The sequence below is a fragment of the Crocuta crocuta genome, unplaced genomic scaffold (genome assembly GCF_008692635.1).
Source record: "Crocuta crocuta isolate KB4526 unplaced genomic scaffold, BGI_CrCroc_1.0 scaffold45, whole genome shotgun sequence".
Lineage (NCBI taxonomy): Eukaryota > Metazoa > Chordata > Mammalia > Carnivora > Hyaenidae > Crocuta > Crocuta crocuta.
In genome coordinates, this window is record NW_027530544.1 from 5,153,138 (window position 1) to 5,225,226 (window position 72,089).

The window sequence follows — 72,089 nt, forward strand, 5'->3', positions numbered from 1 at the left end:
TGTTTTGAACATATGCATGAACCTATGCTGTCAATTCTCTTGGTTGGAAATCTCTAGAAATAGAATTGCTGGGCCATTTGGTAACTCTATATTTAAATTTTGAGGAATGGCCAGACTATTTTCCACAGTGGCTGCACCATTTTACATTCCCAAGAGCAGTGTATTATGAGGATTCAAATTGCTCCACAGTCTTGTTAACATTTGCTTTTTAAAAATGTTTTAATTCTAGTCATTCTAGTGGGTATGGAGTGATATCTTGTGGTTTTAAATGATTTTGAACATCTTTTTATGCACTTGTTGGCATTTGTGTATATTCTTTTGATAAATATTTATTTAAATAATTTCTCCATTTTTAAACTGTAAAATTTTCCTTTTTGTTTTTGAACTGTACGAGTTCATTACATATCCTAGAATGATGGTATCTTTTTGAAGTACAAAAAATGTTAACTTGATGAAGCCCAATTTATCTGTTTCTTCTTTTATCAACTGGACATTTCGTGTCATAGCTAAGAAACATTTACCTAATCCAAAGTCACAAAGATTTACTCCTTTGTTTACTGTTGTTTTTTTTTTAAGGGCTTTATACTTTTAACTATTACACTTAGGTCTATGGGCATTTGGAGTTAATTTTTTGCTTATGGTATGAAGTGGGGGTCCAACTTCATTCTTTTGCATTCAGACGTACATGTGAACTATTAATTTAAAAAATTCTTCCTGGGACACCTGGGTGGTTCAGTCAGTTAAATGTTGGACTTTAGCTCAGGTCATGGTCTTAGGGTTTGTGAGTTTGAGCCCCACATTGGGCTCTCTGTTGTCAGCACTGAGCCTGCTTCAGATTCTCTGTCCCTTTCTCTCTCTGTCCCTCTCCTGCTCATGCACTCTCTCTCAAAAATAAATTAACTTTAAAAAATATTTTTTAAAAAGATATATTTTAAATAAACAAATAATTAAAAAATTCTTCTTCACCATTCTTTCCATTCTTTTCTACTGAGAATTTTAAAAGAGATTAGATTAAATACTATTCTAATAGATTAGAATATATTTTTCATGTTACTTTGTTGTTATATATTTTTTATTTAGAAAATAATTACTTCTCTGTTACTTTTGTTTAAAATTTTTTTGAATTTTTATTTATCTTAGAGAGAGAGAGACAGGAGACTGAGAGAGACAGAGAGTGAGCAGGGGAGGGGCAGAGAGAAAGGGAGACACAGAATCTGAAGCAGGCTCCAGGCTCTGAGCTGTCAGCACAGAGTCTGACACAGGGCTCCAACTCACAAACCGTGAGATCATGACCTGAGCCGAAGTCGGACCCTTAACCGACTGAGCCACCAAGGCGCCCCTATTTAAGTTTTTTTTTTTAATGTTTATTTATTTTGAGAGACAGAGAGAGCGAGCATACAAGCTGGGGTGGGGCAGAGAGAGCAGGAGAGAGAGAGAATCTCAAGCAGGCTCCATACTATCAGGGCAGAGCCCAAAGTGGGGTTCAAGCTCATGACCTGAGTCAAATGCTTAACCCACTGAGCCACCCACATGCCCTCCTCTGTTAGGTTTTTATTCGTATATTTTCTCTTTGTGCTTCTGTCTGTTGTATTCTTTAAATCTTTGAATAAATATTATGTTCCTAAGATTTCTAATCCAATTATTTCTGATTAAGAAATAAAACAATTAATTTATTATTATGCAATATAGGCTTACTATACAAAATTTGAAAAATACAAAATATAATGAAGAGCTTATTGGGTTTTAAAGACATCTATCTACCTGTTCTTGTTTCATTTTTGTCAATTTTTGTTTCATAATTTTGTGTCTGTATAATGCATGTAAGTCAGTGGGCTGTAAGTATGGAGGAGGGAGAAGAGAAGCATTGACACTGAAATGACAGTGGGAAGGATAGGAGCGGGGCGGGGAGCGTTTGAGAACCTGGAGGAGTTCAATTTGATAGGAGCACAGCCTGTGGAAAGAAGACAGTGGGAGGCAGTGGTTGAAAGGCTAGGCCGGGTTGGTCTGTGGACTTTGGAGTAAGAGGTGAGAAAAGCATACATGAAGATTTTCAACACTACTCTCCCAGCCATGTATGTGGCCTCTGAAGATTTTTTTCCCACACGATAAACACTGTACGTTTGGAAGAGTAGTATGTTTCCAATATGCCAAAGGGAGAAGGTGGGTAGTCTAGGCCTCATTAAAAGCCTGTCTTAGAGGGATCTCTCCTCCTTGCTCTGTCTTGACCTCTTTTAACAGGCCTATATGCTTACTATAAGCCAGATGTGTCAGAAACTTTCCACATTCTTGTGCTTCTGTATTTCAAATACTGTGTTTTATTGCATACTCCTTGGAGTATTTTAAATGTGGAAAGGGGCCACCCTCCAAAGGCATCCCAACTTCCCTGGGTCCCGCAGGGTTCTCCCAGCAGGGGGCAGCAGTGGCACACTTCAGGTGTTATGGGGAGGGTGGGCCATGTGAGGTGCCCTGTGGGGAGGAGCTTGTAGGAGGAAACCCGTAGAGTGGAAAAAGTTAACTAGTTCCGCAGTCCCACCTCAGAGCCAAACCCACACCCTGTGGTGGGTGACGCCGCAAACACGTTTTCTGTGAGGCTGGCAATCTTTTCCTCTGGAGGGAGGAGAATGTTCTGAATAGTTTGAGTATGTAAGTGATGAATCACAGAAATCTACCCCCAAACCAAGAGCACACTGTATACACTGTATGTTAGCCAGCTTGATAATAAATTATATAAATAAATAAATAAATAAATAAATAAATAAATAAATAAATAAATAAATAAATAAATAAATAAATAAATAAATAAATAAATAAATAAATAAATAAATAAATAAATAAATAAATAAATAAATAAATAAATAAATAAATAAATAAATAAATAAATAAATAAATAAATAAATAAATAAATAAATAAATGAAAAAAAATAGGTTTGAGGACCTGACTTTTTCTTTGCTCTTCCCTAATACTTTATCTTCTGCTTTTGCTCATGAAAGTTGTAGTTCCTCCAGCTTTCTCTCTCCCATTCTTTCATTTCCTCTATTTTCCCACTGCCATGATTATTAACTCATCTACATAAACACCTTACTGACACCCAGTCACTCTGGGAAGAGAGTTGCAGTGAGAGAGAGGGGCAAAGCAGGCAGCTCCCCTAGCTCGGCACCATCCCCAGAAATACCACATTTCTCTCCAAGACTCTAATCACCTCTATCAAAGGCCTCCGACAATCTCCAACACATCTGCGCTCTCTTGCTGGATCTTCCGCCCAGACAGGATGAGAATGTGGGTGCTCACTTGCAATCTGGCCTGAGGCTTGGTGTATTCCTCCATGCCATGTGAGGAAGGAATCCTGGGGGATTGGGGATCAAACCACAGTGGAGAGGGATAGTTTTGCAGGTATCCCAAAAGAATGTGACCCTAATCCCTTCTCACTGCTTCCCTCTCACATCCAATGTTTCAGTGCCCTTCTACAGTATCTCTGTCCTGGCATATTGCAGTAGAGGTAGTGTCGGGGGTAGAAAACACACATGGGAGTTTGTCCCTGGGGGGCATGGTAGGACTCGGCCACAAGCCATACACTGATTTTACTGCTGTGTGGTTTTGGGCAAATCACTTACCTGCAAGCCTCAGTTTCCTCATCTGCAAATGGAAGTTAACAATGCCCTCCACCACCACCTCACAGAACTGAGATAGGCATGTAAGGTAATGATATGAAAAGGTTTTATAAACAATAGGATGCTTTCATAACATCATTTATTATGACTATTTCATTTTCAAGTATTCTTTGGTTCCTGTTTCATGGGCACAGAATCAGGTATTGGAACAAACTAGATTCTTGAAGGTTCCAGGGCTATTGAGAGGCAAGACAGGACAGAACAGAGTGGGACTATTTCTAGGGACTCCTAGCCTTCTGTGAGAGTAAGGAATCTCTTTTTCCTTTTTTCTTCCCCCTGTGGCCAAGAGAGACTTATAGGGATATCTACCTCTAGACTCTGGTGTGGCCAAGACCACCAGAGAGTCCATCAGTCTTAGACCATTTCTCTACCCCTCACTTAAGCCTACATCTAAACCACACCAGATAGGGGGAGCCTGGGTGGTTCAGTTGGTTAAGCGTCCAACTCCTGATTTCAGCCCAGGCCATGATTTCACATTTGGTGAGTTCCAGCCCCGTATCAGGCTCTGCACTGACAGCACAGGGCCTGCTTGGGATTCTCTCTCTTTCAGTTTCTCTTTCTCTCTCTCTCAAAATAAGTAAATAAACTTTTAAAACAATAATAAATACATAAACTTAAAAAAAGAAAATTATACCAAATGGATAAGAAAGAATACGGCAGATAGTCTGTTTGTTAGGTGTTCCCAGGGAAATTCCATTCCTCTCCTGGTAACTTAGAACTAAGTATATTTTATAGTGGGTCTGTATATTTTATTTTTGCCCTTTGGCTGCATTTGAAGATTTTTAATGCTCTGAGGGAAGGAAAGCCTCCGTTTATCTTCAGGTCCCATCTAATCCCAGCACAAAATGGCCTGGGGCCCAGTTTGTTGACCTAATCTGTATTGTTCTGTTCTCACCGGAGCGAGAAAATACACTGGTCCCCATTCTTGAAAAACAGTATTTGCAAAGTTCAAAACAACCTTTGCAATAATTTGGCATGCTACTTTCCTCCTAACTCTCCCTCCTTTGGGGACCAAGTGAGATATGAGTAGGAACTGGCAGGACCTAACTCCCATTTCTGCTCAAGGACAGGCCCCATTATGGCTTGGCTTGGACTCGCCTCCCTTTCCTTATCATATGAAATCAGTCACTGCAGGAAATTGGCTTCTCCAGATTGTGAGAGACAGGAAGCAGCCCTAAGAAGCAGGGTCCAGGAGGGACGCCAGAGATTTAGCGCATGGTCTAGCCGCGTCAGTGCCTGGCCCAGTCCCCACCCCCTCCTTTCTTACAGCTCTGTCTTGTTCTCACCACCTCTGGCCTCACACACCCTTTCCCTGGGGCCTGGCATGGGAAGCTGAAAGGGACTGTGAAAGTCAAGCCTGGCGCTCTCAAGTCTTCCAACATGTGCTGGATTCTTCCAGAGATGGAAGCTGTGCTGCTTCTCCCAAGAAATCAGCTTCATTTTGCCTTTTATCCAGCTGAAATCTGCCTTTTGCAGTCCTTACTGCCCTCTCTCCTCATGGGACCATGGGACAGCCCTTCAGGTGCCTTAGTCTCCAGGCTGACCACCCCCCACCCAGGGAGATCCTGAGAAAGCTTGAATTTCTCAGAAACTTACAAACCCAGAGGGAATCAGGACAGGAACCTAAGTGGGAAGGAAATATGGAGAACAATGCTGTTAGTGAGCTCTTTCCTTGCAAAGGAGACCTGGGGTTTACTCCGATGTTTAGTACAACTTTGACATACTGCCTTTTCCTCTTCCTGTAAGCCCAGTGTCTTCTGGGAAGACATTTTTCCCCATTCAGCTCACTTTATTAATGTTTGCTAAAATATTTAAAAGTATATTTAAAGACATCATGGCATTTTGCTCCTAAGTGTACAGTATATATCTTTAAAACATAAGGATATTTTCCAGGCACAGCTGAAATCAAAATATAATACCTAGTAAAATTAATTACAATTATCTAATATTTAATATTTATTTATTTATTTAATGTTTATTTCTTTATATTGGGGGGGCAGAGAAAGAGGGAGAGAGAAAATCCCAAGAAGGCTCCCCGCTGTCAGTGCAGAGTCCAACATGGGGCCCGATCTTCACAAACTGTGAGATCATGACCTGAGCCAAAATCAAGAGTCGGAGACTCGAGGCGCCTGGGTGGCTCAGTCGGCTAAGCCTCCAACTTCGGCTCAGGTCATGATCTCACGGTTTGTGGGTTTGAGACCCGCATTGGGTTCTGTGCTGACAGCTCAGAGCCTGGAGCCTGTTTCAGATTCTGTGTCTCCCTCTCTCTCTGCCCCTCCCCCACTCGTGCTCTGTATCTCTCTGTCTCAAAAATAAATAAAACAAAAAAATTTAAAAAAAAAAGAGTCGGAGACTTAATCGACTGAGCCACCCAGGTGCCCCTAATCTATATTTAAAATCAGACCAATGTTTGCGTCTCTTCACCCTTGTCTTGCTCTTGAGAGGCTACATGGCTCTCAGCCAGCAAACCTGGCCAGTCACTGCTTTTTTCCTCAGCATACTATCCCTTCGTGACCAAGACTGATGTCCTTGAGACTTTGGGTCCCTCAGCTGGTTGCTTCCAGTCACGTGGCATAGGAGCCAAAGCTCCTGCCAAGCTGAGCACCAACGCCACACAGTTGGGCAGGGTCACTACAAAGAGCCCACAGCAGAGGCGAGGAGGGAAGGCTCAAATCTTCCCACTCTTTTACCCGTGGGCTGTGTCTGGCTGGAGGCATTCCTTCTAACTCGCGCAGAGACACTGTATAGTGGAAGCCCTGCACGGTAACTGCTGGCGGCGCTGCCAACCTAGTAGTTAATCCTTCTCCAGTACTTCGTTGTGCCGTGTAACCTTCACAGAATCATAGTCTCAGGGTTGAGGGGTTCTGATGTTCTGAACACTTAGTCTATCCCCAACACCAATAACATGTCCAAATCCCTTCTGAATATGGCATGGTATTTTGAGTTCCCCAACTGCACCCTCCCTTCAAGCATTGAGATTCTTATATTATGCCTGCAGCAATCCCCCCCCATTCCTTTTTCTCCCCTCTTATGACTCATTGTTTGCAGTATCCTCATGAATTCGCCAAAAATTATAAATTGCATTTAATCTTTTATCCAGCTCAGAATGACTATCACTGACAGGCACAATCAACAGAAAATAAAACTGACAACTGCTTATAATGAAACACTAAAAAAAGTTGTAACTAAACATTGGAAATAAAAATTTTAACAAAATTTAGGCCTGCAAAATTTGAGTCAGAAAATGTGGACTTCATAGGCGTGCCTGGCTGGCTCAGTCAGAAGAGCGTTCAACTCTTGATCTTGGGGTTGTAAGTTCAAGCCCCATGCTGGGTGCAGAGATTACTAAAAATCAATCAATCAATCAATCAACAAGAAAAATAGAAAATGTGGACTTTGTATACATAATGGCCATGTAAACAACTAATAGTGGTCATTAAGGACATTTCAGTTGCAAGGAAAAGAAAGCCCAACTAAACTGGCTTAAAAAGGGGGAGCAGAGAGGGGATTTAATGGCTGTACAACAACCATAAAGTCCGTAAAATAGCTCTTTCAGATGTAGTTTGATCACTTTCATTTCCATGGAGGCCCCTAGGTCCTGCCCCCTCTGTGTGCCGGTTTAGTCCTCAGCCAAGATTTCCTAATGGCCACAAAATGGCTGCAGTGCTTCTAGGCTTCACATCTTCATACCACCCTAGGCAGAGGAAGAGAAGGGAAACTGCTTTTCTAGAAGCCCCCACTAAAAGTCTTGTTCCAACCTCCTTGGTCTGAATCAAGTCATGTCCTACCTCCTGCCATAATAGCATTCCATTGTTTCAGCGAGGGGTGGAGTTAGCATTCCTCAGAGTTCCCGGATTGCCTGGTGGAGATATGGTTCCTGGACAAAAGCTGGAGTAGTCACCAGGAATGAGGAAATAGATGGGACTGGGGGGTGGGGCGGGGAGTGCAATCACAATGTCACCTAAAATGACAGAATCTGTGGTAAAATTTAAGACAGATCTGATACAGATAAAGAAACTGATCAATGAGACAAAACTTAATTTAAAAATTTTAATGAAGAAGAATCGATCCAGGTGAAAATGTCTCAGCTAACTAAAAATAAAAACAGATAAAATGGAAATGCCACAATATCATGGAAAGATGATCAAAGAATTAAAGTGACTGTGTTTGTTCCCCAAAACACATTTCTGATGAAAATTAATCAATGTTGGTAAAATTCATTTGAAGTGTTTGCATTGAAAAGCTCCTTGGGCACAAGATGGAAAGGATCAAAATGTTCTCTAGCTTCCTACACTGAATCCTCGTGACCACTGCCCCTTTGAGGTGCCCATGAACCATGAACCATTTTGATTCTGGGGATGGAAATAAACACAATGGTTTGTAGTGTGTAGAATTGAATTTCCTCACTGTTTTGAAAGTTGTAATGTATCTGCCTCCACAGGTCTGTCCCTTAAGACAATGCTTCAAGGGTAATTCATTCGCAAGTCTCCCCAGACTCTGGAAAATAATTTGTTCTGGTTAGATTCCTGGAATTCATAAAAAGTCACCAGGGTTGTTTCTTGCAACTTTTTCTCCCACCTTGGGTTAACTTTTCCTTTGGGTGTTTCTATTCTAAGAACATTTGCTTTGACAGAGAAAACAGAAGCAAAACACAAATTGAAGAGTTCTGCTTTCTCTTTGTCACCCACCAACATGACAACATTGACCACAAGCAGTGTATTCCTTTTTTGTTTTGAATATGACTTTATGAAGCACTTTATGGGCCTCTATTCATGTGAAGCTTTCACTTTCTCAAAAGTCCATTGGGCATCCGTTCCACCTCTCTGTTCATCTTGGGTTTACTTTCTTGTGCAACCAAATAAGCAAACATATATGCAACTGTTTAGTTTCTTTAAGCTCCTTTCCCGTTTTCATTGACTTAGGATTTTACAGGTAAAGCGAATGTTCCCAAGAAGTTACTGAATTCGGGGTACCTGGGTGGCTCAGTCGTTTAACCGTCTGACTCTTGATATCGACTCATGTCATGATCTCACAGTCACGAGATCGAACCCCGTGTCAGGCCAGGAACCTCTTGGGATTCTCTCTCTCTCTCTCTCTCTGCCCCTCCCCCATGCACTTGTGTGCTTTCTTTCTCTCTCAAAAATAAATAGACTTAAAAAAAATAAAAGCAAGGGAATACATCTCATTGTGTGCTGTCATTTTTCTCACCACCATGAACTTCAAGAAGACAGTTCCTTTCTTCCAAAGGTTCCTGTCACTTCCACTCTGCCAACCAATTCCTCCTTTTGGCCAAATTTAGGCTCAGAGTGGTAGTTCCCCTTATCACTTCCTCTGCTCTCTGGAAGATGAAATTGTCAGCAAGCAATAATAATAGCTGAGGTCTATTGAGTGCTTGCTGGTTAAGAGGCACCTTTCTTATGTAGAAGCTGAGGTCCACAGAAGATAGGTGCCTGCTCAAGCTCATCCTCTTGGCAGGTGCTGGAGCCTGGACGTTAGAGCCAGAGTCTGACTCTAGAGCCCAAGTTCTGTCTTTGGTTAGAAGAGCTTGTCACACTCACATTTGGTTTTAGCTGGACAGCTTCCAGCTGGCCTGAGGAGGTAAAGATCTCCCCATCAGCCTCTCCCTACTTCTGGGCCATTTGTATGATGTGGAAAGGCTAGTGGTCAGATTTCTGGATCTCTCCTCTCCTCCCACCCTCAACTTTTAAAATTTCATTTATTTATTTTTTTAAATTTTATTTATTTTTTAATGTTTACTCTTATCTTTTTAATTTTTTTTTTTTTTTTGAGAGAGAGAGACAGCATAAGCAGGGGAGGGGCAGAGAGAGAGGGAGACACAGGATCCCAAGCCAGCTCCAGGCTCTGAGCTGTCAGCACAGAGCTGCATGCGGGGCTCAAGCCCATGAACTGTGAGATCATGACCTGAGCTGAAGTCGATCACTTAACTGACTGAGCCACCCAGGCGTTTGTAGAGAGAGGTTTTTTAAAAATGTCTTTGTCTCCTCCTGCTGACAGATCATTTCGCACTCATCATAGCCGTGGTAGCAGAAGAATAACAGGGGCACACCTCTGGGGGCCACTTGAGGTTGTGATTCCAAGTAAAATGGCTATTCCTATGGCTCCTCCTCTAAACAGTTCTGCTCTTTTGTTTTTGTTCCTAAAGTTAAGTAAGTTTGGAGAGTTTTACATATTTTGGATTTCTTAAGTAACCCTGTTTCAGTTAAAATGCTGCCAAGCTTATTTCCTTTTCCAGTCATTGGGAGTACATCTGACTTTACCCCAAGTAATAAAAAGCCCAATAATCACAATCTGTATAATTGAAGAGATCCTAAGATTGAAAGAAGGAATGTTTCATTGAAACTATTTTAGGGGCATCTGGGTGGCTCAGTGGTTGGGTGTCTGACTTCGGCTCAGGTCATGATCTCATGGTTTGTGAGTCAAGCCCTGCATAGGGCTCTGTGCTCACAGCTCAGAGCCTGGAGCCTGGTTTGGATTCTGTGTCTCCCTCTCTTTCTGCCCCTCCCCTGCTCACACTCTGTCTCTCTCAAAATAAAATAAACATTAAAAATTTTTTTAAAAAAGAAATGATCTTAAATTCAGTATTTAACCTATCAACCACTATAAACTTAGAATTATTTTCTTACCAATAATTCCAAGTGTAATAACTGTGATCATAGTTATATAGCATTATAATTTCAGAATAGTTTAATAATTATATGACATATTATACATAATATATAACAACAACCCAAACAACAAGAATTTCTATTACATAATCTCATAAGCCAATCCTCTCAATTATTAAGTTTGAGCTGAGATTATTTCACTTGAAAAAATTTATTCTTTAGAGGTGCCTGGGTGGCTCAGTTGGTTAAGTGTCCAACTTCGGCTCAGGTTATGATTTCGCAGTTCACAATTTCAAGCCCCACATCCAGCTCTGTGCTGACAGCTCAGAGCCTGGAGCCTGCTTCAGATTCTTTGTCTCCCTCTTTTCTCTGCCCTTCCCCTACTCACACTCTGTCTCTGTCTCTCTCTCAAAAATAAACATTAAAAAAAGTTTTTTAAAGTTTATTAATGGTTCCACATGATTTATTTCTTTACTTTTCTCTGTATCATTCCAATTTTAGTATATGTGCTACTGAAGCGAGCACTGGCATGTTTTAAATATTTCAGTTTTCCTGTACTATTATCAAGTTTGGGCTAACATTTAACTCTTGTTCTTATATGTGTTTTGAGGCCTAACTCACCCTAAAGTATATCCAAAAACACTATTTCAGGATATCAGACACAGCTCTCTCTCTGAAAAGAGCTCTATCACTCATGCGACTCATTTCCTTTTAGGGTGGGGGACTCTAATTTTTGACTGGTGCCAGTTGGATTGCAGTTCTTGTTTCTTTGGGGTCCAGTAGCTTTGCTCACAGCCGCACATAATGTGGTCTTATTCTAACAGGGGTTGTTGAAGTCATTGCTTTCTGCTAGTTCCATGAGAAACCTTATTTTTATCTTTCCAAATCCCAACACCTCCTTCTTTGCCACTGCCTCTCCTCCTTTGCTCATTAACGTTTCCAGCTTCAAGAGGTTTTTTTGTATTTTTTTCCCCATTTGGAGGAATTCTTGACTGCAACCAACAGAAACTGATTGTGCCTCTTTGGGCAGGAAAGGAATTCTTGGAGGGATAGTACGTAGGTGTCAGTGTGAAGGCTGAAGTTCCTGATGAGCAAATGAGCAGCACCAGCGGGAGGTGGGCAGCTGTGACCACAGCCATGGTCATGCCATGGGGACAGCCTGGTTGGAAGGCTGTGTCACTGTGGTTGCTGAGCACAGGCCCTGGCTCTGCTGCCATCATTCCCTCAGACATCATAGGCTGCTGCTGTCATCTCTGGATCAGTCAGCTTCTTTGTATCGCTTCCTCTAGACCTATGGTTCTAAGCACAGACTGAGATGGTTGAGCCTGGATCATGCAATCAGACCCTAATTTCCAAGGCGTGGGTCTCTGTTTCCAACCATGGCCATGCAAAGAAAGACTCCCCTACAGAGTAAGGGGGTTTGGATGCTCACTACTCCTCAAAAACAACCCAGCAAATACTACTATAGATCCAAGCCTTAGGTACGTGGTGCTCTTTTCCCCAAACAGAAGAAGGAAGTCATTTCTGCTCTCAAAGGGATGAGCGTCCCTCTCTCGCTCACAAAGAATACTAGCTGCCTGGAGTTTTCCGAAATATAATGATATAATTAATTTTTATATTTAAATTATATGAATTTGTAAACATTTATATACTTATTATTTTTATATTACACTTAAAATAATTTGATAATATATTATGTTAATATAGTATAATTAATATATACTAATGATCTCCTTAGTAACCATCTCCAGCATGGGATTAAGATAATTGTATTTTAAATAAGAAATGTACGGCACGGTGTGGCAGCACATATGCTAAAATTGGAATGATAAATAAGAAATGTATAACTTCAAAATCTCCAAAACTAACATTTAAAAACACTTAAACTGGGGCGCCTGGGTGGCTTAGTCGGTTGAGCGTCGGACTTTCACTTAGGTCATGATCTCGCGGTTCGTGGGTTCGAGCCCCGCGTCGGGCCCTGTGCTGACTGCCAGCTCAGAGCCTGGAGCCTGTTTCGGAGTCTGTGTCTCCCTCTCTCTCTGACCCTCCCCTGCTCGCGCGCTCTCTCTCTCTCTCTTCTAGAAATAAATAAAAATATTTTAAAAAAAATAAAAATAAAAACACTTAAACAGGATTGCCTGGGTGGCTCAGTCAGTTACGCATCCGACTTCCCGACTTCGGCTCTGGTCATGATCTCGTAGTCGATGAGTTCGAGCCCTGTGTCTGGCTCTGTGCTGACAGCTCAGAGCCTGAAACCTGCTTCAGATTTTGTCTCTTTGCCCCTCCCCTCTAGCGCTCTGTTTCTCTCTCAGAAATGACAAGACATTAAAATTTTTTAAAAACCACACACATTTAAACAGGGAGAGCTCAATAGCAGGGAAATGTTTTTACTTTGGAAGGCTAAATATATAAACTTGAAATACTCGATAGCTACAAAGAGAGGCTCTGTGCACTTTCAAGATAGTGTGGTCAAATACTATGTCACTCTGTCACTTTGTATAATGTTTTTGAGCATTAAGATGTTGACAGTTGCTCTAATATCTCATCTGCTTTAGAGTGCAATAGTTAGGAAACAGGATGTTTTCCATAAATGTATTTTCCAGATAACCAGAAAGTATCTACCTCAACACTGATATTTTTATTCTGGCTTTTAAAAATTCATTTCCTTATGTTTATTTGTTTGTTTTGAGAGAGAGATAATGTGTAGGCATGCTTGCACACACAAGCAGGGGAGGAGTACAGGGAGAGTGAGAGAGAGGATCCCAAGCAGGTTCCAATGCTCAGTGTGGAGCCTACACAGGGCTCCATCTCACGATCACGAGATCATGACCGGAGCTGAAATTAAGAGTTGGTCGCTTAACCCACTGAGCCACCCAGGTGGAGATTCACAGAGTTGTACACCCATCACCACAATCAATTTTAGAACATTTTCATCACTTCAGAAAGAAGCTCCATACCATTAGCACTCTTTCCCCAACACTCTCCAAGCCCCAGACACAGGTAACTGCTAATCTTTCCATTTTTATAGATTTGCTTATTCTGGACATGTCATATAAATAGATTCATATATGTGGCCTTTTGTGACTGACTGCTTTCACTTAGTGTGTTTTCAAGGTTCATCTGTGCTGTAGCATGTATCAGAACTTCATTCTTTTTATGGTCAGATAATATTCCATTGTATAAATATACCACATTTTGTTTTTCCACATATCCTTCAATAGTTTTTTTGTCTGTTTCTACTTTTTGGCCATCGCAAAAACTGCTGCTATGAACATTCATGCATTTTTTTAAAAATATGGACCTATATTTTCATTTCTTTTGGGTGCCTACGAATGGAATGGCTGGGTCATGTGATAATTCCATGTTTCACCCTTTGAGAAACTGCCAATTTTCCAAAGTTTCTGCACCACTTTACACTTCTGTCAGAAGTGTGTGCGGGTCCCAGTTTCTCCCCATCTTTGCCAGTACTTGTTATCTGTCTTGTTATTTTAGCTGTCCTGGTGGGTGTGAAGTGATATCTCATTGTGGTTTTGAGTTGCATTTTCCTGATGACAAATGATGTTGAGTGTCTTTTCATGCGCTTATTGGTCATTTGGATATCTTCTAGAGAAATGTATGTTCACATTCTTTGCCCATTTTTTAATTGGTTGATTTGTATTTTTATTAGTTGAGTTGTAAGAATTCTTTATGTAAGTTAGTCTATTCTTGATGACTTAGAGCCCTGTTATGAGCGTCAGTGACTGAGGTTCACTACGCATGGGTTATGGACCCCTGCACAGTTGTCTGCTGTATATTAGAAGGCAACATGGCATAGGCCAGGAAGAACTAAAAAGCAATTATAAGAACAGGTCCCCGTATATTTATGTTTATATTTTTTCTTACTCTCTGCCATCACCCCTTATTGTCAGAGCCCTAAATATTTATTACTACTCTAGGTAGAGGCTGAGGATGACTCCGTTTATCCCATGTATGAGGTGCCCCGCCTTTGAGACAGCATTTTACTGTGTTTGGGTTAATTATAGTTGCCAGGAATTTGATTCCTGGAAGAATTAGGTGGCATTTTACATAAGTAGAGCTAATAAATTGAACAGGATGGGACTAACTGCGGCAGGGTTTGGGGGAGGTGAGTCTTCAGTGAAATCACTAAGGTAGTGACGGTAACCTGGCAAAGAAGAGGAGATCCCTGTAAAGAGGACTTTGCAAGATGTGTGTGGGAAATGCATCGTTGGTGCAATGGATCTTGGTGACTATGTTGAGAAGCAATGAAGAGGAACAATGTCCTTCAGAGCGGTGAAGTTTGCCTAAATTCAGCCTTTCACTCAGTAATAATAATTGGTTCTGACGGGTCAATCATCCTCTGTTGTGCTGGTGTGAGACAAAAAAAAAAAAAAGATCACTCCTCCCTGTTTCCGCTCACCAGCTTCCCCTCCACTGCGGACCCCACCCTGCCCCCAGCTTGTGGCTAAACTGCCCAACTGTCAATTAAAACCCACACTTCCCAGCATGCCTTGCACAACGCCCAAGCCCCCCTGTCCCCACTATTCATTCTGTTCCTCAGCTGAAAGCAGCCTTAGCGAATCAGCTCCCAGCTTCAGGGAGCCCACCACGGGGGGCCTCTTGCTCTCCGGGCCTCTCCTCACTACCTCCCCTGACTGTGGCTGAACGTGCTACCACTTGACAGCAAACCGCACTTGACACAGGAACAGGGAGGAGAATGGGGCCCACTGCTCTCCGCCTCTATGAAATCAACAAGGTTGTGCTCCTTCTCCTCCCACAACAGGCTGCTTCTGAGTCTTCTGCCCTTCCTTCCTCTCTCCTAAGGTCTCAGGAGGCCAAGCAGGGTCCCCTGTGGTAGTGTGGTAGTCTTCTTTCTGACCTTCTAGGGGTGGGTGCATAAATGAATTTGAGAGCTTTTGACGGGTGCTCTGTGGTAGTTTGCGCCTGGCCCCTCGGCCAAGGCCTCTCCGGTCTCCATAACCAGCACTTCTTCTCTTGTGTGCACTCCCTCCCCTTCTAAGGAACCTGCTCCTGGTCCTGCAGCTGACCTCCAGGCCCGCAGCCTCCCTGTTTGAGGAATCCCACCACCATTTAAAAAAAAAAAAATTTTTTTTTAAATTATTTTGCTTCCCTGAGCAGCAAGGACCTTGTTTCAGGCTTAGGCCTTTCCTTCTGCTGGCATTCTAGAATGCCCTAGCTGTTGGGAAATACCACCCGGCTATGGAGCAAGCCAGGTTTCAAATCCTGACATGAGTCCACCTTTCTGAAATCCAAAAAGCCCTGAAAATCAAAGGTGTTTTTGTTTGTTTGTTTGGTTGGTTGGTTGGTTGGTTTTGGGTTTTGTTTTATGTTTGTGAGTTTGGCACAATTTGCTGGGTTGTAAAACCTGACCTGAACTGACAAAACCCTACTTTCTTCACTTTATCTTTTGCCCACTTAGTGTAAATATTCATGTTTGTTGACAACATATTAATTTGTTGATTTTGGGGGTGTGGTTCAAGACCCTGTTGAAAGAATAGCTAGTATATGCATGTTACTCTTGTAAATCATGAAAAATCATGATTTTTGGGAACACTTTTGGCTCCAGAATTTTAGGATGGGTTATTTTGGACCTGTACTATATTACCACACAGAAGAGGATTGGATAATTATAGACATCCATGTGAGAGAATACCATGAAGCTGATCAAAATCACAGCCATGAAAACTTAAGGGTATAGGAAAACAATCTCAATGCATTGTTATAAATTATTTATGTACATTTTTGGGAGCACCTGGGTGGCTCAGTCGGTTAAGTGGCCAACTTCAGCTCAGATCTCACAGTTCGTGGTGTCAGGCTCTGTGCTGACAGCTCAGAGCCTGGAGCCTGCCTCAGATTCTGTGTCTCCCTCTCTCTCTGACCCTCTCCCATTCACACTTTGTGTCTCTCTCTCTCAAAAATAAATAAACATAAAAAAATAAATTATTTATGTAAATTTTTAAAAGAGCACATAGAATCTGAACTTAATTTTTGAGACAGCGCACATGCATGCACAAGCAGGGAAGGGGCAGAGAGAGAGAGTCCAAAGCAGGCTCCCAGCTATCAGTACAGAGCCCCACTAGGGGCTTGAACCCACGAACCGGGAGATCATGGCCTGGTTTGAAGTCAGTGCTTAACCGACTGAGACACCCAGGCACCCCTGAACTTTATATTTAAAAAAACATATTACTTATGCATAGGAAAAGCCTGGAATGCAATATACCATAATGTTAATAGGGAGTTATCTCTGTATTATGCCTCCGTGGTTGATTTTCTTCTTTTTAGCCCTTCTAGTGTCTGTGTAATGCTCTTATAATCAACAATTTAAAAAAAAAAAACCACTAACTGTTACTAAAAACAAGTTGGTACTAACACTTTTTACTTTGTGGCTTCAGGCAAAACACGTGACCAACCTAAGCCCAATTTTCTGTTCTGTAATTTAAGACTATTAGTACCTACTTCACAGAGTTGTTGAGGGACAACGTATGTACCTAGGAAGGTGGCTATGATTTGGACCTCAGGTCAAGGTCTGATTTCTCCTCCACCAGGCATGGGTTGCCCATTGTTGTCTCACAGTAGCACAGGGCAAGTTCCCCACACCTTGCCTGCTGTAGCTTCTTGTAAACAGGGATGATCAATCAACAGTCCTTTCAGGTCTGTTTCTCTCTCTGTCGAGTTGCCTTGACTTCATTTTTTTTTTAAGTTTATTTATTTATTTTGATAGAGAGCACGCACAGGAGAGGGACAGAGAGAGAGGGAGACAGAATCCCAAGCAGTCCCTGTGTCATCAGCGCAGAGCTCAATATGGGGCTCGAACTCACAAAACATGAACTCATGATCTGAACTGAAGTCAGATGCTTAACCAACTGAGCCACCCAGGCACACATGTTGCCTTGACTTCTGCCACATGCAGAGCGTTTTCCACTCTGCCAAGTCTTATCCTAGTTGTGAACCTGATCCATCCCATTTCTACTCATCTCTACCTGACCCTTTCTACTCATCTCTACCTGACCTCTCTGCCAGGGAAATAGATATATTTATATGGCACTATATGCTTTGTGAGAGATATTCAGCACCGGCCCTTTCTTTCATTACCTTATTTCTTGAAAGAGCAGTGTCCTTCCCTGTGCTTATTTTCATACTCCTAGCACTAATTAACCAGCACCCTGGCTCCTGACCCCACCCCTCTATTTAAAAACTGCTGCTATTAAGATCATTCATTCACTCGTTCATTTAGTCCATTTCATTTAGTCCACATATGTTTATGAGCACCTGGGGTGTGTCAGCAGTGACTAAAAGTTCTTTCCTTCAGGAGCACCCAATCTAGTTGGAGAGGCAGACAATTAGCAAGTACATTTATAGTAAGATGTTAGCCAGTGACATGAATTTAAAAATATTATGAAGAGGGGCACCTGGGTGGCTCAGCTGGTTAAGCGTCTAACTTAGGCTCGGGTCATGATCTCACAGTTTGTGGGTTCAAGCCCTGCATCGGGCTCTGTGCTGACAGCTCAGAGCCTGGAGCCTGCTTCGGTTTCTGTGTGTGTGTCTCTCTCTCTGCCCCTCCCCCACTTGTGGTCTGTCTTTGTCTCTCAAAAATAAATAAATGTAAAAAGAATTTTTAAATAAATAAAAATTTAAAAAAAATATATTATGGAGAAAAAGTAAAGTAAGGGAAAAGAAAGTGATGGGGGGGCACCCTTTTAGATGCTATGTTCAAGGAAAGCCTCTTTGAGGAGGTGACATTTGGGCAGATGCCTAAAGGAAATTAGGGAGTGCAGTGTTTGGGTGTCTGGGGGAGGGAGAGAGCATTCTAGGCCTAGGAGAAAGCAAATGGCAAAAGCCCTGAGACAGAAGTCTGCTTGGCTCAAATGAGGAGCTATCAGGAGGACAATATGATCTAAGTGAAGCAAAGAGGAGGAGGAAAAGTGGTATAGTATGAAATCAGAGGGAGCAGAGAGGGCACCTGTAGATTCACAGCCCTCTCAGGAGAGTAATCTGAAAGCCCTCCCTCGTATAATCTGAAACTGGTCCCTGTACTCAGAGGGCAGGGAGAGACCTAAGAAAGGGCAGGCCTCTCCAGGTTGGTAGGTGGCAATGTTAATAACAGTTAAGAGAACTTACATACAAGGCTTGTCCTGGGCAGCAGCAAGATGAATGGATCCCTACACTTGCCCTCCAATATTAAAAGTTTATAAAGAGCACCTGACTGGGCACATAGATATGATGCAGGTGTTTTCAACATCACATCATCACATCAAGATTCTGTCCTTGGAGGAGACTCTGGGAGTGGAAAAGGAAAGTGGAACCCATACTCCAAAGGACAGGGCAGGGAGGGAGGAGCCTGTGAGTGCCCAGGTCTAGCTCATGGCTCAGTCAGTGGTCATGTCTTTTTCCATCACGTTCCCCAACAGGACCAGATCATGCAAGGCCTTGAGCCCATGAGACAGAGAGACAGAGAGAGAGAGAGAGAGAGAGAGAGAGAGAATCTCAAGCATGCTCCAAGCTGTCCACACAGAGCCCAACATGGCGCTTAATCTCAGGAATCCTAAGATCAGGAACTGTAAGATCATGACCCAAGCTAAAATCAAGAGTCAGATGCTTAACCAACTGAGCCACCCAGGTGCCCCACTAAGGACTCAGATTTTTTTTCTTAAATAGTTTATTGTCAAGTTGGTGTCCATATAACACCCAGTGCTCAACCGGAAAAGGGCCCTCCTCCATGCCCATCACCCCCCTTCCCCTCTCCCCCACCCCCATCAGGCCTCAGTTTGTTCTCAGCATTCAAGAGTCTCCCTCCCTCTCCCCAACTATTTTTCCCTTCCTCCTCTCCCATAGTCCTCTAAGTTCCTCTTAATCCACCTATATGTGCATACATATGGTACCTGTAGGACTCAGATTTATATTCATCAATTGTGAAAAAGAATTTCTCAATGACCACTAAGTGACTTTTCTCAAATCTTCAACCTCTCCAACTGCCCTAGAGCAAATGAACTTCAACCTTCATTCATTTAAGAAATTTCTGTTGTTGGGACAGCTGGGTGGCTCAGTAGGTTGAGCTTCTGACTTAGGCTCAGGTGATGATCTCACAGTTCTTGAGTTTAGCCCCATATTGGGCTTGCTGCTATCAGATTGTCAGCTCAGAGCCTACTTTGGATCCTCTGTCCCTTTCTCTCTGCCCCTCCTCTGCTTGTGATCTCTCAAATAATAATAATAATAAACATTAAAAAATTTCTGTTGCTAAAAAAACAAAACAAAGAAACAAAGGTTCCCTGGGTGGTTCAACTCGTTGAGCATCAGATTCTTGATTTGGGCTGGGGTCATGATCTCACAGTTCATGGGATCAAGGCCTGCATTGGGCACCATGCTAGTAGCGCAGAGCCTGCTCAGGATTCTCTCTCTCTCTCTCTCTCTCTCTCTCTATCCCCCTTGTCCTGCTCTCTCTCTCCCTCTCAAAATAAACATTCAAACAAACAAACAGAAACACACTTGTGCAGAAAACAATCTGGGGCTTGCGAGAGGGAAGGGGTGGAGGGATGGGAAAACAGGAGAAGGGGATTTAAAAGATATAAAATAAACCAAAGAGATATAGTATACAGCATTAGGGAATATAGTTAACAATACTGTAACAACCTCTATGGTTACAGGTGGTAGCTAGGCTTCTCACAGTGATCACTTCTTAATGTATGTAGTGTTGAATCACTGTACCCCTGAAACTAATACAATATTGTATGCATTGTTTGCAAACAACACTTCCATAAAGAAAGAAAAAAGAAAGAAAAAACTTTGCTGGGCACCCACTAGGTGCTAGACCAGGTATAGCTGGGAATGCATACCAATGTGAACAAACAATAGTCCCTGCCTGCCAGGACCCCCTGCCCTGGGAAAGGTAGAAGTGGAACAAGAACTGCCCGTGGGCAACACCGGACAGAACCTTGATCAGAGTCCTGCAGAGATGCAAAGAGATACCATCTTCTTGCCTACAGTCTCTCCTTGGCATGGCTTTATCTCATGCATCATCTTCCCGACTCTCCTTCAGTCTTTGACCCCACACCCCGTCCCATCTCATAAGCATGCAGTTCAGATCCTGTCTTCTCCACGAAGCTTCCTTTGGAATCACCCAATAGGTCATGCACACTTTTCCCATGCAACTCCCAGCAACTGTCTTTCCATGATTCATTCCCTCCCAACTCTGCCCTGAACTGAAACATGCCGATTGTGTGTGTCCCTCCCCCTCAATGTCACAGTGCCAGCTGCACCCTAGCTCTGACAGGATACTTCTGCAAGAATCCTATCATTTTGTACCATGCAAAATCTTTGATCATATGTTGATACTGTATTTCCAGAGAAAGAAGAGGCAGGGTCCACAAAGAGGTCAGTTACTGGAATTAGTGGCTGAGGGAAGCCATGGGCTCATTAGCCTAGGAGAGCTTTCTGAGTTGTGTACGTCCCCACCTGGTGGACAACAAGGAGGAAGAGGAGCTGATCTGAGGATTTGAGACTCCCCCTTCCCCAAGATGGTTAGAGCAGAGGAGTAAGCAAGCCAAGAAGGACCTTCAGCCAAGCAGCAATCCCTTGACCCCAGACTTTGCATTGAACCCTAAGCTTTTCCAGGACTGGCATCATGAGGGGTTGACTGGTTCCAGTGTGGGCGGTGGCCTGTCCTCTTTCCGTTTTTGACTTTTGGTTCTTAAAAACTACATTCCAAACAAGGGAAATGAAACTACTGAAGACTCTCCCCCAGCAGCCAGCTGATGTGGGGCAAGAGAACAATTCCCAGTGAAGGCCCCAAAGGAAATCCCCTCCCTGTCATGTGCCGAGTCCAGGAGAAGTGGGGGAGGCACTAGCTCACTGCTTGGCCAGGCCCAGCCGCCAAGGTAGAGGGCCAGATGGAAGCGCTGCCTTGTCTGTGGTTGGAACAGAGAACCCAAGGCCGACTGGAAAACACCGCAGGTGGAGATCTTGGTGGGGAGCCCTTCATAGAGGAGGAGAGCCCAAGCAATGCCTTGGGGGTGGGGAGGGTTGGGTTAGGCCGAGGAGAGGCCATTGCAAATAAGGGTGGTCTCTGACAGAGGGAGTACAGAGTGGGGAAAATCTGTTCTGTGTTTAGGGAAATTGTGAGCAGATCAGATTGGATAAAACCCACTCTCCTTGCAGATTGGAAAGAAGGCTAAGAGGAAGAAGGTGGTCCCAGCCCCTGCTGTTGTCAACAAGCAAGAGGCCAAGAAGATGGTTAATCTCCTGTTTGAGAAAAGGCCCAAGAATTTTGGCATCAGATAGGACATCCAGCCCAAAAGGGACCTCACCTGCTTTTTCAAATGGTCCTGCTACATCAGGCTGCAGAGGCAAAGGGCTATCCTCTAGAAACGTCTAAAAGTGCCTCTCATGATTAACCAGTTCACCCAGGCCTTAGACCACCAAACATCTATCTCTTCAACTGCTTACGCTGGCCCACAAATACAGACCAGAGACAAAGCAAGAGAAGAAGCAGATATTGTTGGCCTAGGATGAGAAGAAAGCTGTCAGCAAAGGGGATGCCCCCCCCCCACCCTTGGTGGCCGCCTGTCCTTCGAGCTGAGATTAAAACTGTCACTACCTTGATGGAAAACAAGAAGTCTTGGCTGGTAGTGATTGTACATGATGTGGATCCCATCGAGCTGGTTGTCTTTCTGCCTGTCCTGTGTTGTAAAATGGGGGTCCTCCACTGCATTATCAAGGGGAAGGCCAGACTCTGGGACATCTGGTCCACAGGAAGACCTGCACCAAAGTCACCTTCACACAAGTTAACTTGGAAGACACAGGCGCTCTGGCTAAGCTGGTGGAGGCCATCAGGACCAATTGCAATGACAGAAATGAAGACGTCCACTGTCACTGAGGAGGTAATGTCCTGGGTCTGAAGTCGGTGGCTCCCACTGCCAAGTTGGAAAAAGCAAAGGCTAAAGAACTGGCCACCAAACTGGGCTAAGTGCATGTTGTTGAATTTTCTATACATAAAAGTAATACAAAGTTCTCTTTCAAAAAAAATAATAACTAGATTAAACGCACTTGTAGACACGTGTTCAAGTGTCGGAGGTAACAATGATGAGAGGTTGGAGGCAAGATCAGGCTACAAGAGGCAACTATACTTTCTCCTCCAGGTGACAAGTGCCCGGCTCCTTGCTTTCACCTCAGGTCTCCTCAGAAATCCTGGTGTCCTGTTTGACTCTAAACTTGGCTTTGTTACAGTTGAGCAGGAGATGGGTACAAACTCCACAACATATATGGAGCAGGCTCAAAGAAAAAGGCACAGAATCCCCCCAGATTGTCACCATCCTGAGGAAGGATGTGCTTGGCTAGGGCAGGACTGGATGCACGGTTGTACTCCAGAGAAAGTACCCTGACCCCATCTGCCTTGACCAGCCTGCTTGGGAGGGAGCCCAATCCTGGGCTATGCAGCCAGGGCTACAGCCTTGCTGGCATGACAAATGATCTGTTTTCAGCTGCAGAGCAACACTGGTTCCAACTGGAAGTCTTAGGTCCTTGCAGCTCGCTCTAGAGCTGTTGGTGCAATTTGACAACAGACTGGCTTGTCTCCACCCATCCGTCAAGACTATTGGTTTTCTAAGGGTTTTTGTTTTTGTTTTTTGAAGGGTGGAAGCTGCCTTCCTCAAAAGAAATTCTATGGAGAATCTCAATGTATAAAAACAGTTAAAAGTGGAATTACTTGCGATGAGGAGGTGATGAAGTGCCTGGAGTCCCATCAGGTCCCTCTGAGGACCTCCTAAAACCTGTTGAACCTGGTTTTAAGGTAAGAAAGGCAATGGCAAGCCGTGAAAGTACTTTAAGCAGGGAGTGAGACGATCTGATATACATTTTAGAAAGAAGCCCGTGGCTGATAGGTGGAATCTACATTGGAGACAGAGAGTCCTGACAGAGAGCCAGGAGGCTACTGAAATGGTCCAGACATGAGTTGATGAGTCTAGACCCAGGACAGTGGCAGAAAGAATGAAGAGTAAGTTTGGACTCAAGAAACGTTTCCGAGTTAGAATCATCAGGAACGGGTGACCAATTGGATGTGAGGGGTAAAGTCTTTCCATGAATAGTGACAGGCAAACAGGGAGAGAGACTGGCCAAGACAAAGGATAAGAATTCAGTTTTAGGATACATTGCATTGCAGCCACTCTGGGAGGAGTTGATTGACCAGCAGACAGTTAAAAACAAAAGTCTGGATCTTATTGGGAAGCTCTTGGGAGAGAACGTTGGAGCTGAAGATTACAATTCAGGAGTTATCAACATATAGGGCGACACAAAAGACATGTGAGTGGAAAGTGAAGACCACAAGAAGAAAAGGCCTGGAAGAGAAACTTCGTTCTTTTCCATTTGACTTTTATTTAGTTTCTTTCATTAATGTCATCATTATTACCATTGTGAATGAATATTTTAGGGAGCAAAGACAATTTTCTGGGTATTTGGAGCAGGAAGGACTTACTCTTGTTCTCTTAGGACAGACGTCCAAGACTAACAATGCCATACAGAATCACAAATCTACAGGCTACAAGAGATATAAGCCAACCCTCCAGGACACATTAACCCTCTAGCTCTGATGGGAAAGAACAGAACTGGACATCCATTCCCTGACTCTCCTACTGTGGTTGTCTGCGTTTCTCACTTGGGATGCAGCAGACACTAAAATATTTTGCCTTCTGCACTAGATTTAAGCTCCTCAAGAACAAGAGCAATGAGATGAAGCACATCAAGCTCTTAGCATAGTAGTGCCTGGCAGCCCTTTGATGGTGGCTATTATTAGCTCAATTATTCTTTTGACCTCTTGGCAAGAGCTAGCAGGGAATCTTGTACATATAAGGTACAAAAACTTAATCTACGCAACCTATGATCAAGAAGTTCATGGCACTTGATGGGGCACCTGGTGGCTCAGTTGGTTGAGCGTCAGACTGGCTCAGGTCATGATCTCGCAGGTCATGATTCTGAGTGCTAAGAGCTCAGAGCCTAGAGCCTGCTTTGAATTCTGTGTCTCCCCCCACCCCCCATCCCTCCCCTGCTTACACTCAGTCTCTCAAAAAGTAAATAAACATTTAAAACATTTTTTTAAAAAAAGTTCATGGCACTCGAAAAGTCCACCACAAAGCAATTTCTGTGTCTTTTTCTTTTTTTGATATGCGGGACACATAAAAGGAGATTATTAATAAAGTGAGTGGATGGCTCTTCCAAAGGCGGACTCTCTCCTGATTGGAAAAATGCAGATTCTACCCATTTCCCAAGTCTGCTCCTGCTTGACCCTTTGCTGTAACCATGGAGAAGAGTTTCTGGGCCAGCAGAGCTCATAGGCATTGGTTCGCCACCCCTCAAAATCTTTAAGACAAGAGATTCAAAATGGATTAAGGACCTAAATGTGAGACCTGAAACCATAAAAATCACAGAAGAGAGCACAGGCAGTAACTTCTCTGACACTGGCCATAGCAACATTTTTCTAGATAGGTCCTCTGACGCAAGGGAAGCAAAAGCAAAAATAAACTATTAGGACTATGTCAAAATAAAAAGCTTCTGCATAGCAAAGGAAACAATGAATGAAACTACAAGACAACCTACTGAATGGGAGAATATATTCGTAAATGACATCTGAAAAAAGATTAATATCCAAAATATATAAAGAACTTACACACCTCAACACCAAAAAAACCCAAATAATCCAATAAAAAATGGGCACAAGCCATGAACAGACATTTCTCCAAAGAAGACATACAGAGGGCCAACAGACAGTTCATCATTATTTATCAGGGAAATGCAAATCAAAACTACAATGAGACATCACATCTGTCTGAATGGCTAAAATAAAAAACATAAGAAACAACAAGTGTTGGCGAGGTTGTGGAGAAAAAGGGACCTGTGTGCACTGTTGGTGGAAATGCAAACTGGTGCAGCCACTGTGGAAAACAGATGGAGGTTCCTCAAGAAGTTAAAAATAGAACTATCTTATGATCCAGCAAAATACTGAGTATTTACCCAAAGAACACAAAAATATTAATTCAAAGGGATACATGCTTCCCTATGTTTACAGCAGCATTATTTACAATAGCCAAACTATGGAAGCAGCCCAAGTGTCCATCAATTGATGAATGGATAATGATGTGGTATATATACCCAATGGATTATTACTCTGCCATAAAAAAGAATGAAATCTTGACATTTGCAACCACATGGATTAAGCTACAGAGTTAATGCTAAGCAAAATAAGAGGAAGACAAATACCATATAACTTCACTCGTGGAATTTAAGAAACAAAACAAACGAGCAAAGGGGGGAAAATAGAGAGAGAGGCAAACCAAGAAACACATTAACTATAGAGAACAAACTGATGGTTACCAGAGGGGAGGTGGGTGGGGAGTGGGTGAAACAGGCAATAGGGATTAAGGAGTGCATTTGTAATGAACAAGAGGGTGATTAAAATAAAACTAAAAAAAAAAATTTAAAAAAGTCTTTATGGCAAGAAAGCCTGGGCAACCTTGGTTAGCACTGCTGGGAGACCCAAAAAATAACCAGACTGTTTCGTGGCTAATGGTAGCCGGGCAGGGGGTGGGGGGCACTGTGTCCTGTCCGCGCCCCCCCCTCCCATCCCCCTGTCAGCACTGCTCTGCTGTTCCCTCTAAGATGCCTGCTCTTGCGAGTGCTGAGTCGCTGAGCAGCTTGCGCTCCATGTGACTTCAGTTTCCGTCCGTTCCTTCCGCAAGTGCTAAAATAATCTGATGCCCCAGGGAGAAGAGGCAGCCCAGCCCCGCGTTCGGCTGCTCTCGAGGAGTCCGAAGCCCCGGGAGAGGATGCGCCCCGCCGAGCCGCCTGGGCCTGCGGGAGCCGTGAGTATTGCCCGCGGGACGGCCCTGCGGGGTGGGCGAGTTCGCGCGGCTGGGTGGTAGGAGGTCAGCGTCCGTGGCTCGTGGCTCCCAGCTCCGGACTGACGGACGGGGAAGTTGTGGCTTGCTGCATCCAAACGCCACCGCTTTTGTGCTCAGTTTGGGGGCCACAGCTCCGGGTAGGAGGAAAAACCTGCCTCTCGGAGCACTTAGAGCCGAAAAAGGTGGTGTGTAGCGAAAGCAACGAAGGCTTCCGATTCCTCCTTAGGAGTTTGAGTCTGGGCTCTCTGGGGAGAACTTCTGAGCCTCAGTTTCTTCCATCTGTGAAATGGGAACACGAATGCTCCCTTCCTGGGCTGAGTGACTGGAGGTAGTAAGACTGTACTTGAACGCTCGGCATGCTGAGTGCTTGGACGGATCCCCTTTGCTGCCCCACAACGTGGATTGAGAATCACCATTTCACAGATGAAGGCACTGAGGCTTATTTACAGCGACACATATTTATGGATGTCTTACATGTTGGTGCGTTCAAGGTGTTAGAGATAGAACTTGGATAAGACAGGCAAAGCCCATTCCCCAGAGTTTTGTCCTTGGGAAGTCGTATAGGGTTTTGTTACTCGGACCCACAGCTAGTAACTATCAGAGGGAAACTAGACCCCAGGCTTCTCTGGCCCCTCCTCCAGTGCTCTGCTCTAGTAGCTCTGGTGGCCTATCCGTGTGGGCCAGATCATGGAGGTTGAGCCTGTATCTCCGTTCACTTAGGAGCTGTCATAAGTAAGGAGCCACTGACCAGGCTTTACCTCAGAGAGAAGGTGGCCACGTGCCCAGCCATGCTGGAACTATAGGAGGCTGAGAAGGAGCCTAAGAATGGAGCCCCTGAGCACAGCTGGTGCACTTCCAGGGAACCCCACTGGAGGTTTCTTCCCTGATGGGTGCAGCCTACAGGGGTCTGATGGGAGAAACAGTATATAGAGCCAGCCCTGAGAGCCCTGGGATGTGCCCCCTTCACCTCCTGGCTGTGCCGCACAGACTGCTTCTGTGCATGCTGATGGTTTGCTGGGTTTTATAGCCCTGAGACTTATTTATTTTTCTCACACACCACATAGGTTTGTACATGTATGTCTGAGAGTTCCTAGGGGTGATTAGAAAATCGCGGGCCAAGAAAAAAAAACTAGAACCAAACAAAACCTTGATTATTGCCTTTAAGTTAAAATAAAATAAAAGCCCGTTTCACAAAGAGGGTGCTTTCATCTAGTGGGTGCCCTTGTAGGAATTTCATGAAAACCCATATAAACCTGATCCCACTTAGTGCTTAAACCATTCATCCAAGAGCAGGGGCTTCCCAAACAGAAGGTAGGGCCTGGGGTCTTTGGCCTGAGGCCTGTTTTAGGAATACATTGACCTCTGTCTCTGGCTTCTTTCTTCCTCACAGAAGAGTGATGCTGGTGCCAATTATAATCTTCATTCTGGCTGCAGTGTGCATCCACACCACACAGTGTAAACTAGCCTCTTGGATGGACAACTAGATGTGCCTCACACTATCCTCAGACCCATATTATAACCACAAAAGTTACAAGTGGGCTTTCCACCATGACTAAGAAACATTATCTTTATCAGGACATGCTGTGTGCTCAGTGATGCTTACTGATATGCCTGGATATTAATGACAAATCTTTTTGCCTTTGATAGAACTTCTTTATTATACTCATTTCCCACCCCTCAAACTGTGCTTCGCAACATCACTGATGAAATGTCATGTGCTCAATGTGTGTGGGCTTCTGGGCTAGGTTAGGTGATGATCTCTGAAAGCTCAAAGAGGTGAGGAGAGGGAAAAAGGACACTGGTACTTGAATCTTGTCAAGCTTCACAAGCAACTGTAAACCTGAGTTCAGGGGTCTTTTAGTTGCAAAGGACAAAAACCTAACTCAGCCTGGCTTCAGGGAAAAACAAATTTTGTTTCAAATAACCAAAAGGTTTGTGTAGAATAGCTTCAGGCATGGCTGAGTCCAGGTGCTCAAACACTGCTAGCTTTGCTTTTTCCTGTTATTAGGCAGGTCCTAAAGGGGGTGGCAAAGATACTCTCATTCCTCCATGAATTCAAAGAACTGCAGCTCCAAGCTTAGTTCCCACCAGTTTAGTATCTGGAGCAGGAACAGAAAGCCTCTTTCCCAATAGTTCTAACAACAGACCTTCTGTTGATTGTCATGGGCTTGTCATCTGTGATGTACCCAATGTAAATGCATCACTGTGGTTAGGGAAATAGGGAGCTCTCATGGGCCTGGCCTGGGCCTTGTGCATAGGCCTCTTCTTGGAGCCAGGGATTGAGGTCAAACCCAAATAAATGTGGATTTCTTAAAAAAGGAAGGGGGCTTGTTTCATGACAATGTAAATGCACCCAACACTACAGAGTTTTACATTTAAAAATGGTTAATGGGGTGCCTGGGGGGCTCAGTCAGTTGAGCGTCAAACGTCAAACTTCGGCTCAGGTCATGATCTCCCGGTTTGTGTGTTCGAGCTCTGCATGGGGCTCTGTGCTGACAGCTCAGAGCCTGGAGCCTGCTTTGGATTCTGTGTCTCTCTCCCTCTCTCTCTATGCCCCTCCCCTACTCTCTCTCTCTCAAAACCGAATGAACATTAAAAAATAATAATAAATAAAAATGGCTAAGATGGTAAATGTTATGCTATGAGTATTTTACAATTAAAAAGCAACAAAATTTAAAAAAGGAAGTGGCGATTTCCTCAAAGGGGAATTGAGGAGTTGTTACCAGAAGGAGGAATGAGTGTGGGCAGGAAAAACCAACTGATTTTCAGAGCAAATGGAGTCAGGTGCTGAGACCAACGCCCATGTATCTTCTCACTGTGATGCATGAGTGATTTCGGACCGAACAAAGGGAATGAAGGAGGAAGTAGAACCCTTTCATGTTCTCACCAGCGAGGTGGTCATGAGGAGCAGAGCTCGTGCCTATGATGGGCCACATGTGGCCACAAAGCCCTGAGGGGACACAGGGATCCCCTATGTCCAGCCCCAACCCAGAAAGTTGCTACAGTGCTAGCTTTGTGCCCCAAGAAACTTTCTCCACAGAAGACAGCACTTGAGGCTCTGTCTTTCTACCTTGACTCTTCTCGAGCAGGACTAAGTGTCTGAGGCAGCCCAGCACCCACAGTGCCAGCAGGGGCTCATCTTGGTGTGCACATCATGTTCTCCGGTAACCTCATGCCACTCCTTTTTAGATGTCAGGCTGGACACTGGCTCCTTCTGGTCCTTCCTGCTATTACTCCTCGTCTAGACCAGCCATGGTCCCTTGGGTCTCTCCTGCCTTTCTGATGTCTCCTCAGGGGTCCTCCCAGATGCCAAGGCTGAGCTCTCTCCGTCAGGTCTTTCCATGTTTGGCCCTGAGTCACCTCCTTCAGCTTCAGACATGCTAATTAATGGTCTCCTTGTCACTGCCTCGGCTACACCTGTAGACTTCCTCCTGGGACTCTCCTGATGGCCTTTCTCTTGTTCTAGGTTTTCCAGACCTTTCTCCAATCCCTGGTTGAACCTTCCATTATATTTAGTAGCACTGACTTCTTATTTCCTTCTAAATTTCCAGGTTTTTCCTAGGCTTTCTAGCTCCTTTTGCAAACCTGTAAAGGCCTTCAGCTTTGTCCTAGTTATACTGCATGGCATTGACACAGGAGACATGGCCCTGTGAACACTCAGAATATCAAACACTGCATGGCGGAGGCACTGACCAATCGGAATGGACCTTTATTAGAATCAGAATTCTGGGGCCCCTGTTGCGTCAGGTGTTAGCTCCCTCGTTACTTGATCATAGTGGGGGTCTGGCAGTTCCAAGAGAAGAGCTGGGCTCATGGGATACCTATTTACCAACGAATACAAACCTGTGCAACCCAGTTGAACATTCACTCAACATATATTCCTCCCAGGCAGGTGTACATCCAGGACCTCCTACCTGGGCCAGAACTCAGCTCTGGTTTTCACTTCTGAACAATTCATTTTGGTCTTTCTGAGCCTTGACTTCTTATCTATAAAATGGAGATAATAAGCGGGGACTTGAACATAGATTTTTGTACACCAGTATTCACAGCAGTCTTACTCACATGGCCAAAAGGTGGAATAAATCCAAATGTCCATTGATGGGTGAATGGATAAATAAAATGTGATCTATACATACAATGGAATGTTATTCAGCTATAAAAAAGGATGAAATTCTGATACATGCTACGACATGGAGGAACCCTAGAAACATTATGCTAAATGAAATAAGCCAGGCACAAAAGGGCAGCTATTACATGATTCCACTTAACATGAGGTACCTAGGATAGGCAGATGTATAGATAAAGGAAGAACTGTGGTTACCAGGAACTGAGGGGAGGGGGAATGGAGAGTTCCTGTTAAGTGGGTGCAGAGTTTCTGTTTGGGATGCTGGATAGGTTCTGGAGAAGGATAATGGTGAGATTGCACAGCAAAGTGAATGTCTTTCATGCTACTGAATTGTGTACTCAAAAAGGTTTAAAATGGTAGGTTATATGTGTATTTTGCCACAGTGAAAATGGAGATAGCAATTCCTATTTTATAGAACTGTTGTGAAGTACTAAATGAGATCCAAGGTCTGTAAGAAGCCTTTGCAACTTCATGCTATTATTGCTATTATTATTCAATAGTGTTAAGTTATAATCCAATTGTTTTGACTTTATCCAAGAATTCCCTGGGGCGCCTGGTAGGCTCAGTCAGTTGAGTGTATGATTTCGGCTCAGTTCATGATCTCACGGTTCATGGGTTCAAGTCCCACATTGGGGTCTATGCTGACAGCTCAGAGCCTGGAGCCTGCTTTGGATTCTGTGTGTGTGTCTCTCTTTGCCCCTCTCTCACTCATGCTCTGTCTCTCTCAAAAATGAATAAATGTTTTCAAAAATTAAAAAAAAAAAAGAATTTCCTAAGAATCATTGGTATCGGAGCACCTGGGTGACTCATTCAGTGAAGCATCCAGCTCTTGGTTTCAGCTCAAGTCATGATCTCACAGTTTGTGAGTTGGAGCCCTGCATCGGTCTCCACACTGACAGTACAGGGCCTGCTTGGGATTCCCTCTCCCTCTCTTTTTGCTCCTCCTTGGCTTGTGCATGCTCTCTCTCTCTCAAAATAAATAAACTTAGAAAAAGAGAATATTATTTTAAAAATCATTGTTATTTTTGGCGGAGGGGATTAATTTTAGTGGAAAAAAAAGATTGGCCTTAGACCAGGTAGCCACCTTGTCAGTACAATTTGACGGATTTTGAAAAAGACAAAATTATCTCCTCTACCATCCTGGAACTACACCATGAAAACTTTAGCATTTTTCATCATAACCTATATAAAAGAGCATTGTATTAAAGAGTATATCAGTGTAAAGAGCTGTAAAGTATAAGATATCCATTAAAGAGCTATGTGTTAAAGAGGATATCAGTCATTTACACTTCAGTGTGAGCTGCTTTCCTCCTTTTTTTTTTTTTTAATAAATAGTTTATTGTCAAGTTGGTTTCCATATAACACCCAGTTAAGCTGCTTTCCTCCTAATTCTGACTGAGAACACTAAGGCAGTGATTATCAAATATTCTTTTTTTTTTAATAAGACAAACTTTCCCGCAAATAGCTGACTTTGCAATCTCAATTAAATTGAGGATTAAATTAGTTAGATTGATCTAGAAGATTGAACAAGTAATAACTTCATTTTTGGTTAAATCACTTGATATCCATTCTAAAGTATTTAGGGGGACATACTGATGACTTTATCTTTTTTTTTTAAAGTTTTTGAAAGTTTATTTATTAAGAGAGAGAGAGGAGGGGAGGAGCAGAGAGAGAGGAAGGGAGGATCCCAAGCAGGCTCTACACTGTCAGCACAGAGCCCAACTTGGGGCTCGAATTCACAAACCGTGACATCAGGACCTGAGCCGAAACCAAGAGTCAGGACGCTTAACCGACTGAGCCATATAGGTGCCCCTGTCTGCAGCCTATTTATAAATGCATCAAAAAGTGAGATGTATTTGGGTGCCTGGGTGGGTCAGTCAGGTAAGCGTCTGACTCTTGGTTTCAGCTCAAGTCGTGATCTCACGACTTGTGAGTTCCAGGGCCACATCGGTTCTGTGCTGGCCTCGGGGAGCCTGTTTGGGATTCTTTGTCTTCTTTCTCTCTGCCTCTCTCTCGCTTATGCTCTCTCTCTCTCTCTCAAAAGTAAATAAACAACCAAAAAATCTTTAAAAAAATGAAAAAAAATAAGATGGACTGAAGGATGGATAGAAGATAAGTAGATGGATAGCTATGTGATAAACACAAATACAGCAAAATGTTAATAGTAGAATCTAGGTGATGGGTATACCAGCAATCACTGTAAAATTCTTTCAACTTTGTAAAATTTTTCATAATAAAACATTGGGGAAAAATTAAATTACTGACAATACCTACTAACTGCTCATTTTGCTTTTCATAAACCTAAAAATCAATAACAAAATATCAAAAAACTTCGATAAAAGCTATAACTCTCTATAATATATTATTATATTATATGGATCATTGGATCATTGCTCAACTGAACTATTAGAATGAGATGAGGAAATGACACATGCACTGGACCTTGAAGGATGAATAGGGGTTTGGCAGCTGGAGAAGATCAGAAAAAGGGCTCCCACAAAGGAGGCAGTGTGTGAAAATACATGATTTAGTCATGGATAGCAAGTATCCCGGGAGGCTGAGGCTTGTGGAACTGAGGTTGAATTTTGCTGGATTCACAGACTAGATTTGAATTGCAGCTCTGTATTCTCTGAACTCTATGGCTTGAACCTGTGTGAGCCTCAATTTACCATGTATAAAATGAATATGATAACATTTAGCTACTGGGATTTTGTGAGGATTATTATATGCAAAGCACTTAGCATAGCACTTATCCCAAGGTGAGCACTCAATAAACATTAGCTATTGCAGTTGAGAGCCTGAAGCAGTTTAGGAGCTTGAATACCACCTCACTGAGCTGGTCAGTTATCCGGAATCTACATCTACATTTTTTTCCTCAGTTATGCTCTTTCTCAAGGGAACCAAGGTTGGAGGCGTGGAGGCAATATAGTTTCACTCTGGGCCATAAGCCTTGGTTCTCACCTATAACCCCTTCCCTGCCCATAGTCTCCCACAGACTTTGGGTGGTCTCTCCTCTTCTGAACATCGCCAGGTCCACATTCCACAGCTCAGACGGTTGGGAGAAGGTACCGCCACTCCTCTGTTTTATTTATTTCAACACCAGCTCCGTTTGTACAGAGGAATGCTGTGTTTAATTCTGACACTACCTTGTCTTACTAATGACGTCCACAACATTTCCTTATAGTAACAAAGGTCTCCACACACATTCTCTCATTCAGTTGTGACACAGCCCTGTGAGGTCAGCAAGGCAGGTATTATTGTCACCTACGGCCACAATAGAGTGTGAGAGAGCACCTGTGATGTTGAAAGGAAATGACAAGTTTGAAACTAATGCATTGTTGGTAGGCTTCCTGTCCACAGAGATTATGTGGATCTCTCATAAACAAAGGTGATAACACGTTCCCGCTCCCAGATGTGTAAGAGCAAGGTGTTATAGCCCCAGTGGGAGCATATGTGCAGTTTTTAAAACCTGTGATCATGGAACAGGACAGGGTGAACTGACCTCCATTGGTTCTAAAAGGCTGATCCTGACCACATAGGGAAGCTGGCTGACTCAGTTGTAGCCCTGAGGCGACTAAGTCGGGCAGGATAGTGTTTAAGCGGTATTCCCTCCACACAGGCTGTCAGGAGTTGGTTATAGGAGGAGCCCCAGAGGAGAAAAGCTGCTGTGGCCTCCAGCCTCCCTCCAGGTGGGGACAGAACCTAAGCCATTCCTAGATAAATNAGCAGGTGTGCTAGGCTGTGGGGGGAAAGAGAGATCTGTATTTTAAACCAGTGCTTGGAAACCATTGCACTGCATTCCCTGTGGCACCTTGTCCATATCATCCCATCTCTCTGGCCTGAGTGTTCTCACCTCTAAAATACTGGTGGGTAGAAAAATAATGTCTATAAAACAACTTATTTTAGTTATTAGTCAGTGATATTTTTCTTCCATTAACTCCAAATATACCTTTAAGCACATTCACAATAATTTCAATTTTAAGTACCTATAAGAAATGCTCGATTTTTGTGATATTTATTAGGCTTTGATTATAATATATATTTTAATTTTAAGTAATAGTAGATTGATTCTATTCTTTTAAAACTTGTCTTGGGGTGCCTGGGTGGCTCAGTTGGTTAAGTGACCGACTTTGGCTCAGGTCATGATCTTGTGGCTCATGAGTTTGAGTCCTGCATTGGTGCGGAGCCTGCTTAGGGATTCTCTCTCTCTCCCTCTCTTTCTGCCCCTCCCCTGCTGCCTCTCTCTCTGTCTCAAAATAAATAAATAAACTTAGAAAAAAATCTTGTCTTAATATAGTAATTGAAATTGATTGTTGAAACATTAGAAGACACTAAGAAGCAAAAACAGAGATATGGAAAAAGTAAATATCGAGTACAATTCTCTCCACTGTTGAGATTCAGATGTGTACCCTTTCGAGTATTTTCCGTGCACATGCAGATGAGTGCAGATTCTTTTAGCAAATTTGGGATTATACCATACATTCTGTTTTACATCTTCCTTTTTTTCTTAATATTTCATTATGAATATCTTTCCATCCCTAAATATATTGCCACTGAAACATTTTTAATTGCAGCACACTCTTCCTATCATAGAGTTGTATCATAATGTATGTAGCCAATCCTTTCATTGTTGGACTTATAGATGGTTTCTACTTTTTAAAATTATTATCACTAATATTGCACTGAATATCTCAGTAAAAATATTTTTACATACATTATAATTCCTTAGGATAAACCCCTAGGAAGGGAATTGTTGAATCAAAAATAATCTACATTTTCAACGTCTTTGATAAATTTTGTAAAATTGTCCTTCATAAAAAGTGTTCCAATCTTCCCTCCCACCTTCAGGGACAAAGACAATTCTAGGGGTGATGGGGATTCAAAAGCTATCGTGTTGCCTATGTTTTAACAAGTTCATTATTAAGAGAGAAAGCCAGAGAAGCAAATTGTGAGGTCTGAATTCACACATCACAATTCTAAATGCTGTGTTACCCCAATCCTCAGGATCCAAGTTCTTTCTTAGAAGGGTTCACCATCTGAACACTGATTCTATGTAGAATATAGGAATGTATTAATTCAACCAAATATTACAACTGATTCTTCACTTTTATGACTCTTCTTTATTTTCTTTCACATATAATCAAATTTTTAAAAAATCTTTGGATTTAGAAGTACAGGTTTTGGACATTTATCCGAAGAAGATATAGAAATAAGTCAATAAATACATGTGAATGTTCAACATTATTAGCCATTGGGGAAATGCAAATCAAAGTCACAAAGAGAGAGCACCTCACACCTACTAGGATGGCTGGAATACAAATGACAGAAAATAACCAGTGTTGATGAGCACGAGAAGGAAGTGGAACACTCCTGCCCTGCTGGTGGGAATATAAAATGGAGCAAAAACTGGAAAACAGTCCGACAGTTCTTCAGCATCAAACAGAATTACAATATGACCCAGCAATTTCATCCGCAGGATGTATAGGCAAAAGAACTGAAAACATGGCCACACAAAGACTTGTACATGAATGTTCATAGATGCATTATTCGTAATAGCCAAAAGGCAGTAACAATCCAAATATTTATCAACTAATGAATTCCTAAACAAATATGGTAAGTTTGTCCAGACAATGAATATTATTCAGCCATAAAAAGGAAGGAAATGCTGATTAATATGTGCCACCACATGGATGAACTTCGAAAGCATTATCCTAAGTGAAAAAAGACAAAGAAGCCACACATTGTATGATTCAATATACATAAAACATCCAGAATGCACAGATCCATAGACATGGAAAGTAGTGGACTAGTGTTTGCCAAGGGAATGGAGAAGTGACTGTGAATGAGTACAGGGTCTCATTTTGGGGTGATGCAAATGTTCTGGAATTAGACAATGGTGACAGTTGCACAACTCTGTGAATATACTGAAAACCACTGGTGAATTATATAGTATGTGAATTATGTCTCAATTTTTAAAGTGTATCTGTGGCTTATTTTCAGGAAAAGAGAACACAGAGTATCTTTAAATCTTTTTTAGGCAATTTTAGATTTGATAGCTAGTTACCAAAGTAATCCTAAACTCACTATTTGAAAGTTGAATAGTTTTTTTCCTTGAATTTATTTATTTATTTATTTATTTATTGCCTCAATCAGAAGGACTTGGGCCCCCCCTTCCCATCTTGAACTTAAAGTTTGAGGCAATGGGGCCCCTGGCTGGCTAAGTCAGTAGAGCATGCAACTCTTGGTCTGGAGGTTGTGAATTTGAGCCCCACGTTGGATGTAGAGATTACTTGAAAATAAAATCTAAAAAAAAAAAAAAGCAACAACATAAAGTTTAAGCCTTTTCCTTTTTTGCTTTTCTGTTTTTTCCTTCCCTCCCTCCCTTTCTTCTTTCCTTTTCCAGACTAGATTTTAAGCAATAAATATATCCTGCTAAACCATTTGCTTGGTGTGAGTACAATCTCTCCAAGAAAAAATCTTGCAAATCAAGTTAGTTTTATGTGCAGATTCTTATAAAACAGAAATGATGTCTACAGTCATCTAACATGATGATTTGTCAGTACCCAAAATAAGTCAATTTTCCTGTAACAAGAGTCTAATTACTTTTAGAGTGCACTTTTTAAAAAATTTATTTTGAAAGAGAGTAGGGGAGGGGCAGAGAGAGAGAGACAGAGAGAGAGAGAGAGAGAGAGAGAGAGAGAGAGAGAGAGAATCCCAAGCCAGCTCCATGCTGTTAGTGCTGAGCCCAGTGGAGAGACTGGATCCCATGAACTGTGATATCATGACTTAAGCAGAAATCAAGAGTTGGTCGCTTAACCGACTGAACCACCCAGGAGTCCCTAGAGTGCACTTTTTAAAAGCATTTGTGCTTTTTTTCTTTTTTAAAATTTTTATTTATTTCTAGGAGAGAGAGAGAGAGACAGCGTGAGCAGGGGCGTGTCAGAGAGAGAGGGAGATACAGACTCTGAAATAGGCTCCAGGCTCTGAGTTAGCAGTCAGCACAGAGCCCGAAGCGGGGCCCAAACCCACGAACTGCCAGATCATGACCTAAGCGAAAGTCGGACGCTTAACCAACTAAGCCACCCAGGCACCCCAAAGCATTTGTGCTTTTATGTGTTAAATTTTCATAACTTTTAACTTTAAGTTTATTTATTTATTTTGAGAGAGAGAGCGAGCGCGCACACACACAAGCACACAAGCGGGGGAAGGGGCAGAGAGAGACTCTCAAGCGGGAGAGAGAAAATCCCAAGCAGGCTCCACACTGTCAGCTGAAATCAATAGTCAGATGCTTAATCAACCAAGCCACTCAGGTGCTCCCATAACTTTTAACTTTGAAACCATTTCTAACTTATAGAAAAATTGCAAAACAACTAAAAGAATTCCCATAAATTCTTCACCTCTGTTCACCAGTTGTTAACATTTTGTCATATGTTTTCTTTCCCTCTCTATTAAAAAAATATATACATATATATATTTCTGAATGATGTGAGAATAATCTTGCAGACATTATGCCCCTTTACTTCTAAATGATATAGTATATATTTTCTAAGTGTAAGGATAGTCTCTTACATAAATGTAATCAAAATCCAGACATTTAACATTGATACAATATTGTTATTTCATCCATATTTTGCATTCAGATTTTGCCAAATACCTCAGTAAGGCCCTGTAGTAATTTGATCATTTGGTTAAGGAGGTGTCTGCCAGTTTCTCCACCATAAAACTGTTATTTTCACCTTTGCAAAATAATAAGTAATCTGTAGGGAGCTACTTTAGGACTAGATTAATATCTTGTTTTTTGCTCTTCAGTTTTCCTGTTCCTTGCTAATTCTTGCCTATAGGATGCACTTGGAAAAATACATTGCTAGATTCAGATTCCAGCCACTGTCTCTAATTTTCAGGTAGCATTATAAAACTTGCATGCATCTATTGTCTAGTTTTGTCCTTTGGGTTTAAAGCTTATTAAAGAGCAAGTCCTATTTTAGTTAGCCCCTTTTTGTTGGCAAGATGCAGCAGTAGAGCCAGCCGTTGAGGGGTGTTGGGGGTGCTATCCTGAGAAAACTTGGAGCTTGGGAATGGATCTGTCCCTTCAGAGAACCATCAGGAACCCCAGAGGCAGCCTCAGAGCCCATTCTCACCACTCAGCCTGTAGGGCCCACCCCCTTGTCATTCTTTCTATCCCCCCTTCTCTGATCTCTGTTGAGATGAATGTTGACTGTTTTCATTCTTTTCTGTTCACCTACCTTGTCATTTGACTCATAGTTTCTGCTTCCTCACAGCAAGATCCCTCAGACATTCAATTCTATCTTCTCTCTGTGGCTTCTAGCTCCAATTTCCACTGCTAATGACCTACTTGTCTCCCTTGTCTCTGTGTTGGGATCACTCATAGGGTGCTGGCTGCATGTAAGGATTGACCTCCTCTGGTCAGATGCTTCCCCAAGATTCTATTAGCTTGTTGGAGGTAGAGGTGGAGGTACAGGTGGAGATGGTGAGCTCACGTGTTTCCCTTGAGGGCTGCCTCACCAGAGGGACTGTAGGTGTGGTGGACAGAGCTGTCCGCCTGGATAGTGGAAGTTATATTAGTACATCAGGTCAGAACACATGATCTAACACTCTAAGGACTCCTTTCACATAGGAGAGAAGCAACCCGGAAGCTCTAGTTCGAAAGTTAAGTGCTAAAACTTTCTGGATATCTTTAAGGTTTACGTGCATATGCATTTTTAACTTAACAACAGTTTACTGAACACCTTTCTGAGAAGGGTATTTGAAAAATACATGTTCCAGGAAATGCTGGGACAGAAAATTACCATCATTCCCCCTCTCCCTTTAGAAACCCCAACATTTATTTCATTTTCCCTATTAATTTTTATTTTGAAAATTTCCAAACTTCCTGAAAGGTTAAAAGAAAGTATCATGCTAAATGTATCGGTTAGTAATATTTTGCTTTAATTTCCTTCCTTCCTCTCTACCTCCCTCTCTCTCTCTCTCTGGCCATTTGAAATTAGGTTATATATGTTGTAGATATCATGAAACTTCACCCCTAAATACTTCAGCATACATTTCCAAAGAAGAGCACTTTTGTACCTAACCAAAGAATCATTACCATGCCTAAGAAAATTAGCAAAAATCTGATAGTATCATTTGTACATAATACAATCTGAAAACACATCATTCAGTACACATTACACCAGTTGTCTCAAATTTTCCTTTCAGAGATTTTTAAACATCCAAAATCCACTCAAGTTACACGCATTACACTTGGTTATTATGCTTTTTTTTAAATGTTTATTTATTTATTTTGAGAGTGAGAGAGCATGAGCAGGGAAGGGAAGAGAGAGAGAGAGAGAGAGAGAGAGATTGAGAATCCCAAGCAGGCTCCACACTGCCAGCGCAGAGCCCGACACAAGGCTCAATCTCACGAACTGTGAGATCCTGACCTGAGCCAAAATCAAGAATGAATGCTTAACTGACTGAGCCACCCAGGCACCCTGGTTATTATGCTTCTTACTCACTTGTAACCAACCCTCCCCCTTTTCTCCTTCACTGCCTTTCTTTATGTTTTAAGGCTTTGACTTCTTTGAAGGGCCCAAGCCAGTTGTCTTATAAGACCATGTATAGCCTGGATCTGTCTGATTGTTTCCTCATGACTGGCTCCAGGGCAAACACTTTTGGCAAGAGTACTGCTGAGATGGGGCTCTGTGTTTCCCAAGGCACCACACCTGGAGTGTCAGGTGGTCTCACTATGGGAGATGCTAAGTTTGCACATTTGGTGAGGGCTAAAGTTAATCTAATTTTTGCGATCAAAGAGACCAAAGCTGTTTGCCTGGGGCTTTCAAATACTTCTTGGTAGTAGGAATTATCTGAAGTGGTCACAGACTGGGGTTTCTGTTCTTTATTATCTATTCTCTGTGGTGTATGACCAGCTGCCCTTCCCTTTCTCTCAGGATCCCAGGTGGGATTTGCTCTTCTATTTTTAAAAAAAGGCAGACCCCCTTTCTGTGGAACCCTCTAGCTAGCAACTGTACCTTTCTTAGAGGCCATTAACCTCACACATTCACACCCCATACTCTTGCATTCTCTGCCTCTAGAGGTTTCCTCCCCTCAGACCAGTCTATAAATATTTGTTTCTGACACCGGTACCTCTGAGAGTTACCATCTTTCTCCAAAGCCCTCTTTCTTTAAAGCATTTTCAGCTTATTTGATTATTCTGAGGAGAAAATTCTCAATTACATGCTAATATATGTATAACATTCTTAACACTTACTGATAGCGCCTTTAGCACAGAGCACGCAATCCCTGCTCTGGCAACAGCCGCTGTAGTAGCAGCGGGAACAGGACGCGAGGAGGTGAGAGTATGAGAGTAAGGTGACATACGCGATGCCCCTGAATATTAGAAATCCAGCATCCTTTCCTGAAAAAGAGTCAGAACCCTCCCACACTACAAAACCAAAACGCACATCAGAGTTATTCCTTAGCATTCCCAAACTTTTAGTACGAGGAGATCTTTTTATGGACAAAAATACCTGTAGATTAGCCTTTACATGTGGTTGTGTTTCACCCCCAGCTAATTAAGACATTGCATCATGATAGAAAGTTACTTAGAATTAATAACACTTAAAAAGAAAGGAAGTTTTATTTTATTAATACAGGAAAATCCACATGCATTTGGAAAACAAGTAGTGTACATATATGTTTAAGTGTTAGGGGGTCTAATAAAACTAAGGATGCTGCTGCAGCCCTGAACAATCTTGATTTTTGTGATGACATGGCAGTTTCAGGACTTCCAGAAGCAGAGACCAGCCAAAAGATTTCACTTACCCTCTCCTCCCTGTCCTTTGCGAAAGCAAGCAATCACCCACATGTCCCCTTGCTGAAGCCATTCCTTGGCCAGCATGCTGCCATCTTCTTCCATTAAAGCAGTCCTGAGCCCAGAACTGATGTAGTCTTGGGGATAGATATGGAAAGAGCTCACCCAGCATACCGTCGAGCTGCTGCTGGTAGGATCGGGACACCCTGTCCAAAAGGAGTAAATGTTCCCACCCCTTTCAGCTCACAGGGCCACCTATTCAGTCTTCTTTTACCTTACGTGGCTCAGCGAAGCAAGACCTTCTCCCTCCTATCTTGTGGAAACAGAAAAAGCAAACAAGCATACTTTCTAAAACAAAGAGGAACTTTTACAGCTGATGTGCATTCTTCTTCTTCACTTTTAGTGTCCTCTTGTTCTAGAATACAGTCTCAATTCATGTTGTTTTAATGAAGTGAATCGGTTTTCACCATTTATGTATGTTCATACTACGTATGAACAGAGAAAAGCCAGGCAAAAAGCCATATTGTAGTTCTGCCTGAAAAGGCACACTAGGTAGGGCAGCCTGGCTGGCTCAGTCAGAAGAGCATGCAACTCTTGATGTCAGGGTCATAAGTTCGAGCCCCACATTGGGCACAGATTACTTAAACAATTAAAAAAAAAAAGGAACACTGTATGACATGGGATTTATATGGGTTGAATCACAGGTTCCCATGATAACCAATTAGAATGCATAGTCTCCAGACCATTGATTGCATAGAGGATGCCATGAAGCACTGGAGGTCCTGTGGTCAAGGACTTCTTAGAGAAGGACCAGCAAGGGCATTTTGTGATGACTGAACACAAACAGAATAGTTAGAAGCTAAAGAATAAATATAAATGCAATACTAAGAGGGCTTCAGTCTAACAGAAGGTAGGATTTATAATCTTAATATCTCCAAGTCAAATGTGTTACAGACACGGTACAGTACTTATGTCCTGCTAGCACCTGCATCAGTAGTACCTTGTCTTTCAAAGCTTTTCACTAATTAGAAGATGGCCGTCTCTGGAATTAGCCATGATCATGAAAACCATGACTGGATAAAATATAGAGAGTCCTTAGAGAAATTGTTAACTGAATGAAAGAATGTAGAATTGTAGACTTTATATAAAAGAGAACAGGACTTACCATTTTTTGCCTCCACGCTTAGAAGGAACTCTTCAATTTTGTTACCTGGTTTAAGAAGAAGCTACGAGCTGAGTCTGTTGCTGCCATCTGCTTCTCATGTCAGGATCTCAGCTTTTATATAGGGGACTTTCCCAGCGGTCACCCAGACCAGAAGATGCGACACTTATTCAGACCCTACTTGGGGAATGATTTGCAGTTTCTTGTGGCTCCAGTTCCTCTGTGGTTCATAGTCCATGAAATGGGAAGCATGAATCCGGGCCCTTTTAATTATAGTGAGGGAGAGGTTCCAGTTTACCTCATTTAAATTATTAATACCAAAGGGCACCTGGGTGGCTCAGTCAGTTAACCATCTGACTTTTGCTCAGGTCATGATCTCACAGTTTGTGAATTCGAGTCCTTGTCAGGCTCTGTGCTAATAGCTTAGAGCCTGGAGCCTGCTTCAGGTTCTGTGCCTCCCTCTCTCTCTACCCTCCCTCACTTGTAAAAATAAACATTAAAAATAGACACTAAAAATTATTTAATTATTAATGCCATACTACCATGTGTGCCCTTCATTATAATTATTTTCCTTTCACTTCCCGTTCTTTACCCAAGATGTAGTGAAGGTGATTTGGCTTAAAAAATGGATGTATTTTCTAGAAGATGCCAGAGAGATTGGAGTGAGGTGGAACAGTTACTTATTTGCCACAAGCTTAGATGCCCTCTGACAGCTGGAGACTCTGTGGAGTGGTCCTCACCCAATTAAGGTTAATTGTGGGTGGAGAAGAAGCAGTTCTATTCACACAGCAGAGGGTTCATGGGATTTCCAGTGATATGTGCCATCCAAACTCATCTTGTACTCTTTGTAGTGCCATGGCTCTGAGGAATCCTTCTATACACTCTTGGTATAGTGTTTCTCAGCCTAAATGGTTGAGAAAGAATAAAAAGCCTTTTATTTTTTTCAGGGTCACTATAGACCTTTTTTGTTTAGGACTGATCCAAAGCCTTTCTCACTTACATCACTGTATCTGTCGGGGTCCAACCAGGAAACAGAAACACCCAGATTATTTGTTAAAGAGGAAATTTAATGCAGGAAATTGGCTACACATGAAGAGGCTAAGAAGCTAACCAGAAAATAGACAGTCATCCCAGAGGTTAGCAATTTCAGGAAGCTGTGATCTTCCCTGGTAGGGGAAGGATAAAGGCAGGAAAATGTTTCTAGAGTCTAGGAGTCACCAATAGAAGCTCAAGGACTTCTCAGTCCAAGGCAGAGAGAGAAGAAAAGATTCAGTCCTCCTTCTGCTGTCTAACTTCCCATAGTGCCTTCCACAGAGCTTGGGAAGCAGCCTTCAGAAGTCAGTTCCCTCTGATACAGAGCAGGGTAAGGGATCTACCTGAGGATACACAGGCATAGTGTTCTGTTACTGGGATTAACCTTGTTCTGGAATTTATTAACATAGAATTTTTAATGCAATCTTCCTGCATACCTTTCACACATCAGTTGGTATGATGATATATTCATTCTTCCTTTCAGATTTTTCAGCCTTTTCCCTTCTTTGTGTAGCTGTTGAATTACCTTGGGGATTACATGTAACCAGCTCAATGGTGTTTGAAACTCATAAATAATAATTATGTTATTAACTACCTTCACAGTTAATGAAGCACTTTCACATATACTGCTTGATCTCATAAAAACTCTGAATAGTTATTTTTATCCCCATTTTATGGATATCTGAGTCTTAGAGACTTTATATGAATTGCTCAAGGACAAAAAACAAATACTGGAGCCAGAATTCAAACTCTCGACTGTCTGGTCGAGACATCCCATTATTTTCCCATGCTGCCTCATGAGAGAAGGAGTTGCCCAGAGGGAACAGCAGTAATGTTTCTGGGCTGATTGGCTGAGTTTAGGAGGAAGGAGAGAATATATTTTAAATTTGCAAAAATTTTCTCATTGACCCAGAAATACTCAGGGCATGACAGCAGGCCTATCTAACCTTCCCGTCTAAAGAGTTGTATTCTCCCTGAAGAAATCACAGTCTTGCCCTGTACACATCTAGATTCGGCATCTCAGTATAAATTGAAGTGGCTGTTCTAGAAGGGTCATTGTCACAGCAGCATGTACCATCCCAAGCCTCACAGAGGTGGTGAGGGAGGAAAGAAGGGGGACAAGTCCATGGTTCCCATTTTCCTGTCTCTCTTCAACAAAATATAGGACACCTACTGACACTTAAATGTCAGGTAAACAGTGAATTTATTTAGTGTAAGTATGTCCCAAATATTGCATGGGACGTATTTGCACTAAAAAGTTGTTTGTTGTTTATCTTATATTCAAATGGAGTCTTGTAATTTGCTAAGTCTGGCAGCTTTAGGTGGGCAGCGATCCCAAGGTTGTTTTGAGTGTGCGTGTGTGTGTGTGTGTGTGTGTGTGTATCCTGTGCAGATCCTAAGGACAAAGCCCATATGGCTCTGCTTTTGCCATCTGTGCCCTGTACATGTTGTGAGGTAGTACTTCCTGCACAGGTGCAGAAGCGCAAGGAGGGCCGGGAAGGGGATTCCCAGGGTCCAGCAAATACTGATGAATTCTGAATTGGAGGTTCCCTCTGTGGTAAGGATCACTGACCTGACCTGAAGTAAAGGTTAAAGTTGATTTACCTGGTTTCGCTTTGCTTCTCTTTTAGTCTGTTTTCACTGGTGAGTATTAAAATTTGACCAGGAAGTTAAAGTTAGCCTCAGAGATGTGTAAACTTATTCAAAGAAAGAGAAAGAGGAAGGGGCCCAAGATGGCCTGGGTGTGTGAGGCAGAAAAGTCTGTGGGTCCCATGAAATAGGTGAGGAGGTTCATTTCAGTGCTGGTGCTGCTGGCTTAGCAGAAGGCTAGGGGGCAGGCCCAGTGCTCATTCTTGGTGGAGNTTTCTTGGTGGGGGGGGGGGGTGTCAAGGAGAGGATGGAGCAGATGAAATGCTGGGGCCAGGCACTGTGTCTGTGAGGAACGCAGAGCTGAGAGGGGACTGTCACTGGGCTATAAGTAAGCCCTCCCAACAGGAGGGCCATCAATTCAACAGCACCCTCAGGGAGAGAAATGCTGGTTATTCATCCTGGAGCTCAGGGAAGGGGACCTGGGTGGAGGGTGCTCTCAGCCCTGCTACTAAGTTGATTTGGAACCTTGAATAAACCCTTAGTATCTCTGGGCCTTTGAATGTTCTCCTGTAAAAATGCGATGACAGAAAATATACCATATTTCCACTATGGTTTCACTTAGTTCTAAAATTCTGTTGGTAAACGTATTATTTAAGCCTTTTCATGGCTCCTGTTCTGTGTTCACTGGCCAGGTATGAGGGCTGGCAACCACACCTCATCAATAATCCTTATTCTACCTGAAGATTACTTTTCATTTGCCCCTCAGTTTTTTCTCTTATCCAGACAAAATATCAAAGTACCTTTTTTCAAAGGGCTGTATTCAAATGAGTCAAAACCAGTGAGATCCACCCTCCTAAAAGCCTCATCTCAACACTGCAGTTAGTAACTCTACAGGACCAGAAGCTACAATTAGTATTTCAGTCCCAGTTCACCATTCTTTTGTTCATTCATTCATACATTCATTCATGCAGCAAATATTTATTGAGCTCAAGCAATGCATCAGATGGTTCTGAGCTTTGGGAGGAAAACTTCAACAGAGCTACAAAATGTGGCACACTCTAGGTGACCTGAGATCTGGTTCCTCAAGTCCTTTTCCTTTCTCTTCTGTTTGTGGACTCTTAGAAGTTTCAGTGTTCAGCCACCTGTCAATCAAATGGTGGAGCAAAACAAAAATAAGTCCTTGTCCACAATTGTAGTGAAAGATTGAAAGTGTTGGTTCACTTGAGGTATTTGAATAATCTGTGGGTTTCCACCTCCCGATAGCTGTGGGCCTCCAAGACCAGACATAGCTGGGAACTGGCTCCTTCTACCAAGAGTACAAAGCAGCCCTCTGGGATGTTCTTCTCTTACTCACGTCTTCTTTGCCCTTTGTCCACAGTGCTGCACTTGAGATGGAGTTACTGCCCCTCTGGCTGTGCCTGGGTTTTCACTTCTTGACAGTGGAATGGAGGAATCAAAGTGGAATGGCCACAGCAGCTTCCCACGGGGGCTGCGAGTTGGTGAGTTTTCCAGGCAACTCTGAGCTGTCTGTTGGTTTTGTCCTGACAACGTTTGGTCTGTTTGGAAGACAGATGCATTGTCAATCAAAGAGGGCAGAGAGCGAAAGAGTCTGAATCACTCTGTAGCTGCCTAGCATGAGGCCATGTGCAAACTGCTCCTGAACCAAAGGTTAAGATGATACCTGGGAAAGACTGGGAAGTCCCTGCCCATCTTTCTCATACCTGCTGAAGACAGGAGGCCCCAGAGACAGGCATAGGTTAGTCACCTGAAACAAGAGCACCTGGTTAAAAATCTGGGTGATTGAGTTTTACTAATGGTATCAGAATCCTTGAGTAGGGCGTAGTAAAACTGGATAAGCCCTGACTCAGAGCTTGTATATGAGAGGATAACAAATGCTCAAACAGCCGTGCTGTATGTGGAAACAGACCTGGCTCCTAACAAGTGGGCACATTTCTGGAAATTTTCTCCCTTGCCAGTAAGTCAAAATTCTGCTTGAGAAACATACATTTCATAAACATTCCTTGAGTCCTATTATACAGTAGGTACTAGGAAGACAAATTGGATGTTGGGGTTAATGTATCTTAAAGCTGATAAATCTTAAAAACCCAGCTGGTCATGGTTCTTAACCACCTTTAGTAACCTCTAACCACTGCTGTAGTATACTCTAGTACAGAGTGGGGGTGATGAGCCAGACCAGATTTAAATTCCAGCATGGGTGCCTGGGTGTCTCAGTTGGTTAAGCATCTGACTTCAGCTCAGGTCATGATCTCATAGTTTATGGGTTCGAGCCCTGTGTCAGGCTCTGTGCTAACAGCTCAGAGCCTGGAGCCTACTTCAGATTCTGTGTCTCCCGTTCTCTTTGCCCCTTCCCTGCAAGTGTGCTCTCTCTCTCTCTCTCTCTCTCTCAAAAATAAATAAACGTTAAAAAAATTTAAATCCCAGCTTACTAGCTGGTGACATTGGTGGGGGAATGGCACTCTGTGTCTCAGTTTCCCCTGTAAAATATGGAATAGCGATACCAACCAATAATACCATAACACTGCATTATGATGATTAAATGAGCTAGTGTATATAAGGCACAAGGAACAGGGCCTCATTTGTATTAAGAGTTCTGTGTTTTATCTATTATTATCGTTGTTAGCCTCTGCTACTACAGACTTCCATTAATTCCTTACAGAGGCAATTAAAGATTAATTTCAGGGGTGCCTGGGTGGCTCAGCTGGTGAAGCATCTGAATCTTGATTTCAACTCAGGTCATGATCTCACGGTTCGTGGGACTGAGCCCGACATCGGGCTCTGCACTGACAGCTCTCTTTCTCTCTCAAAATTAATAAACATTAAAAAACAACATTTAAAGATGAACTTCACAGGAGCTAATTCAGAAGGGAATCAGACATAGAAAGAGGAGGGAATAAAGTGTGAGTTCTTTCATAACCTTTCAGGGTTCAGGCTAGACTGACTGTCTGACTCTCTCTAGCCCGGTGGGCAAGAGCAGGGGTTGGCTGCCCTGCTGCTCAAAGAGTGGATTATCTGTGGTTCTTGGAAGACTGAGAGTTTGACGGTCCAGTACCTCCTGTGCCCCTCCTTGCCAAAGCCACAAGTTATCCTAAAGTGGACATGGTGAGGTTTTCTTGGGCTCTGACAGCCATGTGGTCCTTTTGTGGCACTTCAGTGGGGCCACAGGGAACTTCAGAGGTTGACCCCCATGCTTACAGCAGCTGTGGTGAAACAGGGTCTCACGGACTGAGGAAAGCCCCTAACCGCAGGACTCTCCAGAGAGTCCCTGTTAGGGGGAGACCAGCAATTACTCAAATAAAGAAACACACCTTGTTTCTGCATGGGGAGATTCAGTTGTGTAAAAATGTCAGTTATTTCCCAATTAACCCATTAATTAATTAATTAATTAATCCTGCGGCTGATTGTTTTCGCCAGTCTTGTAGAACATTGGGCTGCATTAAAGCATCCTAAGGGTTGCGTGATTTCTGCAGTGAGAACAGGGTCAAACCATCCATTCTGCCTCTTTATGTTGCACAGTTGTGGTAGAACATAGCCAGGAAAAGCACTGAATTGTGCATTAGAAGCTCTGGGCCCCTGTCCCTGCAATGCGCTTCTCTCCAGATGCCACTTCTCTGTACAATTCAGGGTAATGATGAGCACTAATGTCCTTTTAAGCTGTAATATTTATCAACCCAGGACGTAGAGGAGCGCCCCAGGCAAAATTCCTTCGGGTGACATGAAGTTGCCACAGCATCTTGGTTGTTTGGTGTTGACCCTGTTGGACACACAGGTGTTACCGTAACAGCGACAAGAATACAACGGTGACTGTTGGCATGAATGGAGCTCACTGTGTGTCAGGCGCTGTGATCTCTCACTGAATCTCACTGCAATCCTCTGAGCTAGGTACTCTCTATCTTCATCTCCGTTTGTTCAGAGGAAATAACAGACTCAGGCTAAGTTATCTGCCCAAGGGCACGTAGGAAACAAATGGCAGAGGGGGGATTCGAACTGGGATACAGCCCTGGTCCTCAATCCTTCTCACAGCTGAAACCAAACTGCAAGCACAGTTGTGACCATGCAGGACCCAAGACACAGGTGCTCAGATTTTCTTTGGCATGAGGCGTGCTTTAAGTGAGGCCTAGAACTCAGCTCCTGGCTGACTATTTCAGTGCGAAGGTAAAGAACAAAGAAAAGTTCCCTTTTGTTCCACATTTTCCTGGTCTTAAAAAAAGAGTATGATCTCTAGAGTCACTCTCAGCAGTTGCAGTAAAAGTCAAGTAATAAGCCACTTTTCTGTACATGAACTTGTCTGCCTCGGAGGCCCTCCTCCATGCTGACCAGTGTCTGTCTGACCTTAGGTTGACAGAGTAGCCAACTGCCAAGGGCAGAACCTTGCATCCGTGCCCAGCGATCTGCCATCCTACTCCCAGATGCTCATCCTGGATGCCAACCCGCTTAAGATCCTGTGGAACCATTCCCTCCAGCACTACCCTCTCCTGGAGAGCCTCAGTCTGCATAGGTGCCACCTGGAGCACATCAGCCGTGACGCCTTCCAAGGGCAGGCCCGTCTGCGCAGCCTGGCGCTGCCTGACAACTCCCTTTCGGAGAGCTACAAGGAGACAGCAGCTGCCTTCCACCACCTGCGGGCTCTGCAGAGGCTGGACTTGTCAGGGAACTCCCTCACAGAAGACATGGTGGCCCTCATGCTCCAGAACCTCTCTTCGCTGGAATCTGTGTCCCTGGCGAGGAACACCATCATGAGGCTTGACGACTCTGTCTTTGAGGGCCTGGGGCACCTCAGGGAACTGGATTTGCAGAGAAACTACATCTTTGAGATTGAGGGTGGCGCTTTCGATGGCTTGACCGAGCTGAGACGCCTCAACCTGGCCTATAACAACCTCCCTTGCATCGTGGACTTCAGTCTCACACAGCTACAGTTCCTCAACGTCAGCTACAATGTCCTTGAATGGTTCCTGGCATCAGGGGGAGAGGCTGCTTTTGAGCTGGAGACGCTGGACCTCTCTCACAATCAGCTGCTCTTTTTCCCACTCTTGCCCCAGTGCAGCAAGTTGCACACCCTCCTACTGCGGGACAACAACATGGGCTTCTATAAGGACCTGTACAACACTTCTTCGCCGCGGGAGATGGTGGCCCAGTTCCTCCTTGTGGACGGCAATGTGACCAACATCACCACTGTCAACCTCTGGGAAGAGTTTGCGTCCAGTGACCTTGCGGACCTACGCTTCTTGGATATGAGCCAGAACCAGTTCCAATACCTGCCCGATGGCTTCCTAAAGAAGATGCCTTCCCTCTCCCACCTGAACCTCAACCAGAATTGCCTGATGACGCTCCACATCCGAGAACACGAGCCCCCAGGGGTGCTCACTGAACTGGACCTGAGCCAGAACCAGCTGTCAGAGCTGCACTGGGCTCCAGGGCTCCCCAGCTGCCTGAGGAGCCTCCGCTCATTCAACTTGAGCTCCAACCAGCTCATGGGTATCCCCACTGGCCTTTTTGCTGACGCCAGTAACATCACTACAATTGATATGAGCCACAATCAAATCTCACTTTGTCCCCAGCCGGCTGGCTTGGACCTTCCGGGCCCCCCAAGCTGTGTGGATTTTAGGAACGTGGCATCTCTGAGAAGCCTCTCTCTCGAGGGCTGCGGGCTGGGGGAATTACAAGACTGCTCGTTCCAGGGGACCGCCCTCACCCACTTAGACCTGTCTGGCAACTGGGGGGTTCTGAATGGGACCATCGCCCCTCTCCGGGCTATTGCCCCCACGTTACAGGTCCTGTCTCTGAGGAATGTGGGCCTCAGTTCTAGCTTCAGGGAATTGGACTTCTCTGGGTTTGAGAATCTGAGAGACTTGGATCTGTCAGGGAATTCTTTGACCAGTTTCCCACGGTTCAGTGGCAGCCTGGCCCTGCAGACCCTGGACCTCCGCAGAAACTCGCTCACAGCCCTTCCCCAGAGGGCTGTGTCTGAACAGCTCACGAGAAGTCTGCGGACCATCTACCTCAGTCAGAATCCGTATGACTGCTGTGGGGTGGAGGGCTGGGGGTCCCTGCAGCGCCTGCACACCGTTGCCGACTCGGCCATGGTCACTTGCAACCTCTCCTCCAAGGTCATTCGCCTGGTTGAGCTGCCCGGAGGCGTGCCTCAGGACTGCAAATGGGAGCGGGTGGACATGGGCCTGCTGTACCTCGTGCTCATTCTTCCCAGCTGCCTCACCCTGCTGGTGGCCTGCACCGTCATCTTCCTCACTTTCAGGAAGCCCCTGCTTCAGGTCATCAAGAGCCGCTGCCACTGGTCTTCCATATACTGACCTGGCTACATGCCAAGGTTAGACATGTGGTCTGTGCGTGGAAGAACACTCTCTCTGCCAGGTTTCCAGACCTGATGCAGAGAACAAATCTGGTGAATTGAGGTTTAAGTTAAAGCTTAAAGTGTTTCCAGTCCTTAGTTGCCCCACATTCTTCTATCATTGTGATTCATTGTCATCATCCTGGTAAAATATTTATTAAGTGATGTTCTGTGAAAATAAAACACATGGCTCATAAATATTTTTTAAAGCAAACGCACCCTGTGTTCTTTCTTTCTGTAATGGTTTCCAGTAGTTTCACTTAGATTACTTTTCAGTGTCCTTCCCTTGGTGACATCCATGGAGCTGGCTAGAAAGGGCAGCAGTTCAGACAAAAACAACTCCAAGGACATGTCCTGTGGATGGCGGGAGACAGTGCCCAGGGGGTTCACCAAGGACAAGAATTTCAGAGCGGAGCCGGGAGTCTGAGATGAGAATTCTCACCTCCTATCTTGGCTTGCGTGGTCACTGCAGCCAGAGTGAGCCTGCGGTCGGGTCCTTTCTGAGTGCCCTGGGTTCACACCTGCGGTCTCTGCAGGCAGGCACCACCCTTTCATGGAAAAGTTAAGAGCACAATACCTGGGTCCTGAGTTCATTGTGCAGGGAACCCAATACAGGGTGCAGCTCTTGCGTGAGGGAAAGTAGAGGGGAATGTATGAAGGAGCGGCTTCCGCTAACCCGTAGGCTGCCCCTACTCTTCACAAAAACCACAGACAGCTTCTCAGTGAACGATGAGTATATGTGCACTCACTACATCCCTAGTTTCCTTCTCCTCCTTCCCTTCGTGAACAGAGAATGATTTCTGTGCTCCTCTGTGGGGAAAAGACAATGAAGACACAGGCCTTGCCCTTTCAGTCATTTAGAGTTTTCACTGTCCTTGCACTTTGTATCCCTGTTTATCAAATCATAAAGGGGCTAAANCAAGCTGATTACTATTACCGTGAAGACTACATGTCAGCAGAAATTTTTAGGCAAATCAGAGAGATAAAAACAGTGGTCTTAATTTGACAAAGCAGAAACTTCCCTCGGCTGCTCTACTAGGGCAGAAAAGGTCATTCCAGTAAGGTTCCGCACTCAAGCCCTGTGTCAGCCCGTGCAGTGCCGCCCCTCCTGCTCTCCTCCCAGTATGTCTGTCTCCAGCCGGCACTGCCCCAGCCTAGAGCCTTGCATGTCCCTCAGGTCACCTTGGAGCCTCTGTCCAGTGCTGTCCTGGGCGAGCCCTGTCACCCCATGTCCATAAGACCAGATGCCCCTGATTTCTTCCCGCATCAACACAAACACTTTTTCCTGGGGTCCTGCTGTCTCCCAGGGTGACAACTAGCTAATGAGATAAATGAACCCATCTGCAGCTGGTACATTTACAGTTTCTCTGGAGTTAATATGTTACCCCTCCTATCAGTTAATGTTCTTAGTTTCTTGCAACTGCAGATGACTTTAGCAGCATCAGAGTTTAGTAAAGTGATACTGGGAAGCTCTGGCCTCTCTGGGAAGGCTAAGGGGCAGAGCTGGGAAACGGGCAGGAACCCGGATGCTACACAGCAGTTCTGACCGCAGCCACTAACGATTGTGAGGACATGACTGAGACCACCCCTTTACTGCTGGGTACCACATTTTGCCCCACTGTCATTGACAGCTCTGGACGGGACCACGGCCACAGGGTTCACTGCCGCTGCTGTCACCCACTGCCAAAATGCATGGCCTCCCAAATTCTGCTATCCTGCATCACTAGCTCCTGATGCACAGTCTGGAGTGAATGGACCTGGTCAGTTGACTTAGGTCGTGTGCCCCTGCCCTGATAGTAGAAAATGGGTTCTGCTTCCTATAAGTACTTGTACAGGGTGGAGTTCTCAAAACAGGAAGGGAAGTTCAATGTTGAGAAGACAAAAATAAAGAAAGACAAATGTGCACCACACCCTCAAGCAGCATGTACATTTTAGCAGAGGACTTCTTGAAGCAAATTCTTAGCATAAAGGAATGACTCAAGTAATGGAAACTTCAGGGAGGCCCTCAGACCAGCAAGGGAGATAGTCTGGGGTCTGGCAGGTTTTTTGAAGCCACTCAAATCACACCGTGTAGCTCACCACTCACTCTACCTGTCCTATGGCCTCGACCTACAGAATGGCAAATTGCAAGGACGTTAGGACAAAACCTTACTCCTGGCTGTGGCAGTAACTTCAGAAGGCTGTGGCCTTTTCTAAGTTGAGTGGTCCATCGCTAGGGTCCAAAGGTGATTTCCTAGGTTTCTTTTGGTACGGTGAGAAGAATGAGAACAGCAGGAGGATTTCTGCATCCAGTCCTGAGCTTTGAATCACTAGCAAATTCCATACCTTTGTCTTCCTTTGCCCACCCCTCCCTCCACCTGCAGGAGAAGAGTACACTCGACTGTCCGCGCTGGGTGGGTTATGGGCACGAGGACCCACAGAGCCTGTTCTGAGTTCCCTGGCAGGACCAGAATGGTGTGTGCCTAAGGCCTCCCAGACAGCCAGGTTGAGCACCAAATGGTTCTTCCTCAGTGGATGGGAAGTGGGGTCACCTCCAGCTGCCACGTGCCAGAATAGTCAGAATCAAAGATACATAATGTCAGAGACTGGACTGTTAACATGAGTAATAGTAATTCGGATTTTGAAAATCCAGTCATAAAACAAAAGCTGAAGATTTTTCTAGAGGCACAAAATGTTACTAGGAGAGGTCAACTGATTTCTTTTTTTTAAGACCCTAGCTGCAAAAAATTGGATAAACTGTAATCCTTGTTTCATATCACTGGTCATCTTTGGTCATCATTGATCCATACGGGGCCCATTTTTATTTGTTTAATGTGCCAGATCTCTTGCATTTGCCCTCCAGATCCACTCTCCACCCTTCTCTGTCCTGCCCCAGGAGGTCGACCTCAATGGGCTCCCTTGCTCTCTGGTTTCCGATTGTACTTGGCTGAGAAGGAGCCTTAGCAGATCAGAGAAAAGGAAGATAGTGACGTCAGGGTGTTTATTCTCCTGACTGTTCCCTATGGATTTGTCTCAAACTGGCTCCAGGGATGGGTAACAGCTCTGTCATTACCAGCCCTGTGTCCTTGCATTATGCCTCAGGTTTGCCTTTCCCTGCCTGTCCCTTTGTTTTATTTTTTAATTTTTTAAATGTTTATTTATTTTTGAGAGAAAGAGAGACAGAGCGTTAGCAGGGGAGGGGCAGAGAGAGAGACACACACACAGAATCCAAAGCAGGCTCCAGGCTCTGAGCCGTCAGCACAGAACCCATCGTGGGGCCTGAACTCATGAACCACGAGATCATGACCTGAGCCGAAGTCAGATGCTTAACCAACTGAGCCACCCAGGTGCCCCTCTGCCTGTCCCTTTGTAAACAGTCTCCTTATAAATCCTCCTCGAGTTACCCTTGTTTGGATGTGGTTCCCACATTTACTCATCTGGTTCCTGTTGGGACCCTGAGCAATGCAGTTTGTTATTTATTTAGTAATACTGAACTAAAGACGTCTCAGTACTTGTGTCAGAAACCCACAAAAGGCTAAGGACGAAACCAGTGGGTTTAGAGGCAAGTCCCTTGGAGACAGTTGTCCTTGTGATCCATTGTGAGTGGACAGGGGGAAGAAGCTGGACGTGAGGAAGATGGCATACCTCATCATATTACAAAGAAATTCAGATGTGGCCCAAATTGGAGAGAAAGAAGCTTCCAGCCTTGGAGACCTTCTTTTAAAAAGTATGAGTAGGAGTGCTTGGGTAGCTCAATCAGTTAAGCGTTTGACTTTGGCTCAGGTTAGTGGGTATGACACCTGAGTTGGACTCCGTGCTGACAGCTTAGAGCTTGGAGCCTGCTTTGGATTCTGTGTCTCCCTCTCTCTCTGCCCCTTCCCTGCTCACACTCTGGCTCTGGCTCTCTCTCTCAAAAATAAATAAATGTTAAAATAAATAAATAAATAGGGGTGCCTGGGTGGTTTAGTCAGTTAAGTGTCCAACTTCAACTCAGGTCAGGATCTCACAGTTTGTGGGTTCGACCTCTGTGCTGACAGCTCAGAGCCTGGAGCATGTTTTGGATTCTGTCGCTCCCTCTCCCTCTGCCCCTCCCCTGCGCTTTCGTGCTCTCTCACTCTCTCTCTCTTCCCCCCAAAATAAATAAACAATAAAAAATTTTAATAAATAAAACAAAATAAAATAATAAAAATAAAATAAAAGTATGAGTACTGTGGTGGCATGGAGCCAAAGAAAACAGACAATGGGGCTAGGAAATAAGTGTTATAAAGAAAAGAAAAAGGAAAATACGCCTCACTAACTAGTCATATTCTATTCCATCCTCATCAACAATTACTAAGTACTTATTTTGTGCTAAGCTTTCATTGGGAAAATTTCACTTAATTTGGGAAAACCTCAGACTGAAGGCAGTTGAAACTTTCCCAAGGTCATACTGAACTGTGGGAAAGACACTATTAGCATTAAGTTGAAGAAGAGAAAAGACCTTTGGCAACTTGACAGTCTTTATCAAGTTCACCAAACTGTCTAAGGACAGCACCCCACAGGTGGCTGGCGGCTGCTGACCAGCGCAGGTTGGCTGATTAAATGGCAGATGTGTGGAGGTTCATAGCTCAGGCAGCTCTTGGGGTCAGCGTTACCATGTGTGGTAGACGATGGCCCCTGAATCCCAGAAAAGGCAAACAGAGGAGAATTGTCACACTCAGGCCTCGATATTCTACAGGGAGTCTCTCTCACATTTTACTTATCAAGGGCTCATAGAACATTGAGTGACTGTTCCCAAGAGCTGCTGTGTCTTTCACACTTTTGTTTTAACTCCCCCATCATCATGTCAGTGCAATGACCATCCTCAGAGACCTTTTTGGCTATTCTTGGTCCTGTGGACATTCCTCAGGCGTCAGTCCTGCCCTCCAGCAGGAGGATCCTTCAGGATCCTTCAGATCCCTGAATACGGAATATATGGAAGACTAGATTCCAAATTTCTATTATATTTAAAAGTCTTATCTCTGGACACACCAGTCCCTCCCTTTGCTTATTTCAAGAGTGTTTAGCTTATAAAGAGCAGCACATACCATGTTATGTATAAGAACATGCACAGCAATACTGATACCAACTGAGTCTGTATCACAATGATTAATCCCTAGTTACTTTAAGCAACAGTATCTCACATGTTGCTGAAACTGAGAGAAGTTTCTTGCATAATCTCACCATCTTAGGGGAGGTGGCATTAGCAGATCACAGTTTGAAAACAGCCTTTCCCACAGATCTCCAGAAAACATTATCTAAGAGGAGGTTTTGAGGAAGGCATATGGCCAGACCAAATTTAAATGGGGATAAAACTGGCTTGAACACTGGATTGGCCTGAGAAGTGCAACCCCAAAGAGGCCTCTAAGCCTCCAAGGGAGAAGGGAGACCAACCTGGGGAGTGCGCCGAGTGAGCAGGGGGGTCATGCTTTCTGGAGAGTGGGTGTGTTTCTTTCTTTTCCGGCTACTGTTATCGATGCGGTAAGCACATCCCTTCAGCTGAATGCCCTGGAGAGGAAGCCCTGAGCTTCCTGTTGTCTTACCAGTGCTGCAACATGCAATGTAGAAATAAAGAAAAATGGGGAAAAGAGGAAGAAACAGGAAGCTCCTCTGGTGAGGGAAGGGATTTCCAGGAGGAAACCCAGCTCATCCCTTCCTGGAAAGGTAGAGGAAAAGGTACATCCTAGACGTCAGCTTCTTCTCACATCACTCAGGATCTGGAAAACAATCTCTCCATACAAAAAGGAACTCTGTGAGAAACAACAGAATAGACAACAAAGTTGAAGATCATAAAGGGAAGAATAAAGAAATGTGTATAGGGAGATACTGCCAGAAAAATAGACTCATCCCCTGCATTAATGCCCTTAAAATCCCTCTGTAAGACTCTACTTCCAAAGTTTTACAGTGTTGGAAAGAATCATTTTAACATCAGATTCCATTTTGTTTTGCTGCAACGAGCATCTGAGCTAGCTAGAAGATACTCCCTGAGATCTAGCTGAAATAAGACCCTGGCCTCCCGGGTGGAGTAAACAGGTGGTGACAACAGGTCATCATACATCTATCTATCATCTATTTGTTTATTTATATCATTATATAAGGTATCACTTAGTAAAATAGTCAGTTCTTGCCAGATTTATCCCCATTAAAATTTTTGGCAGTGTCCCTGTCCTTGGATAATGTTTTTTTGGAGATCTGTGGGAAAGGCTGTTTTCAAACTGCGTTCGGCTAATGCTACCTCCCCTAAGACTTCGGGATGATGCGAGAAACCTCTTCTCTTAAACTTCTCAGGCCAACTCTGACTTTCCCGAGGTATATTTCTTTGACAATATCATCTTCCTCTACTGCCCATGTTTCACATCACAGAACATCCTTCCTCTTAAAGAGATAAAAACAACAAAAATTCCACTTTGATTGTAACAGTCGATTACAAAAGGAAACTCCCTCCAGCTTTCTAACTTTTCAAAAATGTCATACTTTCCCCTTGAAATATGAATAAGTTTTGCATCCCCAACTGCGTGTCCTACAGTTTTCCCGACAGGCAAGTTAGGTGGAACATGGTGACAGAGGCAAAGGGACACACACATCTGTGTTGCTAACGTCGCGTTAATTTCTTTTTTCATTACATCCAATTTTGTTTCTAAAGACAATGTTTTCTTTCTTCACTCTACTCTTTTTTACTAGAAGCTCTGATGACATTTATTTTTTTTTTAATATTTTTTAATTTATTTCTAGGAGAGAGAGAGAGACAGACACAGCATGAGCAGGGGAGGGTCAGAGAGAGAGGGAGATACAGAATCTGAAACAGGCTCCAGGCTCTGAGCTGTCAGTCAGCACAGAGCCCGACGCGGGGCCCGAACCCATGAACCGCGAGATCATGACCTAAGCGAAAGTCGGACGCTTAACCGACTAAGCCACCCAGGCGCCCCTAAGCTCTGATGACATTTAAATGATCTTCTGGACTGATAGTTCTGAAAGATTATCAGATATTCTGCAATATATATCACCTCCCAGAGAAAAGACCTGATATGCATGTCAAGGGACAACGTGAAGCACAGAGGGTCTGTAGAGGGAGGTGCCCAGCTCTCTCAGCTGGCTCTTCTTGGGAATGGGGAGCATTGCAACAAAGACTAGTTAAGTTTTCCTTTCCTTTTCACTGTTCAAACACAAAATTGTCATTATTGCAAAAATGACCACAAATTCTCCTAAAGTGTTAATTGAAACAAATACAATGCAAGTGGTTCCTTAAGAAAGGAAAGACTACAGATACAGGGATTGAAAGTTCCAATGATAATGATGTAAAAAAAAAAAAAAAGAAGTGGAGCATCTGGGTGGCTTTGTGGGTTATGCCTCTGACTCTTGATACTGGCTTAGGCTGTGATCTCATGGTTGTGAGATCGAACCCCGCCTTGGGCTCTGCGCTGAGTATGGAGCCTGATTGGAATTCTCTCTCCCTCTCTTTGCTCCTCTCCTGTTCACATGCATGCTCTCTCTCTCAAAATATATAAATAAACACTAAAAAAAAAAAAAGGCTTCACATTATGTGGATTGGGTAGTAAAGAAAACATAGTGCAACCCATGAGCATGACAAATTTTGAGCAAAATCAACCTACTTAATGGACCTAGAGAAAGTAGTTGCCCAAGATAAAGCAAAGACACATAGGCCTTTACCTAAGTTCCAGTTTCACATGGGTTTCAATGCCATTTGGATATGTGTATGAGGATAGACAGTTGAAGAAATTACATGTGAAGAAAAAATAAGATGGGGAGGGAGGAGGATGGGAGATGGGCTAGATGGGTGATGGGTACTAAGGAAGGCACTTGTGATGTGCACTGGGTGTTGTATGTAAGTAATGAGTCACTGAATTCTACTCCTGAAACCAATATTGCACTGTATGTTAACTAATTAGAATTTAAATAAAAAATTAAATAAAATAATTAAAAAACAAATACAAGCAAAACAAATGAGAGGGTCCACATATAGAAAAAGAATGCAAGATCCCATTTTATAAATACTAAAGGATAAAAGCTTAACAGAACAGTAGACATTCAAAATGTACAAAAAATATGGATAGCTCAGTGAAGATATTATCAACGTGACAAATTAATAACAAAAAAGGTGAAAAGGGGAAGAAAGTAAAAATATTCTATTTCATAAAGACAATTTCATTCAGAAATGAAGGACTGTTTACATAAAGAGTGTGTTCACAGGGGTGTCTGGCTGGCTCAGTCAAAGGAGTATGGGACGCTTGATCTTGGGGTTGTGAGTTCAAGTCCCGTATGGGGTGTAGAGATTATTTAAATAAACAAATATTTTTTTTAATCTTAAAAAAGAGACTGTGTTCCCAAACAAGAAATTGGTATTTGTGAAGTTCTCTCTGAATAGAATCCTGGAGAAAGGGGTTTCTGCCACTATTCAGCTTTCTCTAGGTTTGGGGGGCCCCAACACTCTACCCACTTCCCTTAGGAGGTAGAACAACTTTGTACTTTTTAAGTTTGTCCAGACAAATTGATGAAGTCTTTTGACAACTGGCTTTTATTTTCTTCTGATAGCTACGAACTTGAGTACTTTCCCCTTTTTAGCATTTAAGGTCTTGTAAATAGGTACAATTCATTTCTCAGCCCTCAAAGGAAGAATTTGCTGATACTTGAATTATTTGAGAAGCTCAGCCTCTGGTCACTGGCACTGAATCTCGTTGGGTCATCACTGAATTTATCATCTTTTCTCCTCCTGATCTATTTAATCTTTTCCCCCCGAGTTTATATCTCCTTACCCCCCTTCTTTCATTGTTAGGTGCTCTTCTTGGGTCTATTTTTGTGAGTTCATGACCAAATTTTGCTTCTTTTTGGGAACTTAGCTTTCCAGTGTTGGGTTTGTTTTGTTTTGTTTTGTTTTGTTTTTCCCCCAGCCACTTAAGTCTCTGTATACTGGCACAATGTTGGACTTACTGTTTATTTTTGTATTTTGTTTGTAGCTTTAATCACTGAGTCATTTAGAGAGCTGTATTTCTGTTGCATGGTTACCAAGATGGTGACTGTCATGGCTCGTTTGTTAAGACTTAACTGATGCCTGAACTTTCATGTCCGTAAGGTTTGTTCATTTTTAGAGGACAATTGAAGTTTGAGTTGGTAGATGAAACTACCAAGGTCTCATATTACTGGGTTTCAATATTAAATTCTAGATCCTGCTTAATTTCTGGTGGCAGATGACAGTGCTAGCTCATCACCTCCTCTGAGATGACTGAGTATAGTCTCTTCTGCGGCCTTATATCAAATGAGGGAGGGTTGCTGTTTGAAGGATCCTGCTTCTTTGAGTCCTCAATGGCTAACAATTTCTACCTTTCATGGGACACAGCCTTCTTCTCAATCCCAACCTGTTCTTTTCTACATAAATGATTTTAAGTTAATCATCTAATGAGAAGTGTTTCCACTGTCAGTTCCTGAGCTCTGATAGGAGCTGACTGTCTTAGGCCTGACTGTTGAATCCACTCTGAGGTTATTCATGATAGAGGATCAATACTAGGGTAACAGAAGAGTTTTAAACTTGAGTTATAGCTGAGGTTATAGTCCTAGCATGGCTTCTAACTCAACGTGTCCCCTTAAATCACATATTTCTCTCCTGGACTTCACCTTCACCATCTACAAAATAAGGAGGTTGAACTGGATTGTATCTATAGTGCCTTGCAAATCTAACATTTCATACAAATAAAATTAGAAAGAGTGGGGGGTCAGCTTAGGTAAGGAATGGAGTGATATAAAGGCACCTGGTTTGCTAATGACCCAAAGATGATAATGAGGCAGCCTTAGCTTCTGCTACACACTTTTATCTTATTGCATATAACTGTGAGCTTCCAGACTTCTGAGAACACACGGATTTTTTTTCTTGTTGTCTATAAGCCTTCTGGCCAATTTTGATCCAGTAACCCTCTGAGACTGGTGTGTCTCAGTTCTACCTTTCCCCTCAGGGTTCCAGGATCCACCTAAGGGATATTGACCAGAAACTTCCTGCTTAATGCCCCTAAAATGGGCTGGAATTCCCCTCTGCCACAAACCAACTGACTGCAACTGAGGAGAATGGGGCAAGAGGAAGGTTAGAAGTTACCAAGCATGACAAGGGGTGCTCGGCTAGAGAACTGCCCACAGATTTCTTGGTATCAGTCAACTGGAGCTTAAAAAAACACAGCTTCATCACCCCACTACCACATCCTTAAATCTGATGTCCTAAACAGGGAATTATAACTCAGTGTCTTCCCTATGATTTCAACATCACAGACCTTTTCGTTTTGTCAGCTTTTAAGAACAGTCATTCAGGGGGGCGCCTGGGTGGCTTAGTCGGTTGAGCGTCCGACTCTCACTTAGGTCATGATCTCGCGGTTGGTGGGTNTCGTTCATTTGCTTGGGGCTTATTTCAAGTTCAAACGCCCAGAAGAAATACCTTACTCCTTGTTCCATGCCCCCCAGTGCTCTACAGTGAAGGAATGAGCATGGATCCCGACATTCATTTATTCAGCAAATATTCAAAGAGCCTCTGCTATGTGCCAGGCATTACTTAGCTCCGGGGATATATACAAAGGTATTTTTCTTCTCATTGGTTGTCCTTTATAAATACTTTTCTTCACTCCCTCCTTTTGACCCTCCACTGTTCTTGACTCTCGTCAGTATCCTTGAGAGCTGAGTCTTGAACTATTCTGGTGAGTACAGCGCTAAGGTACTCCTTGCTATATTTGAGCAGTTACAAAAAAGAGTATCACAAGTGTAATGTACACTCTTTTCTGTGTCTTCAGTTTTCTTAATTTAAAGAAGAGAGTTTCTGTTCCTGTGCCAACCATTTATTTGCCATATAATACAAATCTACACAGTGGCCCCTTTTTACTCTTGATACTAAAGCTGGGGGACACAGACACTAACCCATCACAAATCCAGTCATCCAAAAGATACTTTAGCCCAGGCTCAGAGCTTCAGAATCTCAAAGAAACTAAGAAACAAGTAATATTGGCTTGAGCCCTGGTGCCAGTCAACTGCCTATTTATAGTATTTTCAAATCCATTCTTGACCCTTCCCTGTTTTGTTCTGGATCCATCCGCACTAATGTAAAGAAACGATTGAATAAATAAATGAAGAAGAGGTGATAAATATTCCTTACAGAAGAATTCCAAATAATTCATATAGATACACACCACTCCAAAAGGCAAAAAACCAGGCTCCTCTCATCCCCCTTCCTTTTGAGTATGGGCTAGAGTTAGCGACTGGCTTCCAGAGAATATGGAGAGGGAAAATAACAACTTTACAGTGGAGAGATGTAGCAGATATTACTTGAACCAAGTGATCAAAGTTAACATCACCAGCATGTCATGTGGATATTATGCCTCCTCTGATGTGATGTGATGCGATGGGCATTTCATCTCTATGGCATTCTTTCCAAAACCCATAACCTCAGTCTAATGAGAAAAACAGAAGGCAAATCCAATTTAAGGGACATTCTACAAATATCTGACCAGTAGTCTTCAAAACCTCAAGTTCATGAAAAACAAGGAAAGGCTAAGAAACTAATAACTAAACACAACATATTATTCTGGGTTGGGTCCTGGAACAGACAAAGGTCATTAATGAAAGAGTCTGGCGAAATATGAGCCTGGAGTTAGGCTAATAGTAACATATCAATGTTGGTTTCTTAGTTTTGAAAAGGGGAAACAAATTGGAAGGGATATGGGAACTTTCTGTGTTATCTTCACAACTTTTCTGTAAATCTAAAATTATTCCAAAAAAAGCTTGCTTAAAAAGCTTTCTAGCAAGACTGACTAAGAGGAAAAAACACAGATTATCAATATTGGGAATGTAAATAAAAATACTGCTACTGATGCTACAACATTCAAAATATAACAAGATGACAAAACTATCTTTGTGCAAAAAATTTAATGATTTAGGTGAAATTAGCAGTCCTTGAAAAATACAAGTAAATAAAACTGTTACAAAAGAAAGAAAAAATTTGAATTGTCCTATCAATGAAATCTGTAATTAAAATATTCCCACAAAGACCATTCCATGTCTAAATGGCTCCACTAGTGAGTTACTGAAAATATTTATGAAAGATACAATATAAATATTGTTCAAATACTTCAGGGCACCTAGGTGACTGAGTGCGAGTTCAACTTATCACATTGGGGTCACCACTTGTGGGTTTGGCTTTCGGCTTTGTCCAGCAAAGCCCAGGACGGCAGAAAGGATTACTCAAGACTCCATGCATGTCAAGAGAGGTGAGAGGGAGGCTAAGGGAAGTCTCGCAGACCTACTTTCAAACTCCTGTATTTTTTAGGCATACATTATAGGGAAAACATTGCACAATACTTTTGGTGGCTACGTGCCAGTAAGAATGTATAAAAAGTGTGCAAAAACAAAACAAAACAAAAAAACCCAAGGCATTCCCAAGACTACAAAAGAGCAGACGCCAAAAGCAGGGTGGAGAAAAAGATAAGATATGCCGTAGATAACATGGTCTAAGGAATTCATGAGCACAGGCAGGACCCAAACCTAAATACGCATCAACTAGATACTGGTCAGCTGTTTTCAGCAGGGCCAGAAAGCAGTGTAATGAATTCCCTATAATCTCCTTAACAAGGATATAGTTATTTGATATCCCACAGCTCAGTTGGTTAAGTGTCAGACTCTTGATTTTGGTTCAGGCCATGATCTCATGATTCATGAGATGGAGCCCTGCATCAGGTTTTGTGCTGACAGCGCAGAGCCTGCTTGAGATTTTCTTTCCTCCTCTTTTTCTGCCCCTCCCACACACTCTCATGAATGTGCTCTCTCAAAATAAGTAAACTTAAAATTTTTTTAACGCTTATTTATTTTTTGAGAGACAGAGACAGAGTATGAGTAGGGGAAGGGCAGAGAAAGAGGGAGTCACAGATTCCAAAGCAGGCTCCAGGCTCTGAGCCCGATGCCGGGCTCAAACTCACAAACTGTGAGATCATGACCTGAGCCAAAGTCAGATGCTTAACCAACTGAGTCACCCAGGGGCCCCTAAATAAACAAACTTAAAAAATTTCTTTCTTTTTTTTTTAATGTTTTATTTATTTCTAGGAGAGAGAGAGACAGTGTGAGCAGGGGAGGGTCAGAGAGAGAGGGAGTCACAGACTCTGAAACAGGCTCCAGGCTCCGAGCTGGCAGTCAGCACACAGCCCGACGCGGGGCCCGAACCCACGAACCGCGAGATCATGACCTAAGCGAAAGTCGGACGCTTAACCGACTAAGCCACCCAGGCGCCCCCAAAAAAATTACTTTCAAAGAGTAAAAGAAAAGTGAATATTTTCCCATCTGTTTTATGATACTAAGATAATCCTGATAGCAAAAAAGGAAAATTACATTACACAAAAAGAAATTATTAAGCAATAAATATCTTTCATGAACCTATATATAAATATGCAAACCAGAATATTCACAAATCAAATCCAGCAATGTACAAATAAACTATATCACATCTTGATCAGTAATGCCATGTTTATTTTACTAATGCAAGATTAGTAGAAAAGTTGCAATCACCTGATGTAAATTTTACATTAAAGATTAAAGGAGGATAACCACAGAACCGTCTCAATATGCAAAAAAGTATTTGACAGAATTCAACACCAGTTAATGATAAAATATTTGGCAAGCCATTAATTGGAGGGAAAAAAAAACCCTTTTAATCTAATAAATGGTATCTATCTACACAAAACCTGTAAGTATCGTCACACTTAATGCTTAAATATTGAACACTTTCCCCCTGACATCAGAAACATGATTGATTCAATACGATACTGGAAGATCTAGCAATTACCATAAAACAAAAGAACAAAGGCAGACAAATGAGAAATAAAGAAATAAAACTGATTATTCACAGTTGACATGATAATACACATAGAAAATCTAAAAGAATCTGCAAATAAACTATTAGAATTAATAAATGAATTAAGTAAAATTGCTAGATAGAAAAACAATCTGCAAAAACCAGTTGTATTTTTTTGTCTTATTATTTTTAAAAAATTTTTTAGAGAGAGGTCTGTATGGGGAAGAAGAAGAGAGAGAGAGAATCATAGGCAGGCTCCAGGTTCAGCTCAGAGCCTGATGCAGGGCTCAATGGCACAACAGTGAGATCATGATCTGAGCTGAAACCAAAAGTTGGATGCTCAACTGACAGCCACCCAGGCGCGCCCCCCCCCACCCAGCTGTAGTCTTTTTTTTTCCTTTCATAGTTTATTGTCAAGTTGGATTCCATATAACATCCAGTGCTCATCCCTACAATTGCCGTCCTCCATGCCCATTACCCCCTACTCCTCTCCCCCGACCCATCATCCCTAAGTTTGTTCTCAGTATTCAAGAGTTTTTCACGGTTTGCCGCCCTCCCTCTCCCCAACTATTTTTCCCCTTCTCCTCCCCCATGGTCCTCTGTTAAGTTTCTCCTAATCCTCCCATAAGTGGAAGCATATGGTATCTGTCTTTCTCTGCCTGACTTATTTCCCTCAGCATAACACCTTCAAGTTCCAACCACGTTGCTCCAAATGGCCAGATTTCATTCTTTCTCATTGCCATGTAATATTCCATTGTATAGCTAAACCACATCTTCTTGATCCATTCATCAGTTGATGGACACTTAGGCTCTTTCCATGATTTGGCTATTGTTGAAATTCCCCCCAGCTGTATTCTTTTTTTTTTTTAATTTTTTTATAGTTTATTTATTTTGAGACAGAGAGAAACAGAGCATGAGTGGGGGAGGGGCAGAGAGAGAGGGAGACACAGAATCTGAAACAGGCTCCACGGTCTGAGCTGTCAGCACAGAGCCTGATCTGGGGCTCGAACCCACGACCTGTGAGATCTGACCTGAGCCGAAGTCGGACGCTTAACCAACTGAGCCACCCAGGCGCCCCCGCCCCCAGCTGTATTCTTATATGCTTCTATAATTAGAAAGTGAAAATCTTAAAAACGGAATTTGTAATGACATAAAAACACCAAATACTTAGAAATATATAACAAAGGATGTGCAAAAGCTCTATAATAAAACCTACAAAACATTGCTAAGAGAAACTAAAGACAACATATCAATGGAGAAATATACCATGTTCATGGATTGGAAGACTCATATTGCTAAGATGCTGCATCTCACCAAATTGATCTATAGATTTAGTGCTATCCTAATCAAAATCCCAGTAAGATTTTTTTTTGTAGAAATCAATGGGAAGATTCCAAAATTTATACAGAAATGTAAAGGACTTGGAAAGATCAAGATATATTCAAAAAGAACAAAGTTGGAGGAGTGATACTACCAGATTTCAAGCCTTAGTATAAATTACAATGAATCAAGACTGCAATGAATGAGGGTGAAGACAAAATCATTCATAGGAGAGAATAGAGAATTCAGAAATAAACTTAACACATATACTGTCACTTAATGTATAACAAAGGCGCCACTGAAATTTAATGGGGGAAAGATGATATTGTCAATAGATGCAACTGGTTATTCTCACAGGGAAAAAAATTGATCCTCTAGCTCACATCATCTATAATATTTCATTTGAAATAGATCATAGACATGAGTATTAAAACTAAAACAATAAAATTTCTAAAAGAAATGAAAGCATATCATTATGACTTTAGGGTAGACAAAGATTTTTTAGGCAGAACACACAAGGCAATCAACAAAAGAAAAAAATTGATGCTTTAGATTGATTAAAATTAAGATTATCTATCAAGGAAATACGACTGAATGGAAATCCAGCCTTACACTAGAGAAGATTTACACAGTATGTATAGCCAACAAAAGACTCATTATCAGAATATAAAAAGAACTTCTACAAATAAATAAGAAAAAACTCAACAATCTAATTTTTAATGGGCCAAAGACACAAAATTTTACAAAAGAGGATATCCAAATGAACAAATAAACATATAAAAAAGATGCTCAAATAAGGAAAGTGCAATTAAATCCACAATAATTTACTAATTGTCATTCACTACAATGGCTCAAAACTTTAAGAGACTGATAATGCCAACCGTAGATGAGTACATGAAACAACCGAACTCTATCCTAATGGGAATATAGGATAACTTTGGGAAATTGTAGAGTAGTATATACTTATGTTAATTGCATGCCTATGCTACAATCCAGCTATTTCATTCCTAGTATACATCCAAGGAAAATCTCCACCAAAAGACATGTGTAAGAACATTTCTAGCAGTTTTGTTCATAATGGCTAAATACTGGTAACAAGCTAAAAAGTTTATCCATAAAGGGCTGGATAAGCCAATTGTGATATATGCATACAGTGGAATACCACACGGCAATATAAAAGAGGAATTACGTACTACAGTGGATTAATCTTACCACCCTGTGTTGACCAAAGAAACCGTATGCCAATGAGTGCATACTGTCTAATTCAATTACGTTCAAGAAAAGATGAAACCAATCCATGATGATAGCGGTCAGAGTAGTTATAATCTTTGAAGGGGTTGGGTATCAACAAGGAAGGGGCATAAGGGAGTTTCCTGGGATGCTGGAGATGTGCTGTACCTCCATATTGGTGGTATTACATACATGTATATATGAAAATATTCACTGAACTGCTCATTTAAAATTGATGCACCTTGCTAAACTTCAATAAAATAAAATAAACTATGGAACAACAATAGTAACCAATCTAGATAATAACAACAATATAGACAAGAGGTAATGAAAGTCAGGACCACTGCAGTAGATGTGGTGTATGTTTAGGTGGGGGTGGGGGGCAAGTGTCATAATTTCTGAGCTGACTCTTGGGATTTAATAGTATCAACAGTAACAGCAACTCCTTAGAAAGAAAGAACAATGTGGAGATAGCCATCTCATAATGAGTAAATATGTTTATTTCCTTTTCAATCGTATCTTGTATTTTAAGGGAGAATATTCTTTTAAATAGATATAGTTTTTTCAAAAAATGAATTGTCAAGTGTTACAACCCAGTTTAGAAAAACTCGCCAAAGGGGGCATGTTAATTACCTAACACATATGCAACTCCCTGTGAGGAAACAAAAACAAAAAAGGAGCTGTGGAGATCAGGCCTCTGTAGAACAGAGCAAAGATGTTTCCTCAGGCAAGTGGTGAAAGTGTGGCATTAAGTATGTGGGTGACAGTACTTTTCCCTGTTGCAAGAAGGAAAGAGATACAGATATATTTGTGGAGGGGATTTTTTTTCAAAGCAGGTTGTAAACAAAAATATTTTGAAGCAACCTAAGGCAATTGGGCTGTTTATCATCATTAGGGTTGATTTGGTAGATAAGAGATGAGATTCCTACAATGAAAACAAGTCTCAGCCCAAATTTGGCCACACACACATAATGTTCTATATCAAGCAGTCTTAAAATTTGTTTCATGGGTTGTTCCTTTAAGTACTCCACTTCACTGGAAACATGTGAAATACTATTCTCCTGTGAGGATTCAGCCACCATCTTGTCAAACTCAAAGGGCCAGAACTCTTCTGAATCAACCTCTGGATCACAGGACCACTTAGGATAGTGCCATTCTATGGGGTGTGGGCCACCAGCCCGTGATCCTGACCATGCAATGGCAGATGCTGTTCAGTATTTCCATAGAACCCACGTATACTTGGGACACTACTAATTTTAGCAATGAAACATCTCTTTTTCTTTCTCTCCCTTTTTCTTTCTTTCTTTCTTTCTTTCCTTCTTTCCTTCTTTCCTTCTTTCCTTCTTTCCTTCTTTCTTTCTTTCTTTCTTTCTTGTAGGCTTCACGCCCAGCATGGAGCCCAACGTAGGGCTTGAACCCACGACCCTGAGATCAAGAACTGAGCTGAGATTGAGTCGGACACCTAACCAACTGAGCCACCTGGGTGCCCCAGCAGTGAAATGTTTCTAACATCCATTATGCTAGTTGACAAAACCTCTGGTGTGACCTGGACACAGAGCTACTGGAAACATTTGATGACAGGCTTTGCTCACCACCACTCCCCCCACTCCGCCCCACCCCTGCCCTGGAGTATGTGTTCTTGTACAGGACATCCAGCCATTCCTAGAGTGTAGTTCAGTTCTAATCCACACACACATTTATACCATGTAATTCTGCTGAAGTCTCTAAATCATAGACCACAGAGCAGAAGCTGTCACAGAAAGATTTCTTAACTGAGAACAGAAAGGCAAGTTTAGTGGAAGAGGACAAGGCACTCTCCGACATTGAGCAAAGGGATGAAAGAATTATGAATGACAAGAATAGGAATAAGTGAGAGAAAGCAGGACAAAAGAAGCAGTTATAGTAACATTGTTTAAGTTTTCTTAATTTATTGCCTTTAATAAAAAAGGGTTGTAAACATGGGGGGGATATAGAAATCATAGCTACAAACTCAAGTGATTTCTAAAAGAGCTTTCTGATTACTGAAACCAGTGTCAAATACCACCTCTGCCACTCACACGATGCTGGGTTGCCTACTATTTACTCTGCTCTGCCTTAGTTCCTTAATCTGGATAATCCAAACTGAAATTCTTCTGTGAGGAAATTCTATGAAAGGAAATCCAAGCTCAGCAGATTCAGATGTCTGACATTGGCACACTCCTGCCCCCTGGTGGTGATTTTTAAAACTAGGTGGGTAGTGGTTAAGGGCACAAATCCAATGTAAAAACAAATATCATAGGTTGCCTTCATTGTAGTGCACACTAGCTTTTTGATTGTTAATTTTCTTGCTCCTTAGTGCTGTTTGCCTCTAATACTAGTAGTCCAGACACATACTGCAGGAAATTTCCGGACTCATCCTATTACCCTAGAGGAATTGTGACATATTTGTTTTCATTTGCATATTTGCTTCTCCTCCAGATCATGTGGATTTGTGAAGCATAGCCATGTCTTTATGCCATTAGCATGGCCTTTTTAGGAGGTGTGACTACAGAATTAGACAAAACCCTGGGAGATATACAGAATCCACCTGGGGATCATTTAAATATGTAAAACTGTTGTGGCCCTAGCAGGTAGAGAGAATATGAAAAAAATTCAAGATTTAATGAATCAATAATTGATTAATTTAATTTAATTAAGAAATGAAACAATTGAGTTCTGGAATTTCACCCATCCTAATTAGATGACAAAGTGAAAAGAAGTTCAAAGAAGGCTTTTTTTTTTTTTTAATGTTTATTTATTTATTTTGAGACAGAGCACGAGAGTATGAATGGGGGCGGGGGGGGGCAGAGAGAGAGAATCCCAGGCAGGCCTCACACGCCTTGAAGCAAGGCTCCACATGGGGCTTGACACAGGGCTCCGTCTCAGGAACCATGAGATCATGACCTGAGCCAAAATCAAGAATCAATGCTTAACTGACTGACCCACCCAGGCCCCCTGAATTATCAGTACTTTTAATTGTATTTAAGGGAATGGGATTATAAATCTGATCCAATGGTAGAGGACATTTATTTTTATTTACTTTTTTAACATATTTCTTTTTTCAAAGTGTATTTATTTATTTTGAAAGAGAGAGAGAGAGAGAGAGCGCACAAGCAGGGGAAGGGCAGAGAAAGAGGGAGAGAGAATCCCAAGCAGGCTTCACACTGACTCAGGGCTCAAACTCGTAAACTGTGAGACCATGACCCAAGCTAAAATCAAGAGTTGGATGCTTAAGCATTGAGCCACCCTGGTGCCCCACAAATTTCTTTTAAAAAATATGCATTTTCCTGCTTTACGTGACTGTGAATGTGAGTTTGGAGTTGGAGTAAGAGGGGAAGCAGAGACAGAAGCAAAGGGAGTAGGAGAAAGGTCTCAGAAATAGGGGTGAGATGCTGGAAGGGGTGGGAGCAAAGACCTTGGCACTCCGCCTTTTGGTTGGCCAGTACTCCTGTCATTCCACCTGGGTATCCCTTGGCAGGTCCTGGTCAGGACCCCATCGCTATCCTGAACTTTTATTGGCTAGAGTTTTTATTGGCTAGACTTTGTTCCACCAGCGCTGATTCAGGCCTAGGCCTGGATATGATTGTGATGTGGCTGAGGTATCTGGGTGTGATTCAAGAGTCCCGGAAGAAGAATTGAGAGTTTCGGTCTTCAGTTCCAACTTGATAATTTGCCAAGCCAGAACCTCCTGGAGACTTGATTTCCTTATCTGTAACATGGGTATATCTTTTTTTTTCTGTAGCTCATAAGTTGTAAAGATCAAATGTGTAAAATATATGGGCAAGTACTTACAAAAGGCAAGGCTCTCATCACTGTAAAGCAGCAGCATTAATAGCTAGTATGTGATAATCTGCTACCTCCAGCCTCCCCATATCAACTTTATGGTGTTCTCAGATTCTCCTTCCTGCCTGTCTTCCCCTTCCCCTCACACAATTTGCTCTTTGTATATAATTGCCACCCATACCTAAACAGTATTAAATCAGAGATTTATACAATTAAATCTGAAGTAGTTACATCTTGTCCAGAAATATTTGGATATTAAATCTTATCTTTATTTGAGCAGTAAAAACATTTAGCCCTTTTCCAAGAAATGTTCATCAACAGTTTGTGGTAAGGAAGAGAAACAAGGCTTTCCTGTGCTCTGAAATCCCTCTATGTCTGAATTATCCTATCTAAGCTGGAATTCAGAGCGAACCTTTGGATCAGTATTTTAAAAGGACACTGCTTTAGAGAACCTAAATTCCTTTTTTTTATATGCATATAGTTTGTTTTTTAGTTAAGATGTTTATTACACGTACAGTTAACACGGCCCATTGAGAGATGGGTGAGAGGATTCAGTGCACAAATTCTGGAGCTGCTGACCTCAGTTCATATCCCTGCTCTTCCATTCATTACCTGTGTGGCCTTGGCGAGGCCATTTATTT

General features: G+C 42.7%; 1 protein-coding gene and 1 pseudogene across 1 annotated transcript; both read left to right on the forward strand.

Moving 5' to 3' along the window:
• Positions 1 to 21,196: 21,196 nt before the first annotated feature.
• Positions 21,197 to 22,272, forward strand: LOC144234392 (large ribosomal subunit protein eL8 pseudogene; annotated as a pseudogene).
• Positions 22,273 to 26,026: 3,754 nt separating this feature from the next.
• NRROS (negative regulator of reactive oxygen species) lies at positions 26,027 to 51,489 on the forward strand. The gene is made up of 3 exons (XM_077767695.1): positions 26,027 to 26,155; positions 46,290 to 46,410; positions 49,267 to 51,489. Exons 2-3 carry the CDS (start codon positions 46,303 to 46,305, stop codon positions 51,235 to 51,237), a joined length of 2,079 nt encoding a protein of 692 aa, XP_077623821.1. The 5' UTR covers positions 26,027 to 26,155; positions 46,290 to 46,302; the 3' UTR covers positions 51,238 to 51,489.
• Positions 51,490 to 72,089: the final 20,600 nt, after the last annotated feature.

Coding starts and splice junctions, on each gene's coding strand:
- NRROS (XM_077767695.1), top strand. CDS start 46,303: ATGGAGTTACTGCCCCTCTGGCTGTGCCTGGGTTTTCACTTCTTGACA. Junction 46,411..49,266: donor CCCACGGGGGCTGCGAGTTG/GTGAGTTTTCCA, acceptor GTCTGACCTTAG/GTTGACAGAGTAGCCAACTG.